Raw genomic sequence first — 61,334 nt, forward strand, 5'->3', positions numbered from 1 at the left:
AAAAAAGGGGGAAATAATCAAATCTATGCATGAAAGGGGCTGATTTTTCCTTTTTATTGGCATTTATCTTTAACTGATTCATCAGTGACATCAGTGACAGAAATGAATGAGCTCTTATCAGGTTAACTACATGCTGCAGCAGTGAATGTAATGAAGAAACTTGTGTCTTACTCTCTCGGTTATGATCCTCAGCAGTCATCTCTTTGTCAGGTCATGTTTCCTCACCGCCTGCAAAACATCAGCCAGACTGTTCATGAGAGCTGCACCAATCAGATTCCAATACCTGAATCTGGATGTCTGCTGACACTGATGGCAATACCGGAGCTCTTTCTTCTTGAATATTAGTAAACCACGTAGCACTTCTTACTCATACACAGTTTTGGAAAATGTGAACAAATCATCAGCTATGAGGAACAGGATTTCTGTACATGAGGTTTTCACAGTGAATACTTGAAACAATAATGCAAGAATTCTGCATAGAAATAAATATCTACAGCATCAAAAAACTCTATTAAATAAGTTAACGACAAGTAGACTAAGGAATCTAGATCAGTGGCTGCAGTCTGATATCTGATGAGTGAATTACGTCAGTGTCTCCACCCGACACCAACATCGGATCAGATCAGTTGTAATTCTACTGTTAATCAGCTGAGGTGCAGGATTAGTCAGTTTGATGTCCCTCAGCTTCCTCTGAGACACACAAATCGACTATACGGCACATTTTAAACTGACATTCAAACTCAAACATCTGAAAGAATTGATGTTGCTTCCTCTAATGCTGACATGATGACAAAACACATTTTTTAAAACTAGAATCAAAGCAACGACACATCCGAACAACAAGTGTCTGTCAGTCCCTTCCTGATGACTCCGGACTTCTTTTGGATCCAAACATTTCGTCTGACTGAGCGCTCGGCTCTCTGCAGATCGATATTTACCCTCCACAGCTCGGCACTGACTGGCTGGTTTGGGGGCTCGTCTCTGTAGATTTCTTCTATGGCCGTCTTCCAGAACTGCATTCGCATCAGACCAATGGTCTTCTGGGAAACAGAGTCCTTCACCTTGTGGAGGAACAGACAGGAGGACAATTGTTTGACAAGTGAGTTTGAAGAGGACTGGGATCAGAAATTCAACACTATATATATATTTTTTAAATCCCAGGTTTTTCTTTATTATCATAGCAACAGGAGTAGTGGTAGCAGTAAAGGTAGAAGTGACATTAGCTAAGTAGTAGCAGCAGTAGTAGTAGTAGTACAGTCATAACATCAGTAGTACTAGCACTCATTTCCCACCCAGCCTGGCTGTATGAATACCTGCCTGTGCCAGCTCCACATTAAAGGCTCTCAGAGCCAAAGAGGAGCGCCGGGCCTCCTCTGGGAGGAGGAGGGAGGACAAAAAGCCATCATAGTCTCTGGTCCTGAGGAGGAGGAGGAGGAGGACACAGGAGTGACAGAAGAGTTGCAGTTCATGTCATTTTTCTAAAGTTTCCTCATTCTTTATTTTCTAAACTTTTTCATAACTTCACATCAGAAAGTGTCATTACTTTGCTACTTCCGTCCCATGTCTTTGTCAAAATTTTATATGCTAATTTGAATTTTTTTACTTTGTAGTTCAGAGGCACAAAGTGAGCCCACACAATATTTTTCAAACAAACTGACGGAGAACTGGGAAAATCTGAAATTATCTTAAATATGTTACACTGAAAACACAGGCACAACAACCACTTCTAACAAAAGCTTTTAAAATAAATTCGTTTGAGACTTACAGCAGCCTTTGCAGAGCCGCTTTTTTTTCCCTACATTTCTCGTGTTTTCCTACATAAAGATTTACACATAAAACTAATATACTGCATATTTTTTAGAAAAACACATTGGAAAATAAAATTCTCAAGCACGATCTTCAAGGATTTCACCAACGTGTGAAGCGAGATGAATCTTTGTGTCAAATGTGATTGAATACTGGCTGGGAAGAATGGGCGGTGAACTAACTTCATCACTGAAAGCTGAAACTATAGGCTACTTAAACACACTCTTCTTGGTCACTTTGACTATGCCGAAATGTACATTGAACACAAAAATATTGACGGAGACTATTACTATTCAAAACATATTTTTCAGTGTTACGAATTATTGCGTTGTTTACATTTATAGCGGATATTTGAATGGAGTCTGGCGTGGAATCGTCTCCCTTCTTCAAAATGTCTAAGTTATCCTTTCATGTGATTGCCTCTTTAAAGTAGGGACGGGACATATCAAAAGATATCAAATCTTAAATTAAACGGTCATATCTGCCCAATAAATGAAGAGGACTGAACTTTAGCTAGCTTGTGGTGTTAGCAGTGAGTGTTCAGTCAGACCCACCTGACCAGCTCCAAACAGTACTTTTCGTGGATTTGTGAGTCCGCTCTGACGCTGGTTGCCGCTCTCACACTCTGTATTTCAGCCGCCCTTTGAAGACTAACACTGTTGGGTGATATCGTTCTGTGAAAAGCGTGATATAACGACGTTTTTGATTAACACTCTCGTGTAGGTCTTTTAGGCTCACATGTTGTTTGTTCCCTCTGCACATCGTTAACATTTCTCAGAAAAGTCCTAAAAACAGTTCAGTCTGTGCGGAGAACGGCCTGGTGAGCCTCACCTGTGGCGCAGGTGGCGGATGTCGCCGTAGTAATGTCGTTTTTCTCGTCGGTCTCGTCCGTGGCGGCGGGGTAAGGAATCCGGAGCAGCAAGAATCCAAAACTTCAACCCGTTAAAGCAACCGGCAGCTCCCCAGACGCTGACTGTCTGTGGTTTTTGTACCGACACACCGTCCCTCCGTCTAACGCGAAGCCCTGTAACCATGGAAACGTGGGCAACGGCCCGCCAGTGTGCGGGGTTCGTACTGCTGCAGGTTTGGCTGCTGGAGAGCGAATCGGCACAGTGAGTGTTAGCTAAGTTAGCTTAGCTAGTTAGCTAAACTGACGCCGTGTTCCCACCAAACGCGATGAAAGCGATTTAATCGCGCCTCAAATGAAATCTCGTCGCGCTACACGCTCCAGTTTTGATGCTGGTCCAATATGCAAAAAAACGCCTTGTTGCGGTATCGCGTCGCGCGACGAGCCCGCCCAAACAACAACATTTCTTCCGCCATTTCATTCTCTCGTCGACCATGGCTGAGATAACCACCATCGCTAACCACCATAGTCCATACACCTCGCTCACGCTCACCCAGGCCTGGTCTTTCTTGTTCCTGACCCTGTAGAGGGGACAGGAACTGTCATACAGCTCTGGGTGAGCGGTGTCGGCAACAATTAACTGCTCCTCCATTGTTTCTAGCGGTTTGGTTTGCGCAGCGAGGGAACACGAGGACGTCCGTACGTCAGCACGTCGATGGCGATCTCAACGCTGATAGGCTGTCGCGGCGCGTCTTCACGCGAATTCGCCGCAAAAGTTCAATTACTTCAACTCGAGCGATGAAGCGATGAAGCGATGGGGCGACGCGATGGGAGCGATTTTCGCGGCCAACGCGTCCATCGCGCCCATCGCGCCGCGCGATCGCGTCCAGCTCATCGCCCGGCGCGATGACGCCTCAAATCGCGTCTTTGCATTGACTTTGTATGTAATCTTGTTGCGCGATCTTGCGACATCGTGTTTAGTGGGAACACGCTCTACGCTTAGTTAAATTAGCCCGACAGTATTGTTATTTTATTGACTATCATTCATGAATGTTGTCATTCTTAGCATTAGTTTGTGCTAGTCGTATCAGTACGTTAAACCAAAAGCTGACTCTGTATGTCATTATATTCATGCTAACGTGACACAGCCGTCACAGCCTTGACTGTGGCTAATGCTAAACCGCTAATGCTACAGAGAACAGAACTCTTTAATGATATGACCTTAAACCTCCTCAAGATTTTAAATAGTAAAACAAAATTGGTGAGGAATAAAAATTTTGCAGTTTTTTGCTGTTTGTCCTCTAGTGAATTGTGGTAATTATTGTGGAAATTATCAGTAAGAATATTGTGCTAGCAGTAAACCATGTGCAACCAGGTTCCCGATTTTGTGTTGTTGTTGTCTCTGCAGTGCAGGCTTTGTCTCCATCTGCATATTTTTACTGCTTTTATTGTTGATTGTATTTTCAGTGCTTTTATCTTAATGTTCCTGCTTTCAACGATTGCCTGCTCTGGGATTACAGATGAAAATTAGCCAAGATGTGGTCTCCAAATGTTTTGTTTTTCATTTAGTACAAAACCCAGAAGACATTCAGCCTGCAGAAGTGTAAAAGAGAAAAACAGCAAATCTACACATTGGAGAAGCTGGAACTAGAGTTTTTCTTTTTATTTTGTTGTATTTTTGCTTAAAAATTAATCGTTTCAGCTCTGCACATTACATTCACTGGTCAGGCTTCCTTTATGTTGTGTATTTTGATAATAAAAAGTGTTTTTTATTTATATTTGTTGTAATTTTCTCTCCATAGAGTCTCTACAGATGGTGACCTTCTGCGTCCAAATGCTGAGGGCCACGGCCCCTCCCTCTCTCATCACCACGTCAGGCACTGTCCATCTCTGGCCCATGGCAGGGCGCCATATGAGACCTGGCCTTCCAGTAGCCATGATACACTCCCAGTAGCTGTGGTGTGGCTGTTGAGGAACGGCGAGGTTTACATCAACCAGAGCCTGAAGGTCGAGTGCAGCAGGATGGTCGACCAGGGTACGGCTGCAGGCAAACATCAGCATTTCAATGCAGATCATCACGCTTGGAGGCATTTACTGCAGTGACCGCTCTGCAAGAGCCACACACCTCAGTCAGTCAGAAGAAACAAAAAACAGAAACAAAAACACGCCCATAACTGCCAGTCGTTCCACACCGGACGCTGATTGGTCCAAACCACTTGAAGCCTTGCAAGATGGACTCTTGCACAGATCTTGCGATTCCTTTCAATACATTTCCAGTCAAGTGAAGCAGTTAATGTTTGCAGGCACAAACTTCAAACAGAAGCTCATGAGAGAGGGAAACACACAGAAGAGAGAATATAAACACAAAGAAGATGAGGATGAATTTACGAGCACTGTAACTGACAGTTATGTTTTCCATTCATTTAATGATTTGTACGTCCATAAACTTTCAGAAAATACTGAAAAATTGCAATTCAGCCAGAGGTCTGACAGTGCAAAGATATTTAATTTACAATGATATAAAACAGAGAAAAGCTCCTCGAGTCTGTGAAGCTGAAACCAGCCAATGTTTTGCATTTTCTTTGATAAATAACTTGATGATTGGTTGAAAATTTTAACGCTCAACAAAGTTGTTTGTAGTTTGTTTGGTGATGATTTATTTTAAAAAGTGGGCAGCAAGTTTGGAAATCCAGAGTAAGCATATATCTACAAAAATCAAGGATGTCGACGTCAGACATTAAATATATTGTCTTTGTATTGTTTTCAGTTGAGCAGATATCAGATTAGCAGGTCTCGTTTTGTTGATGTTTCACAAGGCGTCCCAGCTGTTTTCGAATCAGAGTTGTAGGATTTTGAGGATATTTTGTAGTATTTATTGATAACACAAGCTTTCAAGTGTTACACCTGAAAAAAAACACTTCTTTTATATTCTGACAGAGGTGCTCCGTGATTTTGTGGATGTCCTGTCAGCGAGGACGGTTGTGGGTCACGACGCCAGCGGCAACCTGATCCTGTTTCATGTGGAAGGACGGACTGAGAAAAGAGGGTAACATTGATTTCTACTCATGTGTTTCACTGTGGAGTGGAACGAGCCTCGCCTGGCTGGAGACTCGTGTCCTATTTTACTAAATCAGACCAGTTTGTGAAACACTGCTGTGCGTGGACAAATGTCCATCAGTCCTCCCTCTTTGCTGGCTCCTTCTATGACATTTTGATATTTGTCAGCTTGTTGTACACACACACATTAAGCGTGCACCTGGCAGAAGCACGACAGCCCAGCATAGCATTCATGGTGTTTGTTTGTTGGTGAGCAGGATGAATCTCTGGGAGGTGGCAGAGTTCCTGAAGAAAAACGGCGTGATCAATGCGATCAATCTGGACGGGGGCGGGTCTTCTACCTTGGTGATCAACGGCACGTTAGCCAGCTACCCAACTGACCTATGGTGAGCTAACTAAAGCTGGACTGTACTGTACTGAAAATCATCAGAATTAAGTCAACGAGTCAGTGTCAGTCTGTCCGTTTCCTACAACGATGAATAAGAAAGGAAGTTCAGCTGATGGTCAGCAAGCTTTACTCATCATCATCATCATCATCATCATCATCAGGCAGCAGCCCGTTTTCCATGTGTCCTTGTTTCTCTGGGCTTCAGAACTTCTCTGTTCTGTCAGCTTTTATTACACAGATGTTTCATTGTTTGCAGACGTGGGACTCAGGACATGACGTGTCCCCATTCAGGACTGTCTCATCCATTGAAAACTTAAGGGATGTCCTCATCCTCACACACCTAAGCCTTCTCCTGTAAAACCAACATCATGTTTGAAAAAGACTTCAGCTAAAGCGTCCTCTGTGTAACCTTTACATGAGTTCTGTGTTGAAATGAGCTCATTACTCCCCCTTGTGTCCGTTTTGTCAAGTTAACTTCCAGCACACGGCTGCTTTAATAACCTCTCAGTGAGCAGCGTCCTGTCTGTCACGCAGAGGACAAATGGTCTTATGGCCTGTACTGATTAACAGCAGGAACACTGCCTACAGTTTTGCACAGCTGCAGTATTTCTGTATGTAAATGGCCGAGTTTCTGCGTTCTGCTGCTGTTGATGTTTTTTTCTGAGTTATTTTTGATGTGAGTGGAAATAAGGAACATGTGAGGGGACTGTATGGTGATGGGATGGACCCATAGCCTGTGGTCACATGAGACTGAGACGTAGTGCTGCTGGGCTCATCCAGTAAGTGACATCAAATGACTCAAGTGGCTGTTTTGATATAGAAATAAAATGCATGTCATAAGTGTCTCTTGACAAAAATGTCTGCCAAATGGATGTTATGTGATTGAGCTTTTTTTTTTTTTTAAATCAATAGATCAACCTTTGACCTTCTGTTAAACTCTTCTTTATGATTCCTGTCTCATTGCTTTTGGTTAATGTTGTATTTTCATCTTCATTGTGGTGCCATTAAAATAAAGTTTATTATCCTGTACAATCAGTATTTGTTGAAGTAGAAAGACGAGCGGTGATATTAGTGATATGATGTGTCCTCACTTTGTCCTTTCCTGCTCGTCCTCTGCTCCCAGTAAACAGGACAGCAGGTGGCGCTGTGCTCGGCCCGTCTCCACCATCCTGTGCGTTCATCAGCGGCGCTGCCGGCCAGAGGACTGCAGCGGACACGGAGACTGCGTGGACGGACGCTGTCAGTGCCAGGACGGCTGGCGGGGGGCCGCCTGCGACTCTCTGGCATGTCAGCCGGCGGCCTGCGGACCCCACGGCGTCTGCACCGCCAGTAAGTGTGGAGGTGGAGGTCGGCTGCAGCCGGTGGTGGTCAAAACGAGAGCGATCGATGTAAGTTAAAAGATCCAGCAGAGGTAGTGTGTCAACATGTCAATGAACTGCTTTGGACGCTGCTCGGCTGCCTTGAGGACGGAGCTTTGGAGAGTCTTGAATCCTTGAGAGACTTGAGAAAATGGAAAGAGAGGTTTGAAAGTGCAGAATCTCAGCTGCTCGCAGTCGTCTGCAAACACTTTAAACGTCCAAATGATTGACTGCCTGAATCTTGTTTTTGGAAATCTGATGTTGAACCTTGGCCGTCCGTCACTTTCTCACACGACACATCTGAGCACCAACGAGCAGCTGGAAAGATGATAGAAGGGAGAGAGAGCTTTGTTATTTGGTTTGGATTTCCTTCCTCTAAAGCAAATCTGCATCTGTTTGTGTGTCTTTTTATTAACATGTTGACTCTGTTGTCTGTCCATCCGTCCATCTGTCTGTCCGTCTGTCTGTGTCACAGATGGCTGTGTCTGTGCTGCTGGATGGAGAGGAAAAAACTGCAGCCAAGGTGATCAGGGGCCTCATCTGGTCACTCCCGCACACACACACACACACACACACACACACACTCTCTCTTCTGTTCCACATTGATAAACCGATCAGCTGTTTGTCTTTGAAGGTCGATATTTGAAACCTTTTCTGGGTCCTTTCAGGACAACAAACAAGAACAAACTTCCACCAAAGACACAGTTCATCACGTGTGATGATGGATTTCATCAAAGATTTTCACTGGTTGTTTCCAGAGGTGCAGACCTCCAACATGGCCTCCGGACTGTGCGTTGAATCACCTGCGATCACCTTCTGTATCCCCTCTCTTCTTCTCTGTATCGCCTCTCTTCTTCCTCTTTGGTAAAGAGTGCTCTCCAGGTTACTATGGTGACAGCTGCAGACGCACCTGCGTGTGCTTTAATGGAGCTTTGTGTAACCACGTCAACGGACACTGTGAGTGTCCCCCTGGTTTCTATGGCAACTTCTGTGAACAAGGTGGGAAATCAGGACACAGGTAGGACGTGGCGTCAGTGTTTCTTAAGGACGTGACGACAGTGAGGAAGAACCACACGGCTTCTGTTTAATGTCATCGTCGTCCGTCCGTCCCTCAGTGTGTCCTCCTGGTCTCTACGGTCTGTCCTGTGCTAAGAGGTGTCGGTGTGACGACTGGTGTCCATGTGACCCGCGGACAGGAAGCTGTGCCTCCACCGGTGACGGCAGATTAACCAGAGGTAACGCAGCAGACGCTGACCTCACTGCACCGCCTCTACCTGATGGCCAGAGTTACAGGTGTGTGACGCAGCTCTTCTCTCCTCAGCAGGTCGGTGTTTGGCTACATTATGGAGACAAGAGGAGGACGCTCGTGGAGACAAACCTTATCTGACAGAGTAAGTGTCAAAGGTCAAGTCACATGACTCACGAAGGACTGATCAGATGTTTGATCAATCAGTTCTCCCACGGAGGGTCAAAGCTTCGGTTAAATCATCTCGGTGCCTCAAAAATGATGATTTTTGATGACAAAGTTCTGCACTATTTTTATTTTTTATAGCTGACAATCAGAGAAAACTGAGTTTATCGTAGGAGCAGTTTAACTGATACAGATGTTAGATATGAATCCAGTTTGAAATATTTTAAAAAGCTGGAAACTGTCAGATTTATTAGACTGATTAGGCTGACTTTTTAAAAATAAGACAGTATTTTGGCATTTTGATGAAGTTGTTTCCAGAAACTGATCAACGGTTTGTAAAGACGTCACATCTAAACTTCCCCCTGCAGACAAACATGGCTGATCATCACCGTCACGCTGACCTCTCTGCTGATGGTCCGGCCGGTGGTTCACCTCATGCGGGCGAGTTGGAAATGGATTCTTTTCAGTTATTCCTCCACACGTTCCACTGATCGGTATCAACGGCTTGACTCCACGAAAGCATCAGAAACACAGATGACGGTAAAATATCTGAGAGGAATGTTCAGCCAATCAAACAGCAGGACGACTTTCATGTGCTAAGCAACAGAAGAAGCACCTGGAAGGAAGTTTAGGAAGGTGAACCCATCCAGAGGTGAGCACTGGAGTCACATGACTGGGGCTGAAGTTATCAATCGGATGACTTCAGAGGATGGGAGAAGGAGCCTCCACCCGACAAAAAGTGTAAAGTGGTGAGGGACGACCTTTGACCTCTCAGAGGTGATGGAGATGTTATCAGAGAACAGGATGTTGTCTGACTCCATGGGCTGGTTTTTATTTGAGTATAAACAGATGAGTACTGTGAGTCAGACTGCTTTTACTGCATGTGTTTACATCCACAATACTTTACGTTGTCAATATTAATTTAGTTTGTGGTGTTTGATTGTCATGATTTAAATCATTATTTGGGATTTATCCTTTATAAAATGAAAAACTGCTGATTTTTCGGTTTATTCACCGTCGTGTCAGCACAAGTAGGACAGGTGATCCGAGTCTGTGCACCACGCGGTGACAAGAAGTCAGGAGACGGTGACAGTCATGTGACCGCGCTGCGTCAAGTTACTACATTGCGTCACATTTACCGGAAGAAGGTGGTAGTTCTTTCAAATTAAGAGATGTAATACTGACAGATGTTCTCCGATCAATTCTTGCTATGATTAAAAAAAATCACATTTTCTTTCTGATTATTTTTTCTTTTTCATATGGGGCTCTTTTAAATTTCATATTTTGTAATGTTTAAAGAAATCCACAATATGTATATTTTTTATGTTACTGTTATCTTTGATATAAAGTTCTTTCATTGAGTGGTTAAAGTTGTAATAAAGTAGCTAGAAGTCGCTCCATATTCTTTTGAATTGAAGTGAATTGAAAACAGCACTGGAACCTCCCATAACCTAATTTTAAGTCAGTATTATCAGTCTTAGTTTGCACCAGAATTTATCAGCACAGAGATAGCACAGACTTTTTTTCCTGACGGTTGATAAACCAAAAAATATTATGGAAGAAATTATTTGTAAGAAATGACAAAATAAGATAACTTATTGTGCGACAAAGGTATGTCAAGGTATGTAAGTCAAAATTATGAGGTTTAGAGTCATGATAATCAAAGACTCTATAGTTGTTTGACTTTTTGAGTTGAATCAAAATTAAATCTGACTTAGCTCATTTTGACTTTTCTTTTTTTCCTCTTCTGACGGTCTGCCAACAATAGGCTTTTATTTTGTATAGTGACCGGAAGTCGTGTGTTTCTTTTGTTTACTTTGATGCCGTGTGCTAGCTGGATGATGTGGTGACCAGCAGGAGGCGAGGGGAGTTCGGAAGGCTAGTTTTCCTCCTCATATGGCAGCAGTGTCGGTGAAATGTCCGTTTCTATGGATGCTGCTGTGGCTCTGCGTCCGGCTGTGCGAGACCAAAAAGACCCGGTAAGCCCGCCGGTTCCTGTTTCGGCTAGCTGCTAATGTTAGCGTGCTAGCTGTTAGCCGAGCCCAAAGATTGAGGAAGTGTGTTCAAACTTGTTTCGTTCTGTTGTGACAGTTGAGTTTGCTCGCTAACGATATTTGTTAGCCTTTAATGACTCGACGGGTTCCTGCTAACACTCTAAATACACACATTCACGCTAACCTCTCTCTCCAGCTGTTGAGCAACAGCAACCAGGATTTAAACTCTTATCAGAGTTCAAAGTTCACAGATTTGAGTGACTGACCTCAAACTCGAAAGGCCTTCAGTCCCTTCATGTCATTAAACTTCCAGTGTGAGTCACGAAGATAAACATCAAGAAGGATAGTTTTATTTCATATGTCACATTAATGGCATCCAGAGCAGTTTTAGCCCTTGCTGTGTCTCAGTGAGTAATAACGATAATGATTTTAACAATATTTAGGCTTAAAGTCGGCTGGTGAGGAGACGGTTTGACTTCCCTCTGTCAGCGCTGCTGCAGGTGGACTCTCCGACCACACGGCGGCGCTGTCAGATCAGACAGTACTACACACAGTTCATGAAACAGAAACCACCTCAGCCAACATGACAAATATCAGGACACTTTATGAAATGAAAGCAGGTCTGTTCAGCGACAGAGAAGCTGTTTGAAAGTGACCGCTCGAGTGTTTATTGATTAATCCGCTAATTGATCACATCGAGCAGACGCATCAAGATTTCACCACCTCAGATAAAAGATAAAAGTTTTATGTCACTGTTTTTTTCTGCTGTAGGTTAATAAATTCCTCCTTATCTTTTTAAAAAATCAACAACACACCATAAATGTTTGCAAATGCCATAAAATCCAGAAGTGAAACCCTTAGTAAGGGGAACGCAGTACATGTACTTCTTAGGACAAACTTACTCTCATAGTACCGTGTGTGAAGAGCGTGAGCGGTGATAAAGGAAGTTTACGTCAGCTGTCGAGGCCTGAACGTCTTCAACTCAACAGACCGATGCAGAAGACGACTTCCATGAGGAGCAAAACTGCCAAAAATACCAAATCATGCAGTCAAAGCAGCCAATCAAACACACGAAGGTGACTCGAGGGCGAGAATCCATCTGAACCGAAGACTTCATGACAACGGGGCCGCTGGTTAGTCTCCAGTCCAGCTGAAAAACAAACAAACAAACAGACAGACAGAGCTGTAAACATCACAGAGGAAGTGATGTTATGTGTCTCCTCATATGTGGTCTGTAGGGCGGCCATGTCGTTTCACTCACACACACACACACACACACACACACACCCTCTCTGTGGCCTTGACTTCCAAGTTCCATAAGGTGGACCCCTCCCCCGCTGCGGTGAACTCAGCCTGACCTTGTTTGTGTGTTTGCTGCCTTCTGATTGGCGAATGCTAAACTGACTGCGTGTTGTGCTGTAGAGCGTTGCTGGTCATCAGGAGAGACCCCCACCCCGAACGACGTCCCTGGCTGAGTGCAAGTCGTCCGTCTCTGGGAAAGTCATTTATTGAACGAAAATGCTAAATATTTTACATGTCCAGCCTCTGAAGGGTGAAGATTTGCTGCTGACTTCTGTTTGGTATCATCATGAACTGAATTTCTTAATTGTAATCAATAGACCTGATGACGAAGTCGCAGCCCAAAACCAGATCTGCACACCAGTTTATTTCTAAATGTCTTTTCTCTGTGAAACTCCAGGACTGAACCAGTTTCAAGCTCTTTCTCACTGGACCAGTTTCACCCGTCGACCTCCGTCTGTGATCGTGATCCAGTGCCAAGCCCGTCGTCTGTAAAGTAAAAACGTATATAAAAACACGTTTCAGCCAACACAGAGGTCATGTGATAGGAGTGAGTGAACGTCAGTGAATGAGAGTAAAACACTTTGATTTGTTCTAGATCACACAATGGGAACACCAGTGCTGTGAACGCAGCCCAAAAATCGCTCACTATCTTCATTTCTCGTCCATTTTCGACCTGAAAACTTGACCCGTCGTTCAGCCTTTGAGAATATTAACTGTAGTTAAGTTACAGCGAAGCTTCTCGTTGAATTCTGGACGTTTATTATCATAATTTCTGAATTATTTTAGGTGAAACATTTCCAAATCGTCGTTGTTGTGATGTTTTAAAGGGGCATTCATGGGATAAGGAGCCCATCTCCACCACTAACGGGCAAAAAAACCAGAAAGTCAAACATGAAAATAACGAGGAGGCGTGTTGAAGTGTTTTGACACCGAGGCCGGAGAGAAACCACAGCTCAGCTCGGTGGAAAACACATTCCTCCATGTGATGAAACCAGATTTGACCAACGGAGGCTGTGATGAAATCCACCAACATGAAGTCTGACCCAACACGGGATTTATGACCAACACGCCAAGCAGATTCCACTTGGACGGCGTCCTCGGAGGGTTTGAGGAAAGTCCGTTTTTAGTTTTTGTGGGAGTGTTTGGCTGTTTTTCTTCCCCTCTGCGAGTCAGCAGATCTGGAGGACGACGCCGTCAGACGCTCGTTATTTTGACTTTTCAAAAGCAGCATTAGCAGCAGAAAGTGTTCACGTGTGAGAAGCTGGAAACAAAGAAGCATCGACGCGTTTGTTTGATGAGAGACTGAACGGTTCACACCTGAAGACTGATGAGCCAAACCAGACAGGAAGTAGACAGGAAGTGGACTGGCAGGTGTATCAGTGTGGAAACACCTGGTGCCGCTCAGACCTGCTGATGGTTGTTCACTCATGTCATAAACAAACACGGTTGTTGTTTTTGGAAACATTTCCTAAACTGCGTTTCTTGGTTCTCTCTCCTCGCAGCGTCTCGATGGACGATGACGTCCTCCTGCCGTACGCCCACGGCCACGGCCCCTCCCACTCTCACCGCCACGTCAGGGACTGTCAGCCCGTCATCCACGGCAACGTCACCCATGAGGTCTGGCCCTCCAGCCACCGCGGCGGGCCGGCGGCGGCCGAGTCCTCGGTGTTCGTGTCGGATGTGCCGGGCAGCTCCAGATGGGTTTACGGTCAGTGAGAAGCTTTACTGACCGCTGACGCTGAACCTGGATCTGATGCTTGTTTGACGAACCTCTGATTTATTGATCCGTCTGTTTGTTTATTTCCTGTCTGACCTTTGATCCATTCATGCAGCTGACATTTAAAATGTTTACGAGAGTCGTCTTTCAGCTGCAGCGGCGCCGCTGACGGGGTTGAAAGTGAAAACATCAGCGTGCTTCCTGTTAAACAGACAAATTTAATGCTGCTACAGAGTTTTTAACTCTGATGCCTGTAACGAGGCCATCGGGGAGGAGATGAGATATTTCTGGACGCTTATTCTGAAGCCTGTTGGCGTTAAAGCTCGTAAACGTTGTCCAACAGACGTCCAGAATGAAAACCTGAACCTGGAACGACCACAATGTATCACCTGTCATGTCGCTCTGGGTTTTGACTTGGTGTCCGTCAGGCAGCAGTTGTTTCTTCTCACCTCGCTGCGTCTTTTTTCCAGGTCACATGACGGTGGTCCATGACCCGCTGAGGACGGTGTCAGTGTTGGAGCCCAGTGGGCCGGGCGGCTGCGACCTCCATCAGAGGGCCACCGTGGAGGAGACGGCCAAGGCCGCCGGGTGTCTGTACGCCCAGAACGCCGGCTTCTTCAACACTCACACGCACAAGTGTCTGGGCAACGTGGTGAGCGACGGCAGGAGGGTGCAGGACAGCGGGGGGCTGCAGAACGCCCAGTTTGGCATCAGGAGGGACGGCAGCCTGGTGTTCGGGTAAGAGATCCAGGGGTCATGACACCAACACGGGAAGTAAAATGAGTCAAAGGGAATAAGGTCAAGCATAAGAATTAAAAACAACGTAAATAAAACGTAAATAGCGGCCAGCATGCCAGCAGCTTTTATTTTGAAAGCGCACCGGCACACTCTTTGTGAGGGTTATGATCTGTGCTGGAACGTGTCTTTAAACTCTGAGGAGAAACGCCTGAACGCCTCTCCGCCTCCTCTTCGTGCACCCTGACCTCGCGGCTTGGCGGCGCCGGCCTCCTCTCAGTCAAACACATGGAATTCAGTGACTTCCTGTTTGCGTGGAGCAGTAAGTCGGTTGAGTTTAGTTTGGTTTACTATTCAAAAACAGTTGGCGGATGATGCGTTCATGTCAGCGTGGCGTTCGCCTGTTTTCAGGCTGGAAAACAACAAATTCTTCTTCTTTTAAATATCACTCAGTCAAAACAGATGGTTCTGAAGTTCTGGACTCGTCCTCAAGGACACACCAGGATATTTATAAAACCACTACACCCACACAAACAAACACTCAGTTTATCCATAAACCAGGAAAAAGTTCCTGTAACTTGTTTGTTTGATACCTGAGGTCAGTGATCTGTGGCAGTCCTGCATGATGCAACAGTCTGTGGTGTTAAAGTGGAGCTGGAGTAAACCTCTCATACACACACACACACACACACTCCACCGTCCTTCAGCGTGAGACGCGCTGTCCTCAGCCTGTCCGGCCTCTGGTTTAAAGTAGATGATTCGGCTTCTTTCAGCTGAGGAGCGTCTTAGAAATCTGCACCTGAAGGTCGATCGTGCTTTTATGTCATCGGATTGTTGGAATTCACTGTTTTCTGGATTTAAAGCCAGAAATCAAAGTGCGGCTCAAACACTGTTTTCGCTTCAGTTCAAGTATGATTTTTCAGATTTTATTGATCGTCTTTGAATCTCTCCATGCTTCAGCTCTCAGCTCCATCCTGAATGAACTGATGGACTGTCGTGCTGTGGAAATAACTTGTTATCAGACGACTGTGCGGCCTCGTCTGCTGAGATAAATCCACTCTGTACTCATATGTGTGTATATATACTGTGTATGATTCTTTAATTGTAGACAGAAGAAGAGAGAACGGACACTGAGGTGTGCGTACGTTCAATGCTGCTTTTTACCTTTCATTTCCCAGCAGCCTTCACTCTGAGGGAGCAGATAAACTCTTCCACCACATTACAGTCAAAGTAATTTAATGTAATGATGGAGGAAGGTTTGTGATATTTAGCTGAGGGTGAAGATGTCTGTCAGTGCTGAGCTCTTTTACCTCTGTGTACAAATACTCACAAGTCCTGCATTCAAAATTTTACTTACTGGCATTAAGTACCAAAACGATGCAGAATGTCCCACCTCAGAGTGCTGTTCCTGATCAGAAATATGAATTATTAAAGTAACTGCAGTCAGTAAATAAGTGAAGTGGAGTAAACGTATCAAGCGGCACAAAATGGAAATACTCAAAGTACAAATACCTCAAAGCTGTACTTCAGCACAGCACTAGAGTAAATGTGTTTTGTTGCTTTTCACCACTGATGTCTTTGATTCTCGAATTCAGCAAATGAAAAACACTTTGTCACTTTGAGGCAAACAGTCTGTGAATTTCCAGAATTATTGATTGCTGATCAGAATATTTGATCAGTAGAAAATGGCTCCAGTAACTTTTTAAATAAGTGAGGTTGTACTGACAGAAACACAAGGTTATAATGCAGTAAAATGGAGACTGACAGACTCGGTGGGACTCTGCTGTGGACAGGAGACATCAGGAATGTCCTGAGCTCCACCTGCACTCGTCCCAGAATAACAACCCGGAGCGTTTGTTGTAAAAAGTGGAGAAACGAGCTGGCTGACCGTTTAGAGTCAGTTCAGGTGAATGAGGCAGAGATAAAACTGGGCCTAAGCCGGGCCTAAATGTCAGGCCGGGACAGTCCTGTAACTCAGACAGGGCAGCGCAGGAACCAGTATACCTTACAGACAATATACACAAAATAACAGCAGTACCAGTTCAGCAGCTGGTCTTTGCTTCCCACCACACGTTTACTGGACTTATTTTTCTAAAAACACGCTTCTGGCTGGCTGTAATTTAAGGTCAGGTAATATAAGGTAAGGCCATCCCTCACCCCGAGTCGAGGTAACATTATCGGAGTAAAAATAACCCAGAAGTCACGGCGGTCACAGTTGTATAACTGCACCTGTGGCGCTGCGCCAGCTGCCAGCACATCAGTGTGAGCTGCTGGATGTGGGTTAAACTCTGACCGAAGGCTTTGATCACGTTTGATGCTGTTTGTCTGCTGAGGAACGAGGAGAGAGAAGCTCCTCATTCAGTCTTTGTGCTCCTCATGAACTGGATGTTTACAGTGAGTAGCTTTAGACACAGATACGTCGCAGTAATTCAGTTTTTTAGCCACGCTAACGTTCTGCACCCAGCATCGTCAGCAACTATGGGATGGATTGTGACATTCATGGTCCCCTCGGGATGAATTCTGAGAACTTTGGACTTTGTAAACATTATAACGTCATGTTTATTAGCTTTATCATTGTCACTGTTAGCAGATGAACATGCTAACGTTAGCATTTAGCTCAAAGCAGCGCTGTGCATCTGCTGATGAGTCACCTGCAGCGTGGACACGCTTTGTTCTTGTGTCTGTGTACTCGAGGACAGCGTCTCCTCGTAGCCACGGCTCACTGATCCTGGGCCTTCCTCCTTATCACCCCCCCACCACTCACACACACACACACACACACACACACACACACACACACACACACACACACACACACACCTGTGCTGCCTTGTTGATGAGTCACCTGCGGTCTGGACTCGGTTCATCTCTCTTCTGTTTGTAAGAGGGAGACGCTCCGTTCTCTACGGTGGCCCTGAGGGTCAAAACACAGTGACATTTTAGAAAACATGACATTTCAGATTACAGAAAGGGAAGGATCACACTTGTTTGTGATTGGACCGAACCCAAGACTCCGCTCACAGTTCAGTGTCACTTCCTGTGCGAACGACCGGCGGCAGTGGCACGTCACTTGTGATGTCCTGATTTCCTGTCTCCCCTCCTTCCTTCATCCCACGCAGGTATCTGTCCCAGGAGGACGTCTTGGACCAGTCCAACCCGTTCGTCCAGCTGGTCAGCGGTGTGGTGTGGCTGCTGAGGAACGGCGAGGTTTACATCAACCAGAGCATGACGGCCGAGTGCGACAAGACCCAGGAGACGGGTACGTCCTGTGTCCTCACATTCAGCTTCCTGTTTCTGGCCAATCAAACGCTGCAACAGCAGATTTGACAATAATCTTTGAAAAAGAGGGACAAATGAATCCGAAACCTGCTGCAGACCCTCAGGTTCAAATCAAACTTTATCGACATCAGACTGTCAATAAAGCTGGTTTCTGGAACAGAAGCTTTCCAGAGGACATCAAGGTTTTCCCTGAATTTCAGCTCAACAGACCGAGTTTCAGTAACTCCCCAGCGCTTCCTGGACCCTCCCCTGGTCCAGGATCAGCTCACCTGACCTCAGCCCAGGCCGGCGGGTAGAAACTGGATCAGCTTCAGATCAGCAGTAATCGAGTGTAACAGTACCTCAGAGCGCTGCCACGCCACGTTTACATAACACAGAAACCCGCCTGTGACCTGACGTGACTCCATCACACCACCCAAACACGACGCTGCCATGTTTGATTAACAGAGACGAGAGTGAAACTATGCGCACCGAGCAAAGTTAACATCAGCCTCATGGCAGCAAACTGGTTAGGTTTGTTCAAACAACAGACCTGGTTAGGTTTAGACACGAAAACCACTTGGTTAGGCTCAGGAAAAGTCTTTCGTTAAAAATACAGTTGTCAGCTCATTTACACACACTGATAACCTGAACTTCGTCGCTCTGATATATGCTGTAGAAACGCTGTTATGATGCACGTGAAACGACGAAGCCGTGCTCAGCAGAAACGCACAATGCCAACATTTTATTCTTTTGATGGCGGCGAACAGGACAAACGGCGTGGAAGCTTCCTTGTGATCTCCAGCGTGGACAGTAATGTTCACAGTGAGATGTGATGTCAGCCTGAATGACATCATCAACACAAACAGGCCTTACATCAAGCATTTTTGTATTTTCTCAGGTATCTTCCGCACTTTTGTGGATGTGGTGTCGGCCAGGACGGCGGTGGGCCACGACGCCGAGGGCAAACTGATCCTGGTTCAGATAGATGGACAGACTGGAAAAAGAGGGTAAGAGCTGATGCTTCCATCCAGAGCCCCGCCTCCTCGCCTCGTCTCCACATCTCCTCAGAATCAGATGGAGGTTTTAAATAAACTTATTTACACCTCCAGTATGTGGATGAGAGCGTGAGCCTCCCTCTGGGGAGAAGGAGAGAGCAGAAATAAATATGCTAATTTATTCCATTAAAACAAAGTGACTCACAGCGAGTCAATACAAAGCGCCCGAGCAGGAGCGAAATATGCAGCATTTGATTTTCCTGTGAGCCAAAGAACAAGCAAAACAAGCTCTGTGCTGTTTTCTGTCTCTTCTAACAAGCTTCTGTAGATCTGAACCCATCCTGATGAAGAAGGAAACACGACTTTAAACCTAACCAAGCAATCAGTGCGTGGTTTTAAGGCTTAAAGCTACGATTGGTGGTGATGAAGGAAGACGTGCAGCCGCAGACTGGCAGCACTTTTCATTACAGGTTACAATTTATGTACAAACGCATATCAAAGAGGATGAAAAATGCTAAAAAAACAAGAAAAACCGAACGTCAAATCTAATCATCTGAAGCCTCAAAGAATCCAGCTCAACCCGTCTGTTTGCTTCAGGAGCCTTTGATGCGACAGAGACAAAATGTCTTTACAGAAATGAGAAGGACAGCAGTGATATTTGTCTTTAAAGACGCTGAGATCAACGGAGACATCCACAAAGTCTCAGAGTCGCCGTCGACCAACCAAACGTCTTCCTGCGTTTTCATGAGATGATGAAGATGAAGACGGTTGTGAGTTATTGTCGGAGTGCTTTTGGCTTTTTACTTTTATCTACTTAGTTTTTTCTTCTTATGTTTGTGTTTCGGGGTGAGGTTCAGTCTGGGATTACTGGGACGTTCTTGCTAGTTTTGTGCGTCATGGCCATCTGTAGCTCCTCTTTAATATCACAGACTGTAAAAAAAAAAAAAGGCAGTGGAACAGAAAAGAATATTTTTGCAACGATAGAAAAACTAATTTAACTTAAAAATTACCTAAAAAGACAAAAAAATACTCGACTGCAGCGAGTGCCAGAGGTGGCTGGTGTTGTACATGTAATGAGCCACCCGACATATTGAATGTGTTTCAAAGTATGTAATTGATCATAAGAGTGAAGTGTATGGCTGGGCTGCTTGGTGGGTGGAGGAGGTGATGGAGGGAGGTGCCAGAGAGGGTGGAGAAGATAAACAAACGGATGGTCAAAGTGATAAATCGGGTGCAGTAAAAGCATTTTAATCTCTAAAGTGTTGGTTTTGGGGCTGAACTAATACGCCAACAGGCTCAGCTCACCTCACTAAGACCTCTCCACCAATCGTTTGTATTGATCCAACCCCCCCACCCCCCACCCTGCGTGCAGCGACCTGCAGCCCCTCTGGAGGTCAATGCTTCGGCTTTAATGATCCGGCTTTGATAGGCACAACAAGCTGACACGTCTGAACATGTCCACCGCCCTCTGTGCGTCTCCGCTCAATGAAACATGTGAAATCAGCTCGGACCACACGGCGACCCCCCACTCACGGACTGACCCTCGTGAATCGCAGCAGTCTGTCCTGTTCATGTGCACAGAGTCCAGAAAGCAGCCAGACCCTCAGCGCTGAAACACGCAGAAACACGACCCGACGACCAGAATAAATGATTGCTAATTTCACTTATTATTTAGGAACATGTACCATGCGAGCACAGTGTTTCACATGGAGAATTGAGGAAAGACGTGATCATAAAACAAGATTAATGACGTGAAACTTGAATTTGTTCATATTGTAATTTTCAAACAAAATCCAGTTGACATGAACTAACATGTGATGAATAATTCAGAGACTTTTCTTTGTCTGGATGGTGGCACCAGAGGAAAGGTCATGTGACCTAAATCCAGAGGGTTTGACCTCTGTATGGTGGCCACTGTAGGACATCTGAGGACATCTCTGCTTGTTTGACTTTGCTCAGCTTTGGTCTGGTTGTCAACATCCTGATTCTTAGCATGTAGCATGGATCATATTAGCATCCATTTGCACCGAACATTTCATATATAATGTCTGTCATCTTAGCTTGTTAGCATGCTAATGTTAGCAGCTTAACATGCTAACATTTCTGACGCCTGTGTTTACAGCACAGAGGTGGTCGTGTTGAGTATCTATGTAGCTTGAATGACGGCCATCAAGTCAGGGGACCAGTGGACTCTGTAGGTTTCATCCTCTGGGACCGTGAATGTCCATCTGATAGTTTCTGTTGTGACGGACGGTCTGCCTGTCAAGCTGTCATTGACGTTGGTCTTTCTGGTCTCAGTGTTTGTCTCCGTGTCGGCCTCATTTCCTGTCCTCTGGTGTCTCTGCGCAGTATGAGTCTTTGGGAGATGGCTGAGTTTCTGAAGCAGTACGGAGTCATCAACGCCATCAATCTGGATGGAGGCGGGTCTTCCACCTACGTGACGGACGGCTCGTTAGCCAGCTACCCATCTGATCACTGGTGAGCCAATGAAAGCTTCAGAGTCTCCAGGCCTTCTTCTTCTTCTCTGCCACAAAGTGTGACTCTGACAGGTGTGATTGTAGTGATTGTTTTAAGCTTCGGTGCTCTGGATCTGCTCACCGTGTCGCCGTCCTCCCCTCGCAGTGAATCGGACAGCAGGTGGCGCTGCAGTCGCCGCGTTTCCACCATCCTGTGCGTTCACCGGCCGCGCTGCCAGCCGGCAAACTGCAGCGGACACGGAGACTGCGTGGACGGACGCTGTCAGTGCCAGGACGGCTGGCAGGGGCCCGCCTGCGACTCGCTGGTGTGCCAGCCGGCGGCCTGCGGTCCCCACGGTGTATGCACCCCCAGTAAGTGTGGAGGTGGAGGTCGGCTGCAGCAGGTGGAGGAGAACCGGACAGCATTTTTTTTGTTTTATCTAATTTAAGGCTTCTTTAACTGGGATGGTCTCTGCAGGTGTACTAATGATACTTTGGTGTTTCTAATATTTAGTCCACCTCATTCAGGGACACAATAAATCTTCATGACTGCGTTAGTTTAGCATACTTTATAGTAGTACAGTAGTAATAGTAATGTCACACACAGATGCTGTTGTGCTAAAAGCTGATTTTATGGTGCGACTTGGACTCTTCTCTCATGTGTGTTCCCAAAATCCTTAATTTGTGTCCGTAATTTCACTTTTTTTTTACATTTTTCAAGCAGATCTAATATTGTACTTACTTTGCAGATTCAGATTAATAATAGAAACTTTAATCAACAGTTGAATTATGATGTGTTGCTCCAGTCAAAGATAAAACTTTATTGATCACCAGGAGGAAGTTCACCCAGAAGCATCTGAAGTAATTATATGACAGACATTAATGTGTCAGTGATTATTGTTATGCTGAAATGAGCCATTCTGCCATTCTGTTTGTAGCAGAGTATTTGTACTCTGTGGTTACTTCAGTAAAGTATCTGAGTACTTCTTCCACTGCGTGCCTGCTGACTCACTGTGTGTCTGTTTCCTGTGTGTTGCAGATGGGTGTGTCTGCGATGCTGGATGGAGAGGAAAGAACTGCAGCCAAGGTGATCAGGAGCCGCACACACACACACACACACACACACACTCTAGTTTGTACAGTAAACCATCTGTTTTTAACCCAGAGGAACAAAGAGCTGGATGTTTCAGTAGAAATACTGCAGTAAGCTCGACTTCATGCTAGTGATTAGCGACTGAGCTAACGAGCTAACTGACAGCTAACGCCTCTTCCTGTACTCACTTTCCAACATTTCCTCTCAAAGATAAAAGAAAAAGTTGGCGTTGCTTTTAACCTCTCAGAGTCGTCTGTTGGAGAATGTTTCCAGCGGCTCTAATCATACGTCTTAGAGGTCAAAGGTCGCACTCTGAGAACCTTGTTTACACACAGCTTTGCCTGCCATTAAAAGCAGAAAAGCCTGAGAGGAAAGTGTCACTAAACGTTGCAAATCCACAGAGATCTTCTCGAGCAGCGTCGCCCTCAGCGCGTCAGCTCACTTCCAGCTTTCTCAACTCGATTAATGTGGTCATGCTAGACAAGCAGCAGCTGCACGTGCATGGAAGTAATGTGGAAAATAAAAACCTTTGTACTGCCAGCTATAAAACAAACTCTCCAAAATAAATCTGTGCAGTTGATTTTTAGCTGAAAGTAAAAGATATGTTAGTGGCAACTGCAGTTAACAGACAGAATGTTTGAACAAACCACACAGACTGATGCAACCCAAAAAACCCGGTGGGTAACTTTTAATCACAAGCAGCAGACAGTGTTTGTAACTGTAGACGTCTGGGCTGAGGGGGGACGCGGACGGACGACACAGCGCTAACAGATTCCTCACACATTCGTCCTTGAACAGGAGAAATGATTGTTCCTGCTTTACTTTGTGTTGTCGTGTGTTGAGTTTTATGGAGGATCAGTCAGTCGTCGTCGTCACAGGAAGTCCATGTTTGTATGAAACGTAGCTGTGTTTCGTATTAATTACTTTTTATTAGCCGTGCTGCTGGCTTGACTCACCTGTATTAACACCTGTGCTCTGAACGGTTTTTAGCCAAAACGTTGTTAGCCACGCTAGCAGCAGAGCAGTGTCACTTGGTTTGGTCTGGGCTAAAGCTAAAACCATTGCACCTGTTAAACACCAGCCTTTAGCATCATCACTGTGAGCATGTTAGTGTGCTGACGTTAGCATGTAGCATCCCTGAGTGCCTCGGCTAGCTGCTGATATGCTAACACTGATTTCTTCTCTTATTTACAGAGTGCCTCCCAGGTTTCTTTGGTGACGGCTGCAAGCAAGACTGCACCTGTGCTAACGGCGGTTCCTGTGACCACATCCACGGACGCTGCACCTGCCCCCCTGGTTTCCACGGCGACACATGTGAACAAGGTAGAAGTACGCCGTCTTGTAAGTTGAGCGGTCGCAGCACGTCACGCCAAGCGTCTCGACCAAAACTTCAGCTGGACGTCCGTTTATCCAAACTCTACAGACGTTCAGTTCTCCTCAGCGCAGACATTTTTTATTTTATTTTATTTTTTTTTTGAGTTAAGATTTGGGTTCACTTCCTGTCAAACTCTGAATCTGTCTCCGTGTCCCAGCGTGTCCTCTGGGTTTCTTTGGTCCGTCCTGCGCTCAGGAGTGTCACTGTGACGACCTGTGTCCATGTGACCCGCAGACAGGAAGCTGCAACGCCACACAGCGAGGAGAGAGCAACTCCACTTTACACAGAGGTACACACACACACACACACACACACACACACACACACACAGGCATCACATGATGGTTGTTACTTCAGTCTTCATTCACCGTCCTGATTCGCTGCTCAGAAGTGGTTTTGACATGATTATCTACCTGCAGCATCACAGCTGCTTCCTCTTCCTCATCATCATCCTCACTCATACATCACACACAGAGAGATTATAGTGTGTGTGTGTGTGTGTGTGTGTGTGTGTGTGTGTGCGCGCGTGTGTGCGTGTGTTGCAGATATTGGATGTGATCCTCGTCTCTCATAGCATGTTGTTTTCTCCCTGCAGGTTTTTCCAATAACCTCTGATTAATTACAGAGAGTGTTTAGCGGTGTGTGTGTGTGTGTGTGTGTGTGTGTGTGAGTGAGATATTAATCCTCTCCGCGAAAGCAAATAATCATGTATCCCAAAACATGAAGCTGTGCCTTTAATCAGCTGTTCAGACTGACAAATCATTTCCTTAAATCAGTCATCGTCGGTCAGCATGTTTCAAATGTTGAACAGGAAATATTTAACCTGCAGGAAATGACAAAACCAAAGTTTTAATCTTGGTCATGGAGTTCATGGAGGGATACGGACCAGCTTCATATAAATAGATCTGTGTTTAACTGGTGATAACAGCCCTGCTCAATGTCTCCTGGTATTTACCCAGCTCCTCTTCTTCCTCCCCTCCTCTTCCTCCCCTCTTCTTCCTCCCCTCTTCTTCCTCTCCACTTCTTCCTCTCCTCAGCTGGACATTGTCTGGCCAAGCAGATGTTTACGTCCTGGAGACGAGATGAAGAAGCTCACAGAGAGCAGCCTCATCTGACAGAGTGAGTGTCAAAGGTCACACACGCGCACACACGCACACACACACACAAACACAGAGTTTGACCTTCTGACCTCTGAAAATCGTCACAGTATTTTTCATTTTTAACACGTTTTGGCTCAAAATCTGACTCTTCAGAGCGACGTCAGGACAGCAGCAGTGACATTAAAGAGCAGAAGCTTTATTTCTTGTCTTCAGCGTTTTCTTCGTGTCATCGACAGTCGATGGATGCAGGGATTCTCTATCAGAGGTAGAAAACGTGGAGAGCTGAGGTGTGAAATCGTCCCATCAGTGAGCCGAATGTTCAGCCTCCTCCTGCCTCTCAAACACAGATTGTCTGTTTCCTGTCAGTGTGGCTCAGTTCTATCAAAATAAAATCAGCAATCGTCAAACTCTTGGCGGCTAATTTCAAGTTTTTGTTGGTGAGGAATCGCAGCAGTTTGATGTGAGACGCTGAAAAAGAGAAAACGAGCTCCGTCCTCTGAGTCCAGACCGGCGTTTGGCTCCTCGTCCCTCCTTCACATGCAAACGAGGAAGGGACGCATTCATTAGCCTCCTTACCTTTCACATGCAAGTGAGGAATTGTTGGCTGTTGCTATGGTGTCTGGAAAGCGCTTTGTGGACGGGGACTCTGGTCACAGACGGAGGAAAGGACTTTATTTGGCCAAAAGAGGGAAACGTTTTAGCTGAAGCAGGCGAGAGCAGTGTGAGTGGTGCGATGGCGGAGGGTCGCTGGACGTCCACTTCAGCTGGAGGAGGATTGCTAACGTAGCTTAAAGCTGCTCTGGTGACTTTTTTGTGTTTGTCAGAGTCAGAAAATCCTTTTATCAACAGGTAGGTTCACACAGCGCTGAGTCTGTGTTCAGTGGTGCTTAAAGGTCTCAATTAACAGAGTAGGAGAAGAGACAAAGTGAGGGATAAAGGCATCACTGAATGTTACTTCATGTCAGACGTCAGTGAATATAAAAATTCAGATTGACTGCGGTGACTTAAACGCTGCAGAGATTCTTAAGCAGCTCCTCTGGTTTAAAAATAGGCTCGTCGTGTAAAGATGAGCTGCAGCTGTGGCGTCCTGCTCGAGCTCTCGCTGTTCCTGTGTTTATATGCACTTCCTGTTTGTGACCAGTCAGCTTTCTGCAGGAGTCTGATTTCTCGATGGCCTGTAGCCGGTCTGCATTTGTCCTTGTAATCAGCTTTTCTACACATGCAACATGCATGATGATCCTCGCATTTAAAACAGCTCAGTAGAGTTGCAGTGAGGAGACCATGGAGGTGAGATTCAGCTTTATTTCATCCTGGAAAAACTGTTTTGCAGCAGTTTCACTACAAAGTCGGAGCATAAAGATGATCTGATCAACAGAACAGTGATTGGGAACTTTTTCTGGTACCTGAATTAATGGTTCTGGTTATTTTCAGGCCAAATATTTAAGGTTTGGAGTTTCTCAAACATCTCAGTTTTATAACTTGAAGATGCCACAATGGGGAAATCTAATGAACATATTTCACTATATTCTGATATTTTGTGAACTAAATGACTGAACAGTAATCGAGGAAGTCATTTTCAGATGAATCGATCATGAAAATAACGTTGAACTGCAGTGTCGTAACGTTTAGATTTAGAATAAACTGGGTACTCAGTCACTCCCTCTCAGTATGTCCCTTTCCAGCTTCCGTACAGATACAGCTCGCTCTGATCAGGCTCTTTGCTTAATGTGACGTCCGTCTCTCCTCAGGCGTACCTGGCTGGCGATCACCTGCACTCTGGCCTCGCTGCTCGCGGTCAGCCTCCTGGTTCACCTCCTGTGGGCGTGTCGCGGCTCGGCGGCTGACATGCCCGCACGTCGGGACTACACCTACGTCCCCCTGAACGACATCAACGGAGCCCCTTCAGGAGGAGACGCTCAGACGTACACGAAGGGGGGTTTCGGGTTGGACGACTTGGACTCTGACGACGAACTCTGATCTGCGTCCCGCTCGGGGAGGTGGTGGCTGTCAGGAGGACGAGGAGTGAGGACGCTCGGTCGTTGGACAAAGAGGAGCAGCTGAGTCTTGATGGATGGACTCGGTCTGACTCTGCTGGTTGAATGTAAAGTTCAGTCCTGCTGAAAGGGAACATAAAGGCTGAAGAACAGCAGGTGTGTCTGTCTGCTGCTGTCAGATGTTCGCTTTGCCTTCACAGACCTTCACATGTGATCGTCCTGAAAAGAGGTCAAAGCTTTATTTTGACTCCAGCTCCAGGTAGGACAAGGTTTTTCAGCAAAGCTGAACTTTGACCTCTAAGCAGGGTTGTTGTCTAACGATCTTGGAGTTTAACTCAGGTTTTCCAGCCTGGCAGAGCTGGCTCACTGTGGTAACGTCAGATGCATGGCTAACCTGCTTCAGGGCACATCAGCGATACGGCGCCCTGAATCTGATCAGTTTCATGAGACCGGACTAGAACTAGTCAGCTAGCGTTGGCCCAGCAGCACCTGAAGGGACGTAACGGGAATGCGGCCATGTCATCTAAAGTGGGCTGGAAAAAACAATAAGACGCCTCATTGGCCGACTGCTGACCAATCAGAACCCCAAAAAAGCTGTCATCATTCCTACTGGATCCTGGTGAGGACAAAAGCAGTGAGTTTAGTGACAAGTGCTAAAGACCATTAGAGACATTTTTAATATATCGATGGAATGAGTTCAACAGCGTGATGATGTCAGAGATGATGATGGACATGATCACGTCCAACCTGAGTTTAAAACTAACAGACAGTTTCTTTAATAGACATTATAATCATATTTACAACCCTGACTCCAAAAAAGTTGGATGCTGTGTAAAATAGAAATGAAAGAATAGATGACAGATCAGCTGATCTGATCCTCTCTGACACAAACTGACCTGAGATCAGCTCAGAGTCAATATGTTTAATGTTCTTCCTCATCAGCTTCATTGATTTCTGTAAATATCTCTTATTGTGAATCTGAAGCAGCAACACGTTTCACAGACTGAAAGATGTGGAACGCTCCAAAAACACCTGTTTGGAACATTCCACAGGTAAACAGGCTGATTGGTGACAGGTGAGAGGATCATGACTGGGTATGAAAGGGGCACCCTGGAAAGGCTCAGTGAGACACTTCAGGAAGCTGCTGTCAGTGAACAGTTTGATTATTGATGATTGATTCTGGTTTCACTTCTTTTACACAGCGTCACATCGTCTTTGGATTCAGGCTTGTTGTTGGTTTATCGTGGAACAAAAAGCAGCAAAATGTCTCAAAACTCAAATCTGTTGAACACACTGAAGAGGTCAAGCCCTCGTTTATCTGAGTGTGATTCTTCTGTTTCTGCAGCTTCTTCGTTGATTCTCCTTCAGCTTCACTTAATATTTCTTTGTGCCGCTGCAGTAAATCCCCTGAACGGGTCTCAGCTTTATCTCACGCTGGATCACAAACCGGCTTCACGATACCAGTCCAGGATCTCAGCGGACCAGGTCCCCCGAAGAGAGATGAACTTTGAACTCTGAGCAGGAAGGTGCCACTGAGAATTTTATCAGACAGTTATCAGCAGTTTTAGATGTTTTGTACTGAGTGAATGTAAAATCACCATGAGGTCAAATTCTGAGTCAACGTTAGCGAAGCATCACTTTCTAAGTGGCCAAGAAGCCGCAGATATTTGAAACTTCTCTGTTGAAATGTGCCAACTTTGTACCTCATCAAGATTTCTTACTGTTCATTAAAAAAAAACTTTCTAATGTCATTTGTGAATGTCACCAAACTGTAAACGTAAATATCAGGATTCGGCCTGAAAAGATGAATCCATCCCTGATTTGAGTCTTAGCACAGCACCTTTTTCAGGTTTGATAGGTTGTAGTTAATCAGACATGTCAACCTCAGATATACTTTGAGCTTAAGGCTAATTAGGTAGCATACTTATGGAACATGCTAACAGTATCACTAGCATGCTAACACACTAATGCTGATTTGGTCTTAAAGCTCCTTCAGATCCTTGTAGCTGCACCTGAATTGCTGGTTGGCTCGTCATGACCAACCCTACTCTGCCTCTGATTGGCTCGTTGGGTATGTTGGTTCAGTCAGAGACAGTCCAAAATGCTAATGCTATTGCTAGCATAACAGAATGTTGACTTAGCATTAGCAACAGCATTGTTTTAACAGTTAGCTTGTTAAAATGCTATTGTCAGTGGGATAAGATGCCCTGTTACATGAAGCTACTGTTAGCATGTTAGCATATATACAATAAACGTGCTGATAGGACAGCAGATCACCAAAGACTTTAGGATTCGTCCTCTTGGGAACAGGAATGCTGGATGAACAGGGACGTGCACCAATGCTGCATACCTGTCACAGGTGTCTGACCAGGTGTTCTGCTGTGGTCACGACATGCAAAACAAGAACTGTGAAGTCTGTTTGACTCAGTTTGCTGCAGCTCAGCTGCTGCTGTGCTGTTTCTGGAGTCTTTTATGTATTTTATGTAAGTGAAGGTTGTTCAGTGTGAGAAGAAAATGAGCGTCTTTCCGCCTCACTGACCGACTGGATTCTTCCAGATCCTTTTCCACCGAGCTGCAGCTCTGCGTCATCGTCAGGTCACCCATTTTCCAGTTTCCTGCTTGTTTTTGTGCAGTCATCCGCCCTGAGTGACGTCCAGGTCAGCTGAGGCTGACGCTTCACCTGCAGGTCACTGCACCTTTAAGGGTATTTCTGTCCACTATCAGTTCAGTGAAGCGTTCACTCGACCTCTGACCTCCAGCTGTCCGCCGCTCGCTCTGACAGCTCCATGTGAAACTGCTCGTTCTGCTTTGACTTCAGAGCCGTTTCACTCTGTTGAGTTAAAGTGATGTGTGAAGGTTTTAAATTCTTTCTGAAAGGAACTTTTCTTTCTCATGAAACTGCAACCAGTAACAACCTGCACAGCAAAAACAAAGACCCTCCATAAAGAGCAGTTCCCCTCATGCCATCTGTCCATGGTGCCATCAGATGATCAGTGCTCACTTAACCTAATTTTAGAAACTCAAGTTTCTAAATGTAGAAACAAATTTTTGTCTCGTAGTCCAGCACAGTTTTAAAGGGACAGTTTGACATTTTAGGAAATACACTTACTTAGAGTCAGATGAGAAGATGGACACCAAGACTGGAGCCAGTTAGCATAGCTTAGCTTAGCTTAGCACAAAGACTGGGAACAGGGGGAAACAGCTTACAGCTAGCTTGGTTCCTACCCGCAGCTCTAAAGCTGACTAATATGTTTTATCTCGTTTGTTTAATTTGCACAAAAACTGAACCGTAACGACACACATTACAGAGAGTTACGCACCAGACGATGAACACTGCTGATGAAAATTAGCCGTTTTGGCTAAATCGGACACATTCACGTCACATTATTGTTAATGAATGTGTGCTGTCCCTGATGAGTGAAGTGTTATTAGTGAAGTAGTAATGAAAGGACAGTTTCCTGGTACAAAATGAAAAAAAATGAGATGAACCGGTGAGCTTTAGGGGTGCTGGAGGTGGATTTTATGTGGCAGAGCCAGGCTAGCTGCTAAGCTAACCTAAGCTAAGCTAACTGTCTGCTGGTCATACTTTCATATTTAAACATGAGAATGTTCTAAACTTCCTCAACAAGACAGTGAATTAATGTATTTCTGAAAATGTTGAGCTGCTCCTTACAAACGCTCTCTGGAGCTTCAGCTGTGGATCAGGAGGACGTTCGTGTTGTGGCGTGTTCGCCGTGAACCACAGGAGCCGAGGACGATGTTGGCGAGCTTTAAACCAAACCCTCAGGCATCAAAACATCCGTGTGATGTCCCAGATACGACGGGAGTGACGGGCTGCATGTAAACACACGGCGAGGCGTTCACAGACCGGTTTGACCCGCAGGTCAGACGTGCCAGCGTCATTCCAGCAGCTGAAGAATCGGGTCAGCTGTTCCTCTGTGAAACGCTGGCAGACGTCTGCACAGCGAACCTGTCAGGAGGCGTCTACTGCCGCGGGCTGCTCGCTGCTGCTTTCACAAGTCTTACATCAGCTGATCTGAAGAGGACGAGCGGCAGAGTGTTCAGTTTATGTCTGTTAGCGACACGTTTTACAAATAAAACTCGACTGCATCTGGATCCTGAACGTCTCCTGCTCAGCTTTATACTCGAGTAAATGTACTCAGTTACTTTCCACCACTGCAGGTTATTTCAGCACTTTGTGAATCCTTCAGTGTCTGTTTCCACTTCTTAAAATAAAACTCCTCCTCAATGCTCCTCTCCTTGTCTCCTCTCCTGCTCTCATCTCCTTGTCTCCTCTCCTGCTCCCCTCTCCTGATCTCCTCTCCTGCCCTCCTCTTCTTGTCTCCTCTCCTGCTCTCCTCTCCTTGTTTCTTCTCCCGCTCTCTTCTCTTGCCCTCCTCTCATTGTCTCCTCTCCTTGTCTCCTCTCCTGCTCTCCCTGTCTCCTTGTCTCCTCTTGTGTCCAGTGGAGGTCGAGGTGAGGTCAGATGATTAATGGAGGTCGTTAAGTGTTTCTCTGAGCAGCCATTGACAGTCACTCTGCAGCAGGTTCAATAATCCTGAGTGTGATGCATCGACCAACACGAGGCTCCACTTCATTCTGTTCCTATACTGTTACTATACTATACTGCAAAAGCTGATTTCACTGTGTGATTCACTCTGAATCTTCTGTTTCTGTATGTCTGAGTGACAGTTTTTGACACAAAGTGTTGCAGAGAACGTGAAGAGCGTTCAAGGCTGATTTATTTCTCATTAAAGAGTCGAAAGAGTGGAGTTAAAAAACTGTTTTAAAAGCAGTATAAAATAGAAATATTCAAGTACATTAAAGTACAGTTATGTAAAAACTACTGAAGTACAGGAGTTGAGTAAATGTACTTCCACTTGCAGCTGTGGCTGTTGTTGTCGGGAAGTTTCCTCCCTGCTGTTGCTTTCGTCACTTCCTCCTGTCAGGAAACAATGGAGCTCGTTTCTGTCGAAGCGTGTCTTTAAAGGTTTGAACATCAGCGTTTGTGTCGGTGTCTTCATGACGACGCTTCAGAAGGCATCTGAGGATCCCTGCTGTCCCTTCCAGGACAGACGAGAGCTTCAGCTGCAGGTGAAAACAAAGATCTGTCCTGACCGACGCCGCCCGAGCTGAGCCACATGCTCAGGTACAGCAAACATCCAGGAGTTCACCTGGAACCATGAAAGAGACTCCTCAGATCTGCCCTCAGGTTCATCAGGTTTACATGTTTTCATGGTATCATGTGGGGGAATCTAAGTGCTGTGTCCAAATTTGAGGTACTTGTACACCATTCAGTGTGAAGTATTGTAGTTTTTACTCCAGTACATTTCTTTGACAGCTTTAGTTTTTTTCAGTTTCATATTTCCTGCAGAATGAATACTTTTATTTTGAGTACTTTTGAGTAAATTTAGCTGATTTTACTTACATACTTGTACTGAAGTAAGGTTTTGGATGCAGCACTTTGTGTGTTTTCACAGTGTGGTATTAGTACTTTTACTTAAGAAACATTAAAGAAACTTGCACACACATACATAGATGTAAATACATGTGTGTGTGTGTGTGTGTGTGTGTGTGTGTGTATAAATACATCTCCTCCAGTGGAACGCAGTGAAAACATGCAGTGATCCAGTCAAAGCCTGTGAATAAACTTCTGGATGAACTTGTGGACCTTCTGTCTGTCTCGTTGCGGGACGTGTCCTCGTTTAAAGTGCTCGATGTCTTGGGTCAGACTCTTTTTTTCCGAGCGCTGACTCACTTTCTTTCTGCTCTTTGCTGAAGTTATTTTGATGGAGAAAGGAAACAGGCTGCGTTTTATGACCTCACCTCTATTATTAACTCGCTTTATGAGCTGAGGGCTGGAGGGCGGCCAGTAGAGGACGAGCTCACCGAGGTGACTGACGGGGCGCCAAGAGCCAATGACTTGCAGGCTTTCTGCCGCTGGTCCCGCCTCCCGCTCAGCTGATGCAACTCAGGAGGAAGATGTCACTTTTCACATTTTCCCTGCAGACTTCAGGGCGTTTTCTGCACAAACAGCAGGCTTTCAGGAGCAGAAAGAAACGCTGTCACAGCTCGACAGAGTGTCTGTGGTCGCACGTCAAAGCTGATCACTCCACCCAAAATCAAACACTGCCTCCACCCTGCAGACCTGTGGCTTCCTCACCGATGAGGAGCAGCAGCGTCAGTTCATGTCAGTAACTCACTCCAACTTTTGCTTCATTAAAAGTAGTAATACAGTGTAGAAATACCCTGTTACAAGTCTTAAATTCTGACTTAAGTAAAAGTACAAAAGTATTAGTAGCAGAATACACTTAAAGTATAACAAGTATAACAATATATTAATGTGTTCATCAGTTAATGTTGCAGCTGATGAAGATCAGAAATCATACTTCATCATTAATTTCCTGATACTTCACTAATTAGAATAGATTGAATGTTGAACGATTAATTGTTCCATTATGGGTTCTTCTACTTCTTAAGTAATGGTTCAAATCCAGTATTTTTACTTGTAGTGAAGTACTGTCACAGTGCAGTACTCGTACTTTGATGTAAAGGATCTGACCTTGTGTGTGTGCTGCTGCTCCTGCAGGCTGTAAAGCTGTGAACCCTCCCGCCGCAGAGGTCAGTGTGTCGCCGCCCGGCCGACATTCCTCTGCATGTTTACGTCCTGCTGAACCCTGACAGACACAAGTCATCACCATGGCAACCGTCAACACCTGGAGGAGACGCTGCAAACAGGCTGGAGAGGCTGCAAGTGTTTACGACTTTAGAGATTTGAAGTGATGAAGATCTGAAAACATAGAAAACCATAATACATGATTAGATAAGTGACTTGAGATCAAGTGTAAATAAGTCTCGATGCAGATTTGTGCATCGTTGATGTCTTTAAACAATGTCGTTAATACAGCTTTTACTGCACGACATTATTTTAAAGCTTTAGTTATCAGTTACTTTACAGATTCACATTATTAATATGAGAAAATCAAAAATACATTTTGATGATATTACGCTTTAAACTGCATAACAGGATATAAAGTCATTAAAATCAGCTCCAATTTTGCCATCTGAAACATGAAATGCTGAAGACATTAATGCATGAATAACTAGAATCTTAAAAAACTTCAAAAAAAAAACAAAAACATTTTGAATCACGAATTTGAGTATTTCTACTTTCATCAAGTGAAATATCCCTCATTAATGAATTAGCAGGTGTTACTTTAGCATGCTGACACGCTCACGTACGACAGTCACCATAAACATCAACATGTTAGCACGCTGCTGTTAGCATTTAGCAGCCTCACGGAGCTGCTAGCTGTCAGTGTATTTCAGACTGAGCTGAGACGTTTCTCAACATTTTGCTCCACAAAGAACAGATGACCGTCTCTTAAAGACACCTTTCAAGCACATATGAAGCGAGTACGTCAGTCATCCTCAGCCTACGCAGAGGAGCACGGTATATTTATTACTCAATCAGCCTTCAGTCATTGACCCCTCTGTGCTCACACAGGACAACATTGTGCAACAGCGACAGTAAACATTAGCCAGATTACATGAAGGAGCAGCAGAAGGAAGGCGACCGTGGATTGTTGTGAGCGGTCGCTTATTATTGTCGGTGAACAGGACATTTTGTCCACGACGCTCCCACACAAAGTACTGAACACCTGGTGTGATTCATCAGTCTGTAATGAAAGTTAATGAGGAAGGTGTGACATGACATGAGACCGTCCATCAGCAGGGGACAAACGTCTTTAGAACGCTGAAATGAACATAACGTGAGTTTCCTTCACTTTGGGAAATAAAGGACAAACTGCTTAAATCCAGTGTTATTCTACTGTTTCACACCAACAAGGTGTTCAACACTTCCTGCCTGTGGCTCCAGCTGCAAGCTCATTGGTTCCTGCTGATGTTTCATTGCTCACTGCAGCCTTTATCAGTCAAACAGGAGGAACAGGAGCATCTGTTGGGACTATTTTCAGTGGTGGATGAATCCACGTTTGGTGCTGTAGTGAGTGTTTGTGTGTGTGTGTGACGGAGTCAGAATAAACCACAGTGTGTGTGTTCATGGTGATGAAGGAACAACAGTGAGGCTCACTGAGGAGTTTTAATGGAGGTCAATGGCTCAGAGGAAGAAGATCAATCAGCGCATGTGATTCAACTGTTAGCGGTTAGCAGAGGTTTTATGCATTATCTTTATTTCTATTCTGTCTTACTTTTACTATCGTTATCACAGGTTTTATTCTCCATCGATTTTACTATTTTATTATTATTATTATTATTATTATCATTAGTAGTAGTAGTAGTAGTATTAAATATAGTCGATGCAGATAGCTGCACGGGGGCCCTCCAACATCATAAACCCGCCCTGACGTGATTCAAACTGCCACCTTTAAAACTTCTGTCATATACAGATACATGATGACTGCTGTAATACATGTGAGATATTGAGCGTCAGACCAGTTTACTGCAGACACATTTTGTCTTGCTGATAAACCTGAGAGATTTCAGGGTGTTCCCAGGTTTCCACTAAGTTCCCTCGCTTGTTTTGTCCGTCCCTTTAAACAACAAACAATCATCAAAAATGCAAAGTAAGGGAAAACCCACATTTTCACTGGGATGTCATCTTTCCCAGAATCCAGCAGTGTTTTCCAGTTGTAGTTTCAGGCTGCAGGTCAGGGTTCAGTGGAGGTGATGTGATGTAACGCTCTGGAAAGAAAAGAAAACAGGAAGGGAGCGGAGAAGGACGTCTTATCAGGGCTGTGATGCCTGAACTGCACAGGTGTGACCTTGTTTTTTGGGAATGGAAAAATCTAGAGTAACATGTTGTCTGTATACTCTGCTCATGCTTCTGTGTGTGTTTTTCCACATGGATGGGTTTGTGGAAAGATTCTCACAGAAAGCAGCTCTGCACACAAACCGACACACTGTGACACGCCAGGGTCGGGGGTTCAAGTCCCGGTCCGTCTCTGCAGGTGGACGCACGAATGACATGAATTTTAGCTTCACTCTCACACTTTCTGGACGACATTAAACTAAAAAACCCTTTTAGAATGGTTCAGTTGTGATTGGTAGAGATTTCATGATGTGAAACAACAGAAAATGAAAGCTGAGTTCAGCTCATCGCTTCAGTGTCCTGCAGGAGAAACCCCTTTTTGCAGGAAGGCCTACTAAATATTAATAATAAAATGTGAAAAGTGTGTAAATTATGCACTTAATACAAGAAAAACATCATAAAAATGAAACAAATAAGAATAAAGAGGATGACAATGGGAGCCAAGAGGAAGTTTACTGTGTAATAATTTTATCTGAATCGATAGCGTTTATTGCACATGGAACAAATGCAGGTCAGGGTTCAGGAGATGATGTGATGTAACACTGTGGAAAGAAAAGAAGGTTTTAGCCTCATTTTCAGAAACGGCTCTTCAGATTTTTACACAGTGAGTTCATTTATTTTTGTTAAATTCACATATAAAAAACAAGAAGCTCACTATCAGGTCAAGGTGACAAACAGGAGGATGTGGAGGCAGCGACACCAGCGAGGTTAAAGGGTTAATTACCCTCCAGGACCTATATATCTGATACTATTGGACAAATATTATTTATTAATGGACTGTCTTTAGTGTCCTCTCTGGTCCTTTTATCAAATTGTAAAAGAAGACACGAGGGAACATTTTACAAAATCTAAATATACAGGATCGATGCATCCGAGGCAAAATACAGAAAAGACTAGCAGGATGAAAGCTGCTAGCCTTGTTCCTGCTAATGCTACGATGTCTCCTTAAATTTCTATTTCTAACCTGCGAAATAAACAAGATTTACGTCAAACATGTTTGGGGCTTCTGGGTGTTGTTTTTTAATCTTTAGACATAAAGCTATACGCACATCCTGAACCTCACAACACGCCGAAGAGGCCATTTGATATTACCCCTGGTTCCTTGTTAGCTAGGAAGCTAATATGGCAGCTTGATAACATTAGCAAGTGTTTTGGTGGTTGGAAATTCAATTAAAAGAGCTTTGAACAGTCAGAATGCAGCTTCCCTCATTTTCATAATGTCCTTGGTTGTCAGTCGTCACCATTTTACCACCACTTTGACGGAGCAACAGTGTTCCTCTGCATCGTGCTAAGGTAAGCTAACAGCGCGATTGATCGATTTCTGCACAGGTCAGCTATGAAACTGATGATCAGCTTCTCATCTGAATGTGGAGAAGATAAATAGCTTGATAGCAAGTTACGCTAACATTAGCTTGACGTTAGCATGTCTGGTTGCAGATTTTTGTGACCGTGTGGCTGAATTTGACTAAATTTACTGTGGATTTTGTTTTTTTTAAATAATTTTCTTTTTACTTTTGAGAGAGCTACGCTAGCAGTTGCAGCCTCTATGCTAAGCTACACGAAACATCCTGGACCTATTTGTCGTTTCTCACTATGCTTGAGGTGGAAATCATATGTTTCTGTAAATCAGTGTTTTGTTGTGTTTCACAGGTGTCCACACCCAGGACATTGGAACTACATGTCCTCATGGTGTGGACATGCAGGATGAGTAACTTCCTCCTTCCTGCGCAGTCGCTCTGTTCTGATTTAAAGTTCAGCTTTTCAACACGTGCACTGAAGAACCAAATGTACAGAATGTTTAGGGTCACTTCCTGTTTCCATCGCTGAGGATGGTCAGCTGTTACTGAAGAGAACAAACCATGAATCAATGAACCAGATTAACTGAAACTGAAAACTAATTCGTTAATTATTTGCAGCGCTAAAATTAAACCTGTGATCACAAGTTATGCCTTTAAAGAAGAGATCCCAGTATCCAACGTTTCACACAAAACTGCTAAATTAGAGAAAACCGGAAACAAAAATATAAATAAATATGTTTTATCTGTTTAGCAGCTGTTCAGATCTGTGACTCAGGGTCTGTCCACGTACTTTTGGCCAAATACTTCGGATATAAATTAGACTTTGATGTTTGTTGATGATAGAGGAGGTCAAGAGGTCGCAGCAGTGTGGGTTCATCCTCTGAGCAGCAGGAATATTCACATCTGCTGAGTGTTAGGATATTTGGATCTCTGCGCGTTCACACCTGATCTGTATCCAGATCACACTTTAATACCGGGTTTAAGTGCAGACTTAGACTGACAGAGGACTTCTGGGAATCTGTCTGATTCCTTCATTCCTGCTGAGTTACAGTTTAACGTTCATTACGTAACGTCTGCTATCATTAAAATCAACAAGCTGGGGCAGGAATCTGCAGACAGACGAGTCCATCAGCGTCAGGAGACAGACAGACAGACAGACAGGCAGACAGACAGACAGACAGACAGACAGACAGACGAGTCCATCAGTGTCAGGAGACAGGCAGACAGACAGACAGACAGGCAGACAGACAGACAGACGAGTCTATCAGCATCAGGAGACAGACAGACAGACAGACAGACAGACAGACAGACAGACAGACAGGCAGGCAGACAGACAGACAGACGAGTCTATCAGCATCAGGAGACAGACAGACAGACAGACAGACAGACAGCTGGACAGACAGACAGGCAGACAGACAGACAGACAGACAGACAGCCGGACAGACAGACAGACAGACAGACAGTCAGACAGACAGACAGACAGACAGACAGACAGTCAGACAGACAGACAGACAGACAGACAGACAGCCGGACAGACAGACAGACAGGCAGACAGACAGACAGACAGACAGACAGCCTGCCTTCACGTGAACCCGTCTTTCTGCGTCTCTGAGGCGTCACCGCCGTTTCATTACATGTCATCATCAGACGGAGTGATGCCTGCCAACATGTCGAGCGGCAGCGGTGGTGCAGGTTCTATGATTTCGATGCAGAGCAGCTTCAGAATCTGAGTGTCTGGACGCAGATGATCCAACAACAGCAACTTATCCCACAAAAAAGCTTAAAAAACATGAAGAGTGAATCATTTTCTATGGTTTCAGATGGAGAACACTGAATGAAAACAGCAGCTTCAGTGTTTGAATGTAAGAACATCTTTAAAGTTCAAGATTGTTCAGAAGGAACATCTTTACTGCTGGAAGTTCTTCACATTTTAAAGACTAAGACCATCTTTCCATGTTTAAACTGAGATCTCTGCAGTCTGAAGTGAAGAACAGAGAAAACATTCAGGCTTTGAGGTGACTGTCTTCTTTTGTATGTATCTTTTCTCCAGATTATGGATTGAATGCAGGGCGGACGGAGGGGGAGGTGTAAAGTGAGGGCAGGCTGGGCTCCCTAACGTCCCCCACGGGGCCTGTCGAACCCACCACTGACCCAAATATCTGCTCTTAGCTTATCCAGCGTGGGGTCGATCCTGTGAAGAAGCACTGGAGGTCAAACCAAACCTCATGACTTATTTCAGCCACTTTTACCTTCATCTGATCCAACAAGCTAAAGATTCAGATTCAAGCAGTGAATATTTCCCTCTGTGACGGAGTGAAGTGGAAGCACAAAGTCGCATAAGACTGAAATTCTCAAGTAAGAACCCAAGTACTGTACTTGAGTAAATGTACTGTGTTAGTTTGCAGCACAGGCCTGAAGTGAACTGGATTTATAATCTGGACTAGCTGACAAACACAGACAGGTTCTCCTTCCACTCTGTATGGAAATTTTATTGAACTCATTTGGACTGTTTCTAATTGGAGTATACTGGTTTACTAGACTTTCATGTGAGACCTTGAGCTCAGTTTTTTTTACAGTTTTGAGCCAAAGAAACTCCACATTCGTCTGAAAGTTAAAAATGATCACTGCCATCTTCAGATCCATTGAAACTGGCTAACTGTATGGCTGCGTGTTGATTCCTCGCTGTGTTCTGCTGGTTTGCCTCTGCTGTGCACCAGCTCATACCAACATTTGTTTTCATGCCAGGAGTGAGATGAGACGACGGGTATCGATTTCATGTCAGCGCATTAAGCATGGAGCTGCAGCCAGGAGGCGATTAGCTAACCTGGATCTGTTCAGAGTTCAAAAATACACCTCCAGAGCTCCAGAGCCTTTATTTCATCTGTGCACAAATAGAAATATGAAAGGGAAGAGTGGTGGTCTATGGGGAGCCCAAAAATGTGCCTTTAATACTGACTACCAACTAATTCAATTAAATAAAGCACAATGATTCCATATAGACTCGTTCAACAGGCTGCACGTTTGCTTTGCTAGCCGCACAGATCTACTATGCTGCAACCGTTAGCCCTGTTGGCTATTTTACTACAAAAACAAAGCGTGCTTGTGCTTTATGCTCATCTGGTTGCCAGATTCTGAAAAACCATTCTGTAAATTACAGTCAGCAGGCAGCTTTGTGATGTGAAATGAATGCAGTGCGGCTGAAGTGCTGAATTTTCTTTCCTCTGCAGGTTGACACGAATCCAGCAAAGCTTTCATTTCATCCAGAGTTCAGAAACATCAGAAATGCATCTGAAAATATGATGTTTTTCTCTGGCTTACTGTTTTCAGCAGCTGACTGTTATTACATAACTGCGCTTGAAGGATGTCCTGTGAGTTATATGAAGACAGTAATAAAGTCAGCTCTGACCAAAGGTGCTCTGGAAAGCTCCACTCATTATTTTCTTTAGCTGTGATTATTTTATGGCCCCATTATTCCACTTTATGGCTGCTTAATTGTGTTCCTCTTAAATGTTGACATTCTTCGGGTGTGTGGAGGCTTAAAAACAGGAAACCCTGGAGCTTGACCCGGATGTTAGTCTGCTTGTGTAATATGTGAACGAAATGGGTTTGTTTCAGGGAAAAAGTCGGTTTTTGTCCTGTTATTCCTCCCAAACCCTGCGCGCTTTGCCCAGTCATGCCCTTTTCAGGAGGAGGACGCGCAGTCACGTGGGTTAGTGACAGCCCGTTACGCCCTGTGTGATTGGTCGAGCCGCCACAGGGCCGTCCCCTCCGATAGGCTGTCCTTGGCGACGTCACGCCGATCAGCTGTTGGAGCTCCACAACAACAACAAAAGAAGGATCATTCGGGGGACTGAGGAGGAAACGGACTGACGGAAAAAAGACTGAAGCACACTGTGACTCCCGATGAACAGTCCCTAAAAGAGCATTTTTTATATTTTATTTCTTCCGCGAAGAAACCTTAAGTTTTTATATTGTTCGAAAAGTAACGCATCTACCTCAGTTTTAAGGATCTTAATCACGATTTGAACCGTTTACATCCTCTCGCTCCGCCGCAGGTGAGTTCTTTGTTGTCTTCACGGTGAACGTTAACGGCTCCGGTGCCTCATATTCTCATGCTAATGATCGTTTTCATCCGCATTTCGGCAGAGACACTTTGTGCTTTAAGACACAGACGAACATGAAGAAGTTACGGGACGTTGTTGAAGGTTTACGGTGGAGTTTTATTCGTCTTACTCTGCAGTACTAGCTTAATCTTGCTAGGCTATTGACGTTAGCTGTAGCTGCACTCGCTCTGCAAAACTTGTGTTTTTCTCGACTTCAGGAAGGTCCCAGCATGTTATGGGAAGTGTTTTCAGAATATATTTAGGGAGATTAAAGTTGAAGAGCCCAGCGGTCCTGCCCAGCCGGTGTAGAATTACAGCCTCCTCCCCTTCTCTTTTGTAACCAGCAAAACCGTCTAACACTCAAGCTGCTGCTGCTGCAGATTATTGGACCAGTTCGTCTTTTTTGTCCCACCGGCTGGTCGGTAAATCGCATTAGGGCTGAAATTGTGAGCCGATCAGTCTGATGGTCCACCGACGTCAAAATGAATCGATAACCATTTTGATAGTTTGTCAATGATCAAGTAAGAAAGTTAAACATTTCCTGTTTTTAGCTTTTTCCAAGTGGGGATTCGCTGCTTTCTCATCGTCATTTTACATTTGAAGTTGATGCGTTTTGGACTGTTGGTCGAACAAAACAAGAAAGCCGAAGACGTCATTTTGGTCTTCAGGAAGTTATTATGGACATTTTCAGTATTTCCTGTTGTTTTTGATTGACAATCCACTGCTCATCCCAGTTTTATAGTATTTTATGGTCTTTGGGTTTTGGACTGTGAAACTTCAAGAGGTTTTTATTACTGACATTTTAGTTTGTATTGATAAAACACTGTGTACATCAGGCTGACTCCACTTGATATATGGCATTTTACTGTCTCGCAGCTTTGTTTCTGCTTCAATAAATAAGCTGTTGTTTGCCAACTAAAAGGTAATGTGGGTTTTATCCTCCTCTACATCCCAGATTATGGGGCCTCCGCAGCGGTTTGTGTGTAATCCTGCAGTCTACACACTGTATTTACCTCAGATTTAAGGATTGTACATCGTCTGCCTCTCAGCCTGTTTTACTCTGGAGTGAATAAATTGCGCGTGAATGATGTAATAGACGCATTAATTGCGTGCAGTGCAACAGAACGCCGCAGCTCTGACCCGTTTGACGACATGAAGCGCACATAAAACAAGCTCAGAGGGGCTTTCCTTTGTGTTCTGCCACCATGGTGATAATCTGAATACATTCATATTTAGTGTTTATCTCTGACATGTCGTGATAGGGTGGAGGCGGAACAGGTGCAGCAGCTTAGCAGCTAGCTGTTGTGACTCGTCGGTTGAAACCTCTTTGTTTTCCGTCCGTCTCTCCGCCGCAGCTCGTCGCTGTTTCCTGAGGCTGACTTTGGCCTTTGCTCCCCAAAAGAAGAGCGTTGTTTTTGTCTGCGTGTAAAGAATATGAGAAGAGAGAGATACGAGCTGCCGCGCGAGGTCTTAAACGCACCACAGCCGCAGACGATTCACTTGGAAAGTTGTGCGCGTTCACAAAAAATCCGACATTTGGCTTCCGAAGTTGATTCCAGTTTGTATTTCAGAAAAAATGCTGCTGTCAGCCTCCTAGTGGTGATTATTTTAACAGCTAGCTCACATTTTAAAGGCACAACGTGAGATTCAGAGCAAAGGGTCGCCGTGCAATGATTAAAGACACAGCATTGAAATCTACAGACACACAAATCGACTGACAAGCCTGCTAATACACAACAACACATTTTTTATGTTTTCTATTGTTACAGGTTTGTTTACATCAGTCTTATTGTAAACAAAGGAGTGTCTCTATAATGTTGAAAATGATGTATAACGTATATACACTTCATATCTGTTACTGTACTTCATTTAGTTCTGTTTTATTATGCAAATTTACTGACCCTCCCGTCAGCTAGCAGTCGTTGAAGGCCTTTATCTTAGAGCAAATAAAACATCTAAAAAACAATGGATGCAGTTTGTTTCACACACAGCACATAGCTTTGGTGACATTTATTGTACCAGAAGAATTCTGAATACTAACTTCAACTAACACCACGTAAACACTGCGTCAAAGACCAAAATGTAGAGATAATGATGCATTTCTCAAAAGAAACTAGAGGTCTAAAAGAGGTTTTTCTTCCCTCAGAAGTGTCTGCAGGGTTTCTTGTTTGGCAGCTCCAATCAGAGACATGTGTGTAGCCTGAGAGACAAAACACAGAAAAAAGCCTGATGGTCCTGAATGCAGCAGATGAGAATCAGCCTTTGTTATGTGACGGTCAGAGGACACTGTTTGAAGAGCTGTTAGTGAGTAAATCAGACTACAGTGTAAAAGTGGGGGCACAACCCCTCCCAGACACACACACACACACACACACACACACACACACACACACACACACACACACACACACACACACACACACACACAGCAGCTGCAGCACAACAGCCACACTGATCACTTCTTATTCTGTCTGCTGATACTCTCCCAGCATGAAAGACTGTAGTGAGGCCAGCAGAGCGGCTGCCAGCCAGCTGTGTGCGCGCATCCTCCGAACACAGCACATCTCTTTATTTACTGCTGACTGAAACACAGGCAGGACAAGCTCGCCTCCATCCGCTCAGTGACTGAGGAGGCCGCAGCTGCTGCTCGCCTCCATCGGGTCTGACAGGAAATTAATCCTGCCTCGCTTTACAGCCTGTAAGGGCTCCAGCCTGGAGATGTGTGTGCGTGCGTGAAGCGTTCGTGTGGACAGGTACAATATCTGAACAAACACGGCTCAGACTCCTCGCTTTTAACCTTTATATGAATAAAGTGGCATCGAAGAGAAGGGGAGCAGAACAGGCTGGTTAATACAAGGAAAACACTGTTAGTTATAGTATCACAGAGGCGGCAGGGAGGATTCTGATTGGCCCGCCGCGCCGAGCGTGTACAGTATTTACACTGTGTGGGTGTTGGTTGATAAGGTTACCGGTAACTTAATAATTACTTGGCTGGCTGCTGAGATTCTTGGCGTCCAACATCAGCATCTAACCCATATTCAATTCTGGAACAAAAACATCTCACACACGGCAAATTCAGGACTGTGAGTGACGCTGTGAAAAGACCCAGGTGAGAGTTTATAATCAGCCGAATCTGCAACTTCACGTTGAGCTTATCCGTCAGGACAGAACTTTGCTGTGTGTTCACGCTCACTGAGCGTCGGACGAGCTGGTGAACGCAGCACGGCGTTTAGATGAAAGGTTGAAGCTGCTGCCTGTGGGGATACGCAGCTGGTCGTTTACACGTTTGCTATGACTGTTTTAGACGGCGTTAATATGTGAGGTGTTGTGTGTTCTGCTCGTTTTGCTGCCCCCAAGTGGCCAAAATCTTACTTCATACAGCTTGAAGTGCAAAGTGAGACTTGATTGAACTCAGTCTTTTGTTTTGAGACTTGCTTTGTGAAGAAAAAAAAGTTTTTTTCTAAACTCATCTCAGCTGACTTCAGATCTGGAAAAGCAGCTCTGGATTCTGCTGATTCGTCTCTTTTCTCCTCTCAGGGCTTCTTTTGTACTTTTGCACTCGTCCAAACGATCCTGACGTCGAGCGATGTCCAGCCTGCGTCTGCTGGCCCTCAGATGATCCATGACCACACCTTATTGATGCACTTTAGCACCTTTCCGGAGCCTTCTCGCCGCTGTGAACCCCGCAGCTGATGACCAAAGTGTGCGCCGCGCCTCCCCGCCGTCGCCCCGAGCCTCGCGCCTCCCTGAGCCCCTCCCGCAGCCTCACGCCCCCGCAGGACGTCCAGGGATGTTCCAGAGGTTCGCCAGCGCTCTGTTTGGGGACGATGTGGAGGAGCTGAGTCGACCTGGAGACAGCAAAGAGGAAGAGGAGGAGGACGAAGACTGGATCCTGGTCAACTACCTGGGTGAGTCTCATGAGAACGTTATGCATCAGCTGGAGCCTGAAAACCAGCAGAAAATTCAGTTTCAGCTGAAGATAAACTGGTTTACATGTGTGGAAGCTCATTTGAAAAAAGAAGGAATTATAGAAACTATTTTAATTATCTATTTTTTGGCATTTTTACAAGAAGAAGCAGTTGATTGATTGTCAGAATAGTCACAGATGATCAGTGAAATGTTTCCTCTGCACACCAGATCATAAATCCAGAGCGGTCCCTCCTCTCTGCCGCGGTGTTTTAGCTCCTCCCATCAGCAGAACCAATAATCAGCGAGCTTTAGTTTAAAGAACGCTGCAGGCGAATCCTGGAAGCACACAGCAAACCTCAGATAACATCAGTCCATAACCACACAGCAGCGACGGAGACAAAGCAAAGAGCAAATACACACTTTGACAGCTATAATCCAGCTCACGTGTTCGTGCAGAGACGCCGCCACCGCCGCCGCTGTCAGACCCGCTGACCTGCAGCTGTTGTGAAATACTTTTGAGACAAACCTCAGATGGATCCGTCTTGTCGACCAGAAGAATCCTCGTTGGGCTGATTTCAGCTGTCAGATGATGTGTTTTCCTGCTTCAGCACCGTAAATCAAATAAGGTCTGAAGGCAGCTCCCCTTCGATGAAGACGCCGTAGAAACACAGCAGCCCTCCTGACGGCGTCTGCATGTTGTGCTTCATGTGACGTCCTTCGTGCATTCAGGCTGCAGTTCTATTGGATCTCTGAGTCCTGCTGTCCACATGCTGAAGTGTCCTTGAGCTGAAGACACTGAAACACAAAGGCTTCATGTGTGAGCAGGAGGAGTAAAAACAGTGAATTCCAGTAAAGGCAAAAGTCTTTAAACATAAATGTGACAGAAAAATGATAAACTGACCTTAAACTTGCACTGAAAAGCATGTAAACGTGTTTCTAAAAACATCTAAAGGCCGGATCATTTTAAAGAAGAGCAGAGTGAAATCCAGCTGCTGATGAAGACCATGAGTCCAGCTGGAAAGCTCGTAAGCAGACCTGGAGTTCGGACTCTGAGGAGGAAGCAGCACGAGGTCAGAGAGGAAGATGCCGTTTAACTTTAGACCGTTTGAGTGGCAGATAAACGTCGAGCCAAGTTTCCAGCTGAGCCTCTGAGAGCAAAAAAAGACCCCAGTCAAAACAGACGCGACCCCCCCGGTGAAGTTCAAGCCACACACACACACACACACACACACACACACTGTACACAGAAACGTGACACACCGCTGTGGATCCAGGTGGCTCTGAGTGAAGCTCCTCCGTTCACCTGCTGCCGGTCTCGACTCGACCCATCTCCGATTCCACAGGCGTGTGAATATTTCGGGGGGGGGGGGCAGAGGCCGGCTGGCCCATTTCAGGCTGGGCGGGGGGTGTGGGGCGGTGCGGCAGGGTGCCATCAGGCAGTTTATGGTCGTCAACCTGTAAACAGGTCAAACAAAGGCGCCTGGGGAACCAGAGGAGGTAAAAATAGATCCTGGTGGAGCCGGAGTTCCCATTCTGGGCCGGTGGAGGTGGACTTGTATGGGCACAGAGCTGCCCTGACGTCCCTCCAGCTAAACACACTCCATCACACACCTGGACGCTGTGTTTCTCTGAAGATCCAACCTGTTCATGGAGTGTCGCTGAGCTGAGAGCGAGCGCTCAGGCTGCGTTTCCTCAGAAGAAGAAGAGGAGTTCTGAGGCAGTTTGTGGACAGTCTGAAGGTTTAAGGCGTCTCTGTGGACACACAAAACAAATAAGAACCAAATAAAACATGAATTTAGATACATAAAGGAAACATTTGTTGACAGTGATTCATCCCCTGCTCGCCCACCAACATAAACACACACACACATACAGATGCAGGCAGGAAGGGCTGAGCCGGCTTTCAGAGGACGGCACGGCTGTGGTCTGTCTTCCATCATCCGGCAGTTTGTCTCGTAGTCAGTGAATGCACCGTCACCACATTGACTCCTGATCACGGTCCGCTGTGGAGAGCAGCGTCTGCTGATCTGAGGCTGGATCTCTGCCAGAGACTAAAACATGTATGTCCCAATGTTCCACCGAAAAAATCTCAATTTACAAGCATGAAAATCAAACTTTTCAAGAAGTGTTTCCACCAACTGACCGGCGTCTTCATCACTGGTGATGAGTGCGGACTAACACACTCAGCACATATTGTGCAGTGGCTGCACGAAAGATCCTGTTTGACTCGTGGTTGTTGGCAGTGTTGATGTCGTGCAGCGGTCGCCTTCATTCTCTTGTTCTCTTGCTCTTTTTGATGCGATAGTTCTTGTTTTAAAGAAGTCAAAACTAAAATGAAAACAATCTCAGTGCAGCCATGTTGCAAACATCTGCACGCAGCCCAGAAAGTGTGACGGCGTGCAGCAGCTGCACGGTGCGAACACGCCGGCCTGCGAGGAAGAGCGCGCTCGCCTCTGTTTGGGACGGTTTCAAGACCGCGAGGCCTGTTTGGAAAAGACGCTCAGATCACAAAACATTTCACAAACGATGCTCGCTCACACAGCGCCGTCCTCTGGGGCCGTCACATGTTCCTGCATGTGCCTCAAACGAGGCGTTTGTTTGTAGCAGCGAAGCGTCAGAAAGCGAGTTAACACGATGCAGACTTGGTGAAACTCCTCCTGAGTGGCTGAGGCTGGAATCAGCTGTTTGTGCGGACTCTGAGCCTTTGTGTTTCATAGAGGAAGCGGCCGTGAGGAAGGTCAGCCGGTTCGTTCATAATCCACAGCGACCTCATTAACCCAACGCGCAGCCTGCCAAAGGCTCCCGAACTCTGCTGCTGCTCACCAACAGCAGAGCTTCGCCCTGCAGACGCCTGCAGGAAGAGCTCAGCGGCCGGCGGCTCGGGCAGCGAGGGCCGTGCAGACGGGCTGCTGAGTCAGCGCTCCGAAGCCTCGCCGGTCTGTTGTGGGTAAACAAGGATTCCTCTGTGAGCTCCAGGGAGTCAGAGAGGGTTCATGCCACGGTGCTCAGACCACATGTGGAAATGAACTCCAGACACTGCCTGACAAACAACAAACAAACAGCTACATGCATGAAGAGCGAGGGCTCGGGGGTCAGCGGGGATGATTTGATGAAGGTGATGAGTGCTTGAACTTCATCAGTTCAGCCCTGCAGCTCCGTGTTTGTGTGGAAGTGACTCGAGTTCTTCCTCCCAGTGCGCAGAGAAAACAGCTCCTTAAACAGAACTGAAATCAAACAGACGTCTGCTCCGTCCACACGAGTTATTTTTAGTTTCCAGTCTGCCAGCTTGAGATCATGTTGCCTTTCCGCCTCAGAACTTCCTGTGTCTCTGTGAGTCATTAGAAGCTCATGGATCAAAACCAAGAGGCTGCCTCTCAGGCTCTCACGCCTCCTGCTTAGCAGCGCTTGATGTGCAGCGGTGCAGGATGTTGGCACGTTTGCCGTGCGTGATGATTTATGCGTTTGAAGGAGTCTGCAGCTTGGTGTGGAGGGAACTCGGCGTGGAAGGATCAGGCGGTCGTGAGCGGGTGGGTCGGCTCTGTCGGCGCGCGGCGTGTTTGCAGCGTGCAGCGTGCAGGTTGTGGTTTCGGTTGGACATGTGATGCTGAGCTGTCAGATGCCTGCCTGCAGCTCTGAGGCTGCTCCGCATCAAACTATGATTGTTTACATATGACAGCTTCAGCGCTGCTCAGGCGGGTCACAGTGCCACCTGCTGGCAGACTGAAGGCGCTTCATGCATGTCTGTATGGAAAGTATCCATGTGTACAAAACTGCAGTATCAGTATTTCCTGTGTGTAATAATGTGAACTCAACCACTGCCTTGTTTGACTGGTTGTGTTGTTTATTTGTGTGTCATATCTGCTTTTAATGATGTTTATGATGATATTTGTCACATCCTGATGGATCAAACCGGTGATTCTGACTCTTTCTGTCCCTGCAGCTGAAACCTGCTCTGGTCAGTGTGGCGACGGCCGCTCTGGATCCACTGTCGGCCCTGAGGAAGAGGAGGAGGAGGAGGAGGAGGTGGAAGATGAAGACCTGGTGATGATCCCCTCCCCCATGGCCAGCCCCCCAGTTCGTTACGCCTCCTGCACCTCCCTCAACTCCACGGCTGACACCGACCCGGACGGCGGGGCAGAGGAGGATGACGAGGATGAAGAGGAAAGCGGCTTCCTCCGTCTGGACGTCGGCTCCCTGGAGGAGAGCTGGTTCGTCACCCCCCCGCCCTGCTTCACCGGCCGCGGCAGCCAGCCCGTCCTCCTGGAGACCAGCCCCCTGGAGAACCTGCTGATCGAGCACCCCAGCATGTCCGTCTACGCCCACCACAGCCCCCCCAGACTGACCCTCGACCCCCTGCCCCGCTCCCTCGACATGGAACTGGGCCTGTTGGCTGGAAATATGGCCTCTGCCCCGGCGGCCTCGGGCGGGAGGGAGAAGGGCAGGCGCGCTCTGGACGGCCCTCGTCACAGGTAAACTCAGAAATCTGCCATCATGAAAAAGGGAACAAAAACTAGATCTCTGTGAATCGTGATGCGTTTCCTGTCTGACACAAAATCTGACTTGACTCCCTCTAACAGTTCTCTGCTTCTGTCTTTGTCGGCCCCTGCAGGCCGGAGGTGGCGGTCGTCCAGCGGCGCTCCAGCCTCCACTCCGGCTGCTACGCCGCGGCGCTCTCCGCCCGCAGCGGCCTCCTGCAGCAGCGCTCAGGTAACGCCGCCCAACGCACCCAACCGCTGTCCCGCAACGCCCTGCGACGCCTGAACCTGCTGCGCCCCCCGAAGGCCAGCACCGTGCACCTGCACCAGCCCAGCCAGAGACACCTCAACTTCTGAGGTGTCTGATGACATCACCTTCATCATCATCATCATCATCATCATCATCATCAACCTCGATCCTGTGTGAGAAACACTGGCCACACATGCGTCTGTTTTCTTCTTCTCTTATCAAGAAATCAACACCAGCAACAAGCCGATGGTCAGCCAGCAGCCTCAGCCCGATCTGTTCTCACATCTGATTGGACGGTGAAATAGGGAAAGCGGCTGATTGTTTTCATTTATCAGCTCATGTGGCCAGTGGGTGAAAGGTTTCTCATTGTCCCTCCTCCTCCTCCTCCTCCTCCATCCATCCTCCGTCATGTTGATGCTGAGAAGAAGGGATGTGAAAAGAAAAGGTCATTGCATGTCCTCCACCCTCTGCTCCTGCTCCACCTGTCATCCATGTTTCATCTTCCCTCCACTGGACCCGTTAGTGTCCAATCGTAGAGGAGAAGAGTCGTCATGGTGACGTCCTGTCCTCCTCCTCCTCCTCCTCCTCCTCCCCCCCCCCCCCCCCGTCTTTCTCTTTTCTTCTTGTTCTCTGTGGACAACTTAATGTGTAGAATCAATGCTGTAGGTCACTTTACTCAGCGGCAGGTTCACCGCGTGGCAGGATGCTGAGATGACGTCGTGGCGATGTCATGGCAAGGCTTCCAATCAGTGCAGGCGTGTTGTGGTTGTTCGACAGGAAGTCGCCAACGGCGACGTAGAGCTGGAGAGTTATGAAGTCAGCGAGGCCCAGAGACAAAACTTTAAAGGGAACATCCCTCAAATAATCAGACGCTGAATTAACCAGTGATCTGTGGTTTCTACTCATTAAAGTCAGCTCCTATGTTTCCCAGAATGCCTTTCTACAGCCACCACTAGAGAACAGATCAATCAAAGGGACGTTCAGTGGTCAATCTGCTCCTCAGGAGGAGTTCTGCAAACAGTTCATGGAGTCTTTTCTGGAGGAGCAGGGAGACTCTCATGTTAAGATTCAATCAAGTTGCATTATGGGAAATGTAGGATCCAGTGTTTGGCATTTGAGTCACAGAAGTTAGCAAAGTCAGGATTTGTCAGCCTCTGCTGCCTCGATATCGACTGTCGGCTCCAGAATTGAATGCAGATCTAAATTTACTTCAGTGAGGGCGGAGTCACGACACCTGAGAGCGCCGTCCAACTCGGCTCAAACCTTCGCCGCCGTCGTCTCAGATATTTTTAGTTTCTCTGTTTCCTCTGTGATGAACGGCTGCAGAAGCCTTCACTCGCTCATTCTGAGGCACCCCCTGCTGTGACCTCATCTCGCCTACACTTGATTGGACGTTCACAAAGAAAGGCAAACACACCTGACCGAAGCCAGAAATGCAGCTCTGAGTGTTTCCCGCCGCGTTCAGGCGGTTTCTTTCCTGCCTTCAGCTTTGATTTCGTCTCTTTTGCGTCGTCTGTCCCGCCGGCTGAACCTGCCTCTGACTCTGTAATTCAGTACTTTTCACGATATTTTTTTGAAAAAAAAAAAAAAAAGGAAAAGAAAAGAAAAAATACAGTAAAATGACTGGGTTAAATATCACTAAACGCCTTGTTTTAACGGTAGCTTTGAGATGAAAAGAAATGTAAGAAAAATGTATTTAAAAAAACTTCCAAAATATTTTTTGAAAAGACAAAAAGAACTTACATATCAGTATGAAGTTGGTATATATGCGTCTACGGTTTCCAGCTTAGGTATGTTTGGTTATGTTAGTGTGCAATCTGTTGCATGGTGTAGAGTTTTGTTAGCGTGACGATGGGAAAAAAGAAAATGGAAAAAGTTTTTGTTTCTTTTTATTATATTTTTTGTTTGTTCTTAAATGAATCTGCAGTCCACTTCTCAGGGTCACAACCAATCACCTTTACTCTTTAGGAAAATGCAGATTTACTTGACGGCCGATGATTCTTTGTGCGTTCTCGGACTTTTCCGGCTCCGTCCCGGCGAGCGTTGGTCTCGTCCACGTTGGTCCCAGGACTGTGAAAATGAACTCCTGGCGTTCTCAGTCGACTGTGGGAAATAAATCAAGATGGAGAGAAACTGTTGGTGTTTTAGCGATGTTTATATTTTGGATGGAGTCTAGCTAACACGCTTTTAGAAACGTTCTTCGCTTTTTAACTCGTCTCTTTTCCACGTTAACTTAGTTACGTTTTGCTAAAACTGTTAAAATATTTAAACCAAAAACGTAGCAATGATCTTTTCTCTAGTTTATGATGCTGATGTCTTTACTGTCGATGAACTCTGAAGCGTTTGCGAACAGCTCGCGGCCTCGGTGCTCTGGACCGTGATTGGCTGCAGGGAAAGCGAAGCCCGGGTCGAGTCGCCGCACTGCCGGACAGACGAAGCTGTCCGTCGTACAGAGCGACGGCGTCCTCTGGAGGCCCGTTTCTGCCAGGAAAAGAAAACGTTAGATGACAAATAGTAATGATTCTTATTATTCCGTGATTACGACTCGTATTTAATCTTTGTTACTGACCTTGACGGCTTCTCATCTCATAGCAGCGACGTTAGCGGCCAGACGTTCGACCCTCAGCTGTACATCAGCTGGTGGGGGTGGAGTCGCGGTGATGGAGGCTCTTTGCAGTGTGGTCCTGACGCTTCAGCCTGTCACGTCTCGTGTTGGCGGGGCGGTGGCGTCGTTCAGAAAGCGCGAACAAAGCTTTGTTAGGCGTCTGCTGTAAATACTCGTATGCTAGCTGAGCGCTTCTCTCTGCCGTATTTAAGCTCTTCTGTTATTCCTGGAGACGTCTCTTTCAGATGTCGAGCTTTGCAGTCGTGGGTGATGTTATTTTGTGTTACTACGATGTTTTCTGAGGCAAACTTAAAGACAGAAGGGATGGGAGGAGACGCACGGCGACGCCCCGCCTCCTCCCGCCGTCGGGAGCCTTAAATGTTTTATTTCTTAGCTTCTGTTCTCAGTTCATCTCTCCATCATCAGACTAACAGGGATTTGTAATGTTTTTGTTCAATGCCTTGAATTTGTGGATCACGTGCCTTCCAGGTTGAAATGTTGTCATGACAATGCATCAATGAAGAACTTGAACTCCCTTTTTTTATGTCCTGAGTGGACGTAATCAATAAAAACACACAAACAGACATCAGAAACCAACTATGCACCACTCGGAGGAAGCTTGTTCACTCTCGCCCCCCGGCCCTGGGCCCCCCCGGCCCCGGTCCCCCGGCCCCCCCGGCCCCCTGCCCAGTGTACAGCTTCGATAAAGACTCAACAAACCAGACAGAATGATGTAGCAAACCTCTTTTCTCCTTGTTTGTTTTTAAAAGAAAAAAGTGTGAAGAATATTTTGTGGCATTTTTATTTTTCACCGAGTGTTAGACGTTTTTTTGTGTAGTTTACTGGAATAATACAGCACTTTGCCAAAAAGAAAAAAAAGGTGTAGGAATTTTATGGTTAACTTTTTATTTATCGACATAACTGGTCTCCTTCTTTGTATTTTGGATGTATGACAGATCAATTCATTCTGTTCTGATGTCAAAAAATGCTAATTGAAAGGTGGGGTCATCTGTTTTCAGACTGTAATAGTTCATACATGTGATCTCGTATTAGCCTATAATAAATGTTTTCATACGCGGCTCTGCTTCTTCAGTCCTTCTCATAAAACTGTCCTCAGACCATTTTGTCACTTCGATAAAGTTCATTTGAACTCTCAGTCTACTTGTTCGCCTTCAGTGGAGCTCTGAACACATCTCAGGCCTTCATCAGTGAGTCATCACTTCAAACTGTGGTCACATGATAACGGCTGGCTGCACGTGTATGATCAACTTTAACGGAGGTTTAAAGCTTCGTGTCACAGCTCTGCCACAGTTCACAGAGAAATATCAGACCTTTGACTCATCTGCATTTATTCTTACATCTTACTTTGCAGATTAGAGTTTTAAAAACTTAAAGTGAGCCTCTAACATATGCAGCATTGTTACATGAGTAAAGACATCTGAAAGTACATAAAAGAGGTGGAATTAGCTGCACCAATAAATGCTTCTGTCTGGGCTGATAATGAGTACTTTTACACTTAAAGTGTATTTTGCTGATACTCTTAGACAAGGCTTTTACTTGTAATGGAGTATTTCCACATTGAGGTATTGTCAGAATCAGAATCAGAATCAGAAAAAGCTTTATTGCCAAGTATGATTTTACACATACGAGGAATTTGTTGTGGTGCAGTTGGTGTATGACACATCTATTAAAAATAAGAGCACAAAATATAACAGTATAAATATATATACACAAGTCTGTCTTGTTGAGTAGCAGGTCTGAATACTTGCACCAGTGTACTACTTTGTATTATATTGTCATAGTTGCTGTTTCTGCTGGTTTACAGAGACAAAACAATGAAATCATCACTGTCCAAATGGTTAAAATTCAGATGTATAATAGAAAGTTTACTGCACAACAGAAAACTGCACATCAAACAGAAAGAACGCAGTATTCAGTAGAAGTACCAAGACCCTTCTTTTAAGTAGAAGTTGTAATACTACAATGTAAAAACACCTGAAATGCTGTGAGATTAAGTCTGGCAATCCAAAATTTGCTCAAGAAAAGTACTTAAATATCATCATCAAAATGTACTCAAAATATCAAAAGTATTGTATACACTGTAAACTGTTGAATTATTATTAGCGATGCATTAACAGCATTTTAACAAATACTGTACTTGGTTGAAGTGAAGCTCATATTAAGTACTTCTTATGATGGTGGGTAGTTTCAGCCACAGCAGTGTTTATATACATATATAAATACATACACAGTATATATATAGTTAGTTACTGGTGGTATTCACGTGTCTGTATAGCTGCACCGTCTCGTTAAATATCACAAATATGAGTTAATAACACGCTGAAGGTGAAATAAAGCCTCGTGTCAGCAGCAGTTTCTTCGCTTCGGGACTCAGTGGCTGTTTGACAGCAGCTCCACGTGCGCTTTCTGTTTACATTCTGCGAAGGAAGCACGCGGCGGTCGCTCCTCGCGCTCTCATTGGTTTGACGTCTCGAAGCCCCCTCCCACAGGCGGGACTCGTACCCGGAAGCTGTTTCTGTGCCGCCAAAGAAACGTTAAATAAATCCATGAAGTGTCAGAATTACCGAAGATTTCCGGCGTCAGATGATTTCTGTGCGTCTGCCGAGCCGTTAAAGTTTAACCGGAACGTACGGAAAGCCGTGTTTACGTCAAAAAACATCCCTGCGATCCGCTGTCCGTTAGACATGAATGTAGGCTCCGGTTAAACACGGTAAATAACCCGTTTAGTCGCGCCGTGGTGCCTCTAATAATATGTCCCGGCCAAGACAGGGGTACGTTAAACCCTTTTAAACCGTTCGACGTCGCTCGTTCGTCAAAATCTCAGTTCAGATTTGAACACTTAGCGCAATTTTAGGAACCAGGAACGCGCATGCGCAGTAAGGAGCGGCGGGCATATGCGGATATAAAGATTGGCGCCGGCGCCACAGCTGATGCATTCATTCATTCACCACGGAGGAGGTAAGACCACCGAGCCGGAGGGGACATTTACAGTTATATATATGTGCTTTTATAACATATTTCTACCGTCAGTACCTTCGTGGAGTTCGCGTCGTGCATTCTGATCCTCAAATGTCCGTTTTCCTGCGCAGTTTCGTGATGTGGATTTAAATCTGGACGAGCGAGGGTCTGCAGCCATATCTTTGTGTTAAACGTGTATTTGACCTTATTTGAGGGGGGTTCCACCATTGTTGGCCTCTGCTTTACCTCGTTTTAATCTTGCATTTGACCCTGTAGGTGTGTTTGGTGTTAGTTCAGGCTTTCAGGGGAGTTTATCTGAACAAGCACTCGGGCTGCTCTTATAACTTTAAAACTCAGAAGTGTTTTTTCTCACTCTTTTGCTCTGTTTCCTGTTTTGCTAAACCCAGCAAGTATTCATGCGTTTGCATGTAAAAGCTGTGGATCATCGGCTCATCTGCATGTCGAGGTTAACGTTAACTTAGCTGGTTATTGTTGACCTCGTTAGCAGTTGCCGGGCTAAGTTTGCTAATTACTGTAGCTCCCCTGCGCCGCTTCCCCTCGATTTACCCGAGTTTAATGGCGCTTATCAGACTTTAAACAGGTTTGTCTTCAGATATGTGGTTCCCATGATTTCATGCCAGCAGTTGAGGGCAGTTTAGAGCCGATACGGTTGATCTTTAGCGGTCATTTCTGCCAGTTTCCCCCGCTGACCCGGGTGGTTTCGGGGAGGCAGGGCTCAAATCCTCCCGCTTTTGCGCTGCGGAAATTGGCGCGTCTTTGAGTCAGAATCCTCAAATAAAGTCAATATTTTGACGTTTTCGTCCGTTTAAAGTACGTCAGTACTAGCCAAAGAAGTGTGCTTCGTCGTTGAATGTGAGAAATCGGGGTTGAAAAGCGGTAGTTTGGAACTTTTTTTGTCTGAAATCAATGGAGTCGCTGGCCCCCCTCCTTTGGATCCGGTCTGCTCGCGAGCTTTCGGAGCGTTTCTGGCTCGTTTGGCTCTTTAATATCTCACAGTTTTGTCGTGTTTAACCGTTTGCTGCTCATAATGGTCGTCGTGGTCTCTGCATCTGATGCTTCAGCTTTCTTAGTCGACCGTCGTAGTTTAGTGGAGCTGCTTTGGCTCTCTCTCGGTGCTCAGGAGCTAACTGTGGTCTGTTATCTCAGGCTAACCGCATCTAAAACCAGCCTCGGTCTGAGCCTAAAAATCTGGTTTCCTCTCGTGTTTCTGGCTCCTCTGGTTCTGAGGATCGTCTCTGGATCATCCTGGACTTCACAGGAGCCATTTCAGTTCTTTCTAACATTATTTCGGTGTTTTTCTTGGCTCTGGCCTGGTCCAGGCTCATGCAGGGTAGCACCCACCTGTGAGTATTGGGGCCCAGCGGCTCCACATCATGGCCCAGGACTCTGTAGGAGACCAGGACACGATGCCCTGAGAGCTGGATTAATTCAGTTGAAGACCTCTGCTCCCTCTGCAGATGTACTTTTCCTGGCTGTGATGTCACTTATCTCACCAGATTCCTCTTTGTCTTTGCAGCAGAGCCATAAATCGACATGATGTCCAGACGCAGGTGAGCATCCGTCCATGTCCTCACACCGTGGTCTGGGGGCCTTCAGGGGCCTTCAGGGGCCTCGTGGCCCCCTTGACTCTGATAGAGCTGAAGAGTGAATCACATGAATGATATTTTCTGGTGTCGGCAGACGAACACGCTGCTGCAGTTTGTTTTCTCAGACGTTCACATGATTTTAACGCAGTCTCTGATGTTTTCACTGAATGTTAATGATGAGTTATCCAGCAGCCGCTCGAGCTCAGAAACCTGGTGGGAGCAGCTGAATGTGACACGAAGGGTTTTCTGACTTCCTGTCAGAACCTAAAGACATGATTATCATCAGAACGGGCGCAGCACGTTAATCAAAGGGAGCGTTTGGGTTGGTCGTGTAAACGAGCCGCAGAGGTTTTCATCCAATGATCTGATTTATCTTTCATTTCAGCGGTCGCATCACTTTGCAAGCGAGAGATTCAAACACACCTGAGCCGACCGCCAGAGTCCCACCGAAGAGGAGGAAGTCTGAGGTTTGTGCTTCACGCCTTCCTGTAGCGCCTTCATCATGGTTGTCCTGCTGCTGATTCCAGCTCACCTGTTTGTTTTGATTTTCTTCAGCCGTCCAAGAAAAAACTTCAACCTGCTGCCAAGAAACAGAGCTATGAGATCCAGGTCAGTGTGTCCACAGAGTGTTTACAGCTGATAAGAGACGTGCGCTCAGTCCATGTCCCCGCCCGCCTCGTGAGACGCCCTGTTTAAACACAGCGTCTGCTTTCGTGAACTCTCTCGTCATTTGTCGTTAATATTTCCTCTGATCTCGTGTATTTTCCTTTGATCGAGAGCATCCATTTTGTTTCTTTTTTAAGTCGCGTGTTTGTTTTTATTTATTTTCTTAGTGTTTGACTGTTGCTCTGTGTCTCAGCACCTTTCCTGTGTTGTGAACGCGGCACCTCGAGCCAGTTATTCCATCGCATTTGTCTTTCTGTGATGAGTTTAGTCTGGAGAAACATGTTAGAGTGACTCAGGAGTTTCTGCAGTGAGCTGCAGTGCAGGCCTTCACCACCAGGTGTCGCCTGTCAGCTCCTGTGAACGCTGAAGTTTAAAGCACCACGAAACGTTTATTTCCAGCACATTTATTAGTTAAACCTGATGATGGACGCTCCGTCCCTCTCCTCCTCATCATCCTGATGCTACCTGCCGTCCTGTTGCTCACACTGATGGTCTGAACGTCTGTTTTCAGAAGTGTTGGTCGGAGGACGGAGCGAGTCCCTGCGTCCTCATCGAAACCCCCCACAAAGAGCTGGAGCCCGCAGATTCATCCACCTTCAAGCAGTACAGATTCAAGAACCTCTTCATCAAGGCCTCCCCCATCCCTCGCCTCAGGTGTGTTTTACAGAAAGGGAACATGAGGCTGAAACGTTGCGTGACCACTCGTCTCAGAATTAAAGATGGCGTTTGTCTTCCAGCTGGGCGAGTTCAGACGACGTGTGGATCAAGATGCTCAACAAGGAGCTGAAGTACGTCCACGACAAGAGTTACCTGCAGAGGCACCCCAAGCTGCAGCCCAAGATGAGAGCCATCCTGCTGGACTGGCTGTTCGAGGTCAGACGAGCTGAAGCATCTGGAGTTTTGAAGGACGTGTTTAAAGTCACGGTCCAGCTGTTTAAACTGTGTGTGTGTGTGTGCGCGCGCGCAGGTGAGCGAGGTGTACAGCCTCCACCGACAGACCGCCTACCTCGCTCAGGACTACTTCGACCGCTTCATGCTGACCGAGGAGGACGTGAGCAAAGAGCACCTGCAGCTGCTCGGGATCACGGCGCTCTTCATCGCCTCCAAGATCGAGGTGAGTCCCTCCTCCTCCTCCTCCTCCTCCTCCGCTTGACGTCCAACCACGAACACGACCAGTCAGACGGTCCAGCTCAACGTCCGAGTCGTTTTTGTTCTGAATGTCTTCGTCCTCTCTTCAGGAAATCTATCCTCCTAAAATCTTCGAGTTCGCCTACGTCACGGACGGCGCCTGCGACATGTGGGACATCCAGGCCACCGAGCTCCACATGCTGAAGGTAACGAACGCGCTTCATCTGCCACATCAGGCCGCTTTGGTCTGCACACTTCCTGTCGGACGTTTCAGAATAAAAGCACATCTTTAAGAACCATAAATCTGACGTGGATGCCGTCTCTCTGCCCTGCAGGCGCTGGACTGGAGTCTGTGTCCGGAGACGCCCATCTCCTGGCTGAAGCTGTACGCTCAGGTCGAAGCCCAGACGGACGGAGAGAACTTCCTGGTGCCGCACTTCTCGCAGGAAACGTACATCCAGATCACACAGGTACCTTCACACCTGTCACCAACACTTACTGTCCCCGGCCGCTTCAAACGGCCCGCCACGCTGACCTTTGACCTTTGTGCCGCAGCTGTTGGACCTTTGCATGATGGACATCGACGCGTTGGACTACAGCTACAGCGTTCTGGCCGCCGCCGCCTTCTGCCACTTCTCCACCTTTGACGTTGTTCATAAAGTTTCAGGTAAGTTTGATTTTCTCGCCTGAACGTCTCGAAGTTTGTTTCAGCTGCAGGAATATTTAGTCTGACTGGATGATGCAGTGGTGCTTCACGTGTGTGTTCTCGTGTGTGTGTTCAGGCCTGGCGTGGGACAGCGTGTCCCCGTGTGTCCGGTGGATGACCCCCTTCATGGACACGCTGCGGTCCGAAGCCACGCCTCAGCTGAAGGATTTCTCCAAAGTCAAACCTGACGACAGACACAACATCCAGACGCACGTGTCTTATCTGGACCTGCTGGTGAGCGAAACAAACGCACACGCAGGCAGTCAGCTGCTCTGAAGACTTTTTGATTTCTGAGGCTAACGCTGAATTTTCGTCCCGCAGAGAAAAGCTCAGAATCGGCAGATCGACCTCCCCAGACATCAGATGTCGCCCGTCGCCGCGGGAGCCATCCTGACTCCGCCCAGCAGCACGGAGAAACCAGCCAATCCCTGAGCAGGGCGCCAGCAGCGAGACACACTACCTCTCCAGTTCGACCTGAAGCGACGGCGACCCGCCGGACCACACGAGCTCCTCGCCGAGCTTCACGTAGCACAGTTTGGATTTTCTTATCTAACACTAAGTCAGGACGCCGGCGCCAGTCGGCCATTTTATTCGTTTGGTTTTAGAAAACTGCTCGACAGGAAACGCAGCTTTTAGGCCAATTTACAATTTCCAGGTTAACGACTCTGAATGGTTCGCGCTCGTAGACTCGCCCACAGGAGGTGAAGCGGTGACGCCGGCGTGGAGGCGGCGAGGTGCGTTTGTTTTGTGTGTTTTCTGATGGTGCTACTCTCGAACCTTCAGACGGTGCTTCAGTCGATTCTCAGGAAACTGGAAACGAGGAAAACTCGTTTGTGCGTCAGATGAAATGAACATTTTCATCCTGAAACGCTCGTTAGTGTGAACTCACATGTTTTTGGTCTCGAGCCGTTCGAGCGGTCTGATTTTCTGCGGGTGTCCTGAACGCACCGCCTCAGCGACCCCTCTTCCTCGCCCGCTCGCGGCCTCGTTGCACCATCTTGTTACATTCCTGAAAAACTTGACTTGTTTTGGAAAACTGCAGTTTTTATTGTCAGCGTATTTATTGATCCTGAGTTTTAAAGTGTCGATGAGGAAAAACGATGGACGACCTCAGTTTGATCAAAGGCGAAGCTATTTATGATTCAGCTGACGGCGGGGGGCGAGTCCACTTCCTGTTGTCCTTTAGTGCCTTTTGGAATGAGATGAACTGCACGGCGACTTAATTTAAGCTAACGAGCCAAACCTGAAGCTCCGTCAGACTGCAGTGAACGACGCCGACCAACGTCTGCGTGAAGAAAACACCCACAGATGAACGTTTGTTTTATGAGAATGTTTTAAATAAATAAGATGAAACCAAGTTTGTTCTGTGTGACCCTGACTGAGACCGAGACGACGAAGACGAGCAAGACGACGAAGACGAGCAAGACGAGGCTGCAGGAAACTACAGCTTACATGTACTTGTACTTCAGTGTGTCCTTTTCAATGCAGGTTTCTACTTCTGCTGCAGTACATCTCACAGGGCACTCTTGTACTTTTACTTCATTTATCTGACAGCTTTACTACATTTTCCTGATTACACTGTACTTCTACTGAAGTACGTATTCAGTGCAGTACTTCTTTCATCATCAGTTTGAACGACCACCAGGAGTCACTAAAATCATTAATCTGGCAGCTCGGACACATCGAGAACACGAGTCGACCTCTCAGACTCCCATCAGCCTCAGCTGGTCCTCAGAGGTCAGGGGTCACCTGGGTTCAGAGTAAACACTCAGTACAGGTGAGACAGCAGCTCCATCGCACGTGGCATTCAAATGCATTCTGGGTAATGAGGCGAGGACAAACTGTGTGTGTGTGTGTGTGTGTGTGTGTGTGTGTGTGTGTGTGTGTGT

General features: G+C 46.0%; 5 protein-coding genes across 8 annotated transcripts in view; 4 read left to right on the forward strand and 1 right to left on the reverse strand.

Moving 5' to 3' along the window:
* The window catches only part of LOC143324474 (NADH dehydrogenase (ubiquinone) complex I, assembly factor 6-like), a 3,737-nt gene extending 1,262 nt beyond the window's left edge, over positions 1-2,475 (reverse strand). Inside the window, 4 exon segments of the mRNA XM_076737006.1 lie at positions 172-228; positions 939-1,061; positions 1,318-1,417; positions 2,361-2,475. Of these exon segments, the coding sequence (XP_076593121.1) occupies positions 172-228; positions 939-1,025 (144 nt within the window). The 5' untranslated portion in view covers positions 1,026-1,061; positions 1,318-1,417; positions 2,361-2,475.
* Positions 2,476-4,667: 2,192 nt separating this feature from the next.
* On the forward strand, positions 4,668-9,573 carry LOC143324472 (N-acetylglucosamine-1-phosphodiester alpha-N-acetylglucosaminidase-like). Its single transcript, XM_076737001.1, has 9 exons — positions 4,668-4,688; positions 5,591-5,699; positions 5,968-6,096; positions 7,222-7,427; positions 7,932-7,979; positions 8,327-8,455; positions 8,572-8,691; positions 8,778-8,847; positions 9,236-9,573. Exons 1-9 carry the CDS (start codon positions 4,676-4,678, stop codon positions 9,465-9,467), a joined length of 1,056 nt encoding a protein of 351 aa, XP_076593116.1. The 5' UTR covers positions 4,668-4,675; the 3' UTR covers positions 9,468-9,573.
* A 1,075-nt stretch (positions 9,574-10,648) lies between these two features.
* On the forward strand, positions 10,649-28,954 carry LOC143324471 (N-acetylglucosamine-1-phosphodiester alpha-N-acetylglucosaminidase-like). 4 transcript variants are annotated; one of them, XR_013077462.1, is made up of 13 exons: positions 10,649-10,846; positions 13,666-13,871; positions 14,351-14,618; positions 17,735-17,874; positions 18,775-18,883; positions 21,221-21,349; positions 21,494-21,699; positions 22,367-22,414; positions 23,615-23,743; positions 23,953-24,084; positions 24,833-24,914; positions 26,644-27,964; positions 28,014-28,954. XR_013077462.1 is itself a non-coding variant. In XM_076736999.1 (12 exons), exons 1-12 carry the CDS (start codon positions 10,764-10,766, stop codon positions 26,870-26,872), a joined length of 1,761 nt encoding a protein of 586 aa, XP_076593114.1. In that variant the 5' UTR covers positions 10,649-10,763; the 3' UTR covers positions 26,873-28,954. The 4 variants fall into 4 exon arrangements, 1 of the variants encoding a protein (XP_076593114.1); XR_013077463.1 differs by having other exon boundaries at positions 26,644-27,508; positions 28,235-28,954; XR_013077464.1 differs by having other exon boundaries at positions 26,644-27,508; positions 28,289-28,954.
* Positions 28,955-40,867: 11,913 nt separating this feature from the next.
* On the forward strand, positions 40,868-53,438 carry tp53inp1 (tumor protein p53 inducible nuclear protein 1). The gene is given in 5 exon segments (XM_076737782.1): positions 40,868-41,072; positions 44,658-44,861; positions 44,864-45,028; positions 48,970-49,498; positions 49,639-53,438. Coding segments are annotated over 4 exon segments (966 nt in total). The 5' UTR covers positions 40,868-41,072; positions 44,658-44,812; the 3' UTR covers positions 49,862-53,438.
* A 3,345-nt stretch (positions 53,439-56,783) lies between these two features.
* On the forward strand, positions 56,784-60,165 carry ccne2 (cyclin E2). The gene is made up of 11 exons (XM_076737628.1): positions 56,784-56,909; positions 57,331-57,412; positions 57,501-57,554; positions 58,123-58,265; positions 58,349-58,484; positions 58,579-58,725; positions 58,850-58,945; positions 59,075-59,209; positions 59,295-59,406; positions 59,522-59,679; positions 59,767-60,165. The coding sequence occupies exons 1-11, from the start codon at positions 56,893-56,895 to the stop codon at positions 59,875-59,877; spliced, it is 1,191 nt and encodes a 396-aa protein (XP_076593743.1). The 5' UTR covers positions 56,784-56,892; the 3' UTR covers positions 59,878-60,165.
* Positions 60,166-61,334: the final 1,169 nt, after the last annotated feature.

Source organism: Chaetodon auriga, chromosome 8, assembly GCF_051107435.1.
Source record: "Chaetodon auriga isolate fChaAug3 chromosome 8, fChaAug3.hap1, whole genome shotgun sequence".
In the NCBI taxonomy this organism is placed as follows: domain Eukaryota; kingdom Metazoa; phylum Chordata; class Actinopteri; order Chaetodontiformes; family Chaetodontidae; genus Chaetodon; species Chaetodon auriga.

Excerpts from the sequence above, each read along its gene's own strand:
- LOC143324472 (XM_076737001.1), top strand. Across the intron at positions 7,428-7,931 it reads CCACGGCGTCTGCACCGCCA|ATGGCTGTGTCTGTGCTGCT; the intron begins GTAAGTGTGGAG and ends TCTGTGTCACAG. Across the intron at positions 7,980-8,326 it reads AGGAAAAAACTGCAGCCAAG|AGTGCTCTCCAGGTTACTAT; the intron begins GTGATCAGGGGC and ends TCTTTGGTAAAG.
- LOC143324471 (XM_076736999.1), top strand. The coding sequence starts at position 10,764 with ATGGCAGCAGTGTCGGTGAAATGTCCGTTTCTATGGATGCTGCTGTGG. Across the intron at positions 13,872-14,350 it reads CAGCTCCAGATGGGTTTACG|GTCACATGACGGTGGTCCAT; the intron begins GTCAGTGAGAAG and ends TCTTTTTTCCAG. Across the intron at positions 14,619-17,734 it reads GACGGCAGCCTGGTGTTCGG|GTATCTGTCCCAGGAGGACG; the intron begins GTAAGAGATCCA and ends CATCCCACGCAG.
- ccne2 (XM_076737628.1), top strand. Across the intron at positions 59,407-59,521 it reads CGTTGTTCATAAAGTTTCAG|GCCTGGCGTGGGACAGCGTG; the intron begins GTAAGTTTGATT and ends GTGTGTGTTCAG. Across the intron at positions 59,680-59,766 it reads TGTCTTATCTGGACCTGCTG|AGAAAAGCTCAGAATCGGCA; the intron begins GTGAGCGAAACA and ends TTCGTCCCGCAG.